At 35.7% G+C, this 72,089-nt stretch overlaps 1 non-coding gene across 1 annotated transcript; it reads right to left on the reverse strand.

Annotated features, from left to right (window-relative positions):
* Positions 1-35,344: 35,344 nt before the first annotated feature.
* On the reverse strand, positions 35,345-35,451 carry LOC125341169. Its single transcript, XR_007208900.1, has one exon. It is a non-coding gene; the product is annotated as a U6 spliceosomal RNA (small nuclear RNA).
* Positions 35,452-72,089: the final 36,638 nt, after the last annotated feature.

Here is a 72,089-nt window from a genome sequence, read left to right on the forward strand (position 1 = left end):
AAAAGGAAAAGAGGAACACGTTTAAAAAAGGAAACTTTGTCAGCTGAAGAGTGTAATATTCAATTCTGAAATTATTTATTCAAATGTACTCTTTTGATTCCTCAGTTAATTAAAAAAGAATCACATTATGATGAATGCATTATTAAAAAATCAAATCACACACCTCACAAGAAGCCTTTGCTTTGAATTACTTCTCTTCACCTTCTGTAATCTTGGATTTGTGTGGCTTTCCTAAATTAGAAATTTCTTAAGGAATGTGGTTCGTATATGTTATGTCTTTTAGAAAACTTTACCTTAATCCACATGGTGTTTTATTAAAAAATAGTCATATAATGGGATCTTGCCAAATAAACACATCAAAATATTTATGACAGATGCTGCATTTTATGGATCTAATCATCAGTGGAGGGACATCTAGTTTGATTCTATATCTGTATTTTGGTAAGTAATTCTGCAATGAACATGGTTGTGCTGGTAGCAGTAGCATGATATTGTACCTTTTGTAAGGAAATGGAAATATTTGGAAAAATTATACTAAGTGAAGTAAGCCAGAACCAGAGAAAGCAGGTTGCGTGATTTCCTTCATTTGTAGTAGTTAGATGACACCTATAAATCTACAAATAAACACACTGGATGGTAAAGAAAAACAACAACAAAAAACTTCAATATGATGAATTATTATTATAGGGTCTTTAGGCATTCATGTACAGTTAGAAGAAAGGAAGATATTCTTAGCAATACCTATATGCATCTGATAATATGAAATATTTGTTGAAATGTACTCCAATAAAAGGGAACAAGATTAGTTTTTCTTTCTTGCTGTCTTGTTTTCTTTTATTTTTAACTTATTTTCCATTTATCTGTCTTTTACATAGTAAGAAGGGGCACAGAAATGGTGGGACAAAGAGTGAACAAATGCAGCAGTAATACTCACTAGACACTGTGTTGAAAATGAACTATAATACAACTTGTACTTGGGGATGGGGAAGGAAACTGGGAGAGAGCAAAGGAGGGATGGCATTGTAAAAAATAGACCTGCTTATTTCCTGATTTAAGTAACTGTAATTCCACTTATATCACCTTTACAAAATAAAATCTTACATATATATGTGTGTGTGACAGTTCTTCATTTATGAAGTATTTATTCAGTTTTTCTCATATGCACAAACATGTGTAGGAAGAGACACTTTTATCTGGGAAATGTATAGTGTATTGAAGAACATAAATCACACTGAGAAAGAGATACTGCATATGAAGTATATTCAATAAATTAATGGCATTCCAAATACACACTTTTTAAAAATATTTGTGAATTTGTTTTCTGCAAAGGATTATGGCATGCAAATGTTAAGTTTGCAATCAAATGAGTATCTATTAAAAACTAAGCTTCATCATGTAATATAAGCAACTACAGCAAATGAATAAACAAATGCACATAGATGAATTGTGAGAAAACTTTTCTATGGACAGGAAGTCCAAATTGTATGATTTTTTTCAACATATCAATCTCTAAATGTCTCAACTCGATGCAGATATTCTACAGTTGTAGACCATCAGGGAAAACTGTAAAAAAGATATTTAGGAAAATTGAGAGGTCTCAAGGAAGTTGTTGATTTTGTAGTTGCTCCAAGTGTACTGTCAATGGGAATAATTATCTTTTGTCTCTTATATGACAGAATGTTGCAGGTGCAACCAAGGTCAACTCACAAAGTTTACACATTTTTACCATACCAATAAAAATGTTCCTTACTGCTACATCTATAGTCATATATTTTGTTCAATCAGTATAATTGGCATTTCAACATTGTTTTTTGTATGGGAAAGCTACTAGGAATTGTATGCTGAAGTTACTTGAGATAAAGACTTGAAATGGAAAGTTTGACTGCACTTCACAAGTTGAGTGATCATCTTTTCCCTCTTACCATTTTCATCTTGGAAACTACTGAGATTTTTCCCAGTAAAGTGAATTTTTACTTCTTTGTTGCACAAGGCATATCCCTGGATTTTTGTCATTATGATCCCCATTTGAAATTTTTCTATCCTTAAATCTGCCCTTTCCTGGAATCTGGAACTCACATGAAAGCCAGAGTGACCCTATGTCACACCTAGACTTGAATCTCCTTTCAACAAATCCCTTGGGCACTACTTCAGGAAAATAGGTCATGCTGTCTGTTTATACAGAATTCTATAACATGTAATACTTTTGTTCAGTAATTGGAATATGCCTACAGTCAGACTTAATATCTACAAATCTTGAAATATGTGACTTTTACTTGTTAACCTATGGCTTTTTTCTCGCAAGTGTTCTGTGGTTACCAACACAATCAGTTCGTAAGTAATAGCCTTGCTCCTTTAGAATCCTTCTCTCTCACTGGGTTTAAAGAAATATTTATTTTTACTCTCACTGTTAGTTAGACTGACTTCCCCGACTTTTCCATTCTTTTGTTGTTTCTTTGAGCTCTGTCTTGGTGTTATGGATATTTTATATAGGTCATGTGCTGTACAGGTATTATCTCTAGCTGAGTCTGTTTCTTTCAAGTGCCAAATAGTCAGCCAGATTATATTCTGAAATATTCAAGGCTTTCCAGCCAATCTATCCCTGTAAGAGTTTGAAAATGATTTATTCTCAATATAACTTTTCTTTTCTTTGTCCAACTAGAATATTTATACTAGAGAAATTTCAAAATTTTCAGGTGTATTATTTATAATTTTTTTCCCTTTTGGTCATGGGGCTTGAACTCAGGGCCTGGGGACAGAGTCTCACAGTTTCCTGCCCAGGCTGGCTTTTAATCGTGATCCTAAAATCTCAGCTTCCGGAGTAGCTAAGATTACATTCAAGGGCCACAGGACCTTGGCTTTTTCATTCCTGAATAATATGGACATTTCTATATATAATTGTATATTCTAGCCAAAGAAAGCATCCAATGTAGAATTAGATGATTTGGTTACAAATGTTTAAAGATTGTTTCTTTTGTTCAAATCAGTCACGTCAGATTTATTTTGTTCCTCTTTGTATGGTAATGTTGATTGAACACAGGAACAAACCTTTGCTGTGAAGGTATTTACCACATGGGTCATGCCTCCAGCCCTAATTTTATATTATTTGTAAAGTTACACTATTGTTTTGACTGACCTTGAAACATGATCCTCCTACCTATGATCACATAACTGGTATGCATCAGCATGATCATGTTGTTAGTTGAGGTAAAGTCTGGGTTGCCTCAAATTACAACTCTCCTAATCCAGCCTACCAAATAGCTGAGATTACTAGCGTGTGCGCCATGCCATCATGTTTCAGCCTGTCCTTCTACCTTTCTGAGTTTCCATATTCAAATCACAGGAACAATACCTACTTTTAAGTGGCTATCTTGAATGTTTTATAAATGCGACTTTTGATAACAGTAAATATTCTTGAAAGATATCTCATTGTCATGAAATTACAGAACTGGTTTCTCCTAAATTAACTAACTGCTTGGCATTAATAACAATGAATAGTTTAAGATTGTATGAAGTCTGTGTGTGGAATGCATCATATATTGCCTGCCAAGCTAGAACAATTTCCTTGATGCATTTGATTTTTTTATGGTTCCTTCTCCTTGCAAGCGCCAACTTAAATATCAACCTTGCATTGTTTCTTATCTCTTTTATTATTTGTTGAATTTAATTTTAAAGTATTATTTTTTCATTCCATAGAAGCTATTGAGAATCCATGCATTAGTAGTTCTTTATCTAGGGACCTATTTTCATACCTACATATCCTGTCCAAATGTTCCCCTAGCAGTCTCACAGGTTTTCCATCTTTATTTTTATTTTTGTCATTTGTGGGACTTGAATTCAGGGCCTGGGTACAGGGTCACAGCCCCTGTGCTCTTTTGCTCAAGGCTAGCACTCTACCACTTTGAGCCACAGTGCCACTTCCAGGTTTCGCGTCTTTAAACTCTATGAAACTTAACAAAATATCTAGTCTCAAAAAGCTATCTTCTACACGAAAATAAACTGTATTTTTGAAATATATATCACATAGAAGATATACAAGCCATAAATTTAATGACAATAATGAGAGACAATTTAACACAATGTCAACAATATCTCAACTTAGCATAAATTTGGACATCATGCCTTCGTTGCATACATTTCAGTTAGACAAAGCTAAAAGTTAAATTATCATGAGCAATTTGTCCTCTTTTGCTTCAAGCCAGCTAGAATTTCATCAAATATCTGATAAGGAAATTTTTTTCTCACATCTTTCTCCTTTCTTTTTTGTTCTCATTGGGTTCTCCTATCTATCCATTTCTGATAGCAAAGTACCAAATTGGACACTCTAGTCTAGGCATCACCAATTCCTCTCTCAACTTTCCCTTTCCCTAATCATCATCCCGACTTCCTTTTCTTCTTTCCAAACCACAGCCTATTAGACTACTAATGTTCTGGTTGCCGAAGTCCTCCTCTCAAGTAAATCTATTTACATTTCACTAAGTATTCTTAGATCTGGTGGTGGTAACTAAAAACTTTTATGTAGTGTCTGGGTGAACTTTCAGGCCAAATTGTCAGTTTACAAGATCATCGGCCTGTTTTAAGTGATAATGTGAAATGTTCCATTTAATTGGATTCATTGAGTGGAACACCCTCTGACTGCCAGCTAGAGCAGCAAAGGCTGATAAAAATTTCGAATCACAGGCAACTCAGTTCAACTGTGAACACGGTATACATTTTTTCGTAGTTCTAAAATACTCTTTAACTATAAAGAAATTGTTCCATTGTGACTCAAGATAGTAAGAGTATTAATTTGTGTGTATTAAGATAGCTGTTGTGTATGTATGATTATTCTAATTCTTGATTAATTCAATAAACACATTTGTTTATATTTAGGAGATTTTTGCCATGTTGAAGGACATGACTGAGTATGTACACTGTTACTGTACTTGAGAAGGTCTTTAACTTGAGCATACAAAGAAGTTTAATAATTCTTTCTATTCAATTTGAATTTCAAAATATCTCACTTAAGACAGATGTCCAATATTTATACATCAAATTTAATCTAGTCCCAAAGTGAGCAAATGAATTGTCAGAGAAGTAATAAACAATAAGAAATAATAGCAAGTATAACAAGGACTTACAGGTGTAAGAAATGTCAAGTTCAGCCTATTAGATACAGTCACATATTCTATCTTTTAAATCTTGTGAATCTGGTGTCATCTTACTTTATTGAAGAAAGTGAAAAAATGTACTTATATGTTTAAAGGCACATAACAAAAAGCAAAAGGTAAAGTTGTCAGTGTGACTTTCAGTTCACTCTCCCAATTCTTAAACCAATTCAAAGCTATAAGGAAAATAGAAAAATATAGTTGGCAAAAACCATTACTTAGACTGGGGGTGTTATACACACGTACTTTTTCACAATCACTTTTGGTTGTAATGTGTCCTCAAAGATCTAATTTGTATTTTTATGTGACTTCTGGTTTCTGAAGCTGTGCTTATGTGCAACCCCTTATTTTAATATACCCATGGAGGACCAATTATTCTTGCACACTTTACCTTCTGCTCAATTGAAATTCTAGAAACAAAGTTTTGGTTATCTTGTTGGGGACTGAATAAAAGTCCTCATGCATGTTACACAAATGCAATACCACTGGGCTCTATCTCTATCCCTAGAAAACCATAAGCCATTATAAATATGTTAGGTCTTGATCATCACTAGAAATATATACATGTTCAACAAAGTAGTTACTCCATTATATGATTTAAGTTTATATACATTTTATTCTTTTGTTTGTTTTTTTCCTCTGAAGCTGTGTAGGTCTAAGTTTTTAACTATATAACCATGAGAAGAAAGAACAATGAAAAGTGTTTGTGGTTAATGAACTCTGATAAGTGCTTCTAAAATGCAGTCAACTTTTTGCCTCACTGAGTTAAATGGAATAAAAATGGATGATGCTTATGTTGGTATGTGGTTTCAAGTTGTCCCTCAGGTCAATGTACACTGAAAGGTATGTTGCTCAGAAGTTCATAACAAAGTTTTTACTTTATTGTCTGTTTTGCAGAAATGTGATGTTGTTTTGAGTCTTGTCACATCAGAAAAAAATTGCATCTGAAATTTACAATACAAATAGTATTTTATATCTTCCTGTACTTTGTATTTCTTAGTCCAGTGTTCTACATTATCTTTCTGCTCAACTTTATATTATGCCTCACAAATGAGCCTGATGCTTTTTGTCTATAAAAACAAGTTTCATTTTATGCTTTCTAGAAAAAATTAAATACAAATTTGTTTAAATAACTATACCTTGAGTAGTAATGTTTAATTCTTCTGAATTTATCCTTTAAAGTTTATTTCCAGGACTTTGTAAATGATTATTACTTGTTAACCAATACCAAAAAATACATTAGTGTTTGAGGAAAGAATTATTTTTTTCCCCTGAGTCTATGAATCAGTGAGGGCATTGTTTTTCTCTTTATATAATCTAAGCCCAGTTGATATTGATCAGGTGTGTTCATGTGTGCTAGCCGGGAGACTGCCTAGTTCTGAGCCCAGGTAAACCAATTGGTCTTCATTTGATAAATGTGTTTCTTCACAGTCTTGGCATGGGGTGTTTTCACAGCAGTGACACTGGCAAAGGAAAGATGCAGGATTGCGCAAGAATAAGTTTATACTTTGTTTGAATCAAGTTTGTTATTTTCTCATTGATCAAAAGAACCATGGTCAGGCCCAGGATTGAATGGAGGACATATTCACCATCAAGGAGCATAAATATGAATGCTCATGAAAAATTATGGTCATTAGTATATGATACCAGAAGTTTTATCTGACTGAATAAAGGGAAGTAAAAAGTAATTAACATAGAAATACAAAGAATATATAAAGGCTTTCATGGCAAATATCATTAAGATAAGGAAGTAAAGGGAATATACCTAAAGAAGTAAATAAGTAATGATGAATTCATGTAATTAGTATTATAGAGTTATTAGAAACTGTTTTAGAGGAATATGCACACTATGGGAAAGTATTCCTCATATATCAAGTAAAAATTGAGATAGGAAATTGAAAATTAAACGAGGCTGAAGAGGTAAAGCATATATATGTATACATATATACATATATTCGTATATAATACACAATAAAGTAGACATCACTTATCAAAATGTTGATAATAGTTGCATTTAGCTAGTACAACACACAAAAATGTTTATCTTGCTTTTTTATACTTTTCAGATTTTCTTAAGTTTCATAAGCAATGTGTAGCATTCTGTAATGTAAATGTACATAAAGTTAAAAAATTTATAATTAGTAGGGTGTAGTGAGTAGAATTCTAAGGTGATTTCCAACATCCTCCCTTCTTACTAAACGCACCTTGTTTAATTGCTTTCCCTTGAAGATGAGAGGAACTGGAATTATTGTGGATTTCATCCTTCTGATTCGATTAGGCTATATAGCAAAACTCAGGGATTTGCAATAGTAACATAAAGTCCCCAAAGAACTGTCCTGGAGTTAATCAAAATGAGATTATTTTGGTTACATTTGGTCAAATCAGATGAGATCTTTAAAAGGATAGATCATTTTCAGAAGGAAGTTATTTAGAGATTCTCCTGCTAATTTTGAGCAAGAAGTCTTAATGTGAAGGCTATATGGTGCATAACTGTAAACATTGCCTGAGTGTGATAGAAACCCTATCCTCACTAAACAAGACAAAGAGTTCCTTACCATAAAAATTACAAGAAAATGAATCTACACACAGCCAAGCAATCTCCAATGTCATGCTTCCATCATTGGATACTGCTTCTTATTCAGCAAGGATTCCTGTCAGCCACAGGATCCAGAAAAAGAATTAGATAATGCATGTGTTTTGTTTTTAGATTAAATTTGTGACATTATAAATTTGTTATACAGAAATAGAATGTGAATACATAGACCTTTAGAGAAATTTCCTTCTCACTTTTGTGTTTCCTGGGTTTTCAAAGTGTTTGTTTTGAGGGTAGTATATAACCCAATATCATTTAATTATTCTCCAACATACTGTCTTGTGAGTATTGCCATTGCATTGTTTCACCATTTTGATGTTCCCCTTCCCTAATTCAAATAAATGTTTATACAATACCCTGGTACCAAAATCAAATATGGTAACAACAGGAGATAAACCATTGGAAAGAAAAAGAAAAAAATTCACATAGTACATTAAGGACTCGATGGGGGAAGGGAAGGTGGGAGAAAAATGAGGGAGAGGATAACAAGTATGACAAGTAATATACTCACTACTTTACATGTAACTATAACCCCTCTGTACATCACCTTGACAAAAAAATAAATTAAAAGAGAAAAAAAGAAAAATATAGGTTAGATTTAGCATATATAATTTGATAAAAATGATCTTAATGAAAACCTAATAAAGCCAGAAACTAAAAAAATCATTTAATCATAAATATAGCTGATTATAATTATTGTGCAAATTCATTTTAATAACCTATCAAAATGACAGTGTAGCAATGATGATATGTCAAAGGGAAATCAAAGGACATAAGGTTGTATTTCCTCAGTAGAATGTACTCATGGAGTTAACAGGTTGTCAACTGCTATTTATAAGGTTATTCAATCAATATTCAATTACATGATATGTCAGGAAGATAGTTTCATGATCATAATTAATAGCATAAACTGTTAGCAAATTTATAGCAGCATAAACATTTTCATATAAAATATGAAAAAAAATTACAAATATAATTAACAACCAAGAATATGACACTATACAGAACTTGGTGTTCTTTTTTCATTACCTTTGAAAGGTAGTTATCTTTTCCTCTAAACCCCTGCTTAGCATCAGAGTAAGTTTTGAGATAGAACTCTATGCAGCCATTTCTAATCCATCTGATTTAATTTGGGAAGTAAAATCAATTTTTCCTGGAGAAAAATCAAGTTTATTCCATGATTTAAACAGTCTTTTACTAATGCTTATCGGCAACTGATTACTAGACAAAAGTTGGTTATTCCATTTTCATTACAACCTTTAAAAGGATACAGCATTTAGTAAGGTTCAAAAGAGATAGAAAGAGTTAGCAGCAAATAACATCACATGTATTGTGGTGATTCCTCTTTCTGATAATTTGCTTGGCTCATAAATGGCTACTTATCTTTGGAGCTATATTGCTAAACTTTCACAGTCACATGACTTCATGTGATTTCCTTGGATGAATCTCAACCATTCTTCTTTTACCCTTCTATCTTACTGTACTGCCTGAGACAAGTTTCTGACAGGTGCTTAACTCACCGCCATAGAAGGAGTGAATAATACTGCCCCAGAGGTTCTCAATGAATGGTTTTGGAGCAGTAACTTCAGTAGTGCCTCTGAACTCAAGAATAGAAACTTTCTACTCTCCCTGAGACATAGTGAATTCTAGAAATGGACACTCATATGTTACCATGAAAATGATACTCTAAATAGGCAAAGTTATATCCAATATTTTAAACATTAATAGTTCAACATCTAATAATTTGGGGTTACTACAAATTTAACTTACACCTCAATATCATGAAAAGCAGGGTAAAATTTCCTTGGATAATTTATCCAAGTATGAAGATTTGTTTGTGTATAAAGGGTCAAACTCTTCCCTCTTTGGGAACAATGTCAATCCTGGATATTAATTTTAAAAGCATGAAACTATCACTGCCTTCAATGTAGTTTTCTCACATTCTGTTTATCCCTAGTCACTAATACCTCATTTGTGTGTAGAAAAACACAGTTCCAAGAGGTAGTTTCCATTTGGAAATGAAATGAGGGCACTCACCACATGGCAGATAACATAATTCACATATTTCAGAAATTCCTGATTGATTGATGATTGCCTTCATAAAGAAAATATGAGTGAAGAGAATTTTAGCTTTAGACTTTGACAAATTTGAGATTGTATTCTATGACTTCAAGTTTTGCAATGTAAAGTTACCTACTTTATCTTCAGATGCTATAAAAATAGTACTATTGATAATCTAGCGTAAGACAACATGAGTGAGTTTGTCTGACATGTAACAGGTGCTGAAGAAATTGTCATTTTTGTCCCACTTCCCTGTGCCTATAATCAGGGATTTGATGCCAGACAACTTCATTTTCCAAAACCACTTTCTGCCAGAGCCAGCTGGGACCTATTCATAGCCCTTATGTTCCAGTCAGATAAACTCCCACATACTGGCTGAAGATTTCAGCATTGTGGAAACATTGTTCTCATTCATCCTACAATTTCTTATTATTTTTCATCTTCTTCTTTTCACTTTGCCAAATATAGCTTGTGGTGGGTGGTAAGCAATTTAACACAGGAAAGTATCCTGATGAGTAATGTAAATAATGACAAAATTCTAAAATTATAGCAACCAACATATATGGAGAATTTAACATGCATCAGATGCTCTTGTGTGTGATGACTCAATCACTTCCTAAAGCAAACTTTTGACATGAGCTTCTTGCTTATTTTATAAATGAGAAATCTGAATAATTAATAAGCATAAGGCCTACAGCCACAAAGCTGAAAAATAACAGAAGTAATAATATAAACAAAAGAGAAATACTAGAATTCTAGGTCGGGTATTGTACCTCATACCTTCTAAGGAAGATGGAGTCAGAGTGTGGTAAGCTTGGGATAATACTATATGACTTTTTCACAAATCACCCCCAAAAAGACAGACAGGAAGATAGATAGATGAAAGAAAGGAAAGACATAGCAAAAGAAGAAAGAAGAGAGAGGAAAGAAGAAAGGAAATAAGGAAAGAAAAAGAAAGAAGTAATGAAGAAAGGAAAATTCATTTTTACACTACAAATTTCTGCAAGTTTACAATAAAAACAAGAATAGTAAACAAAATAGTACTAAAACCTACACCTGCACACATACTTCTTAGAATGTAACATCCACTGCATTGGGAAAGTGTAATTTGGTTTCCATTACTGTGTCTTCTGTCATACCTCATATGCAGATTCAAATTATTTGTTAATCTATCTAATCCGACTCAAAATCTACCCGCACATGTTTTCCTTTTTAAGACATAAATACAAACATTTTTCAGATAGTGGATATCATTCTAAGATATTTGTAGGTTTAGGAAGCCAATCAATTTGTCAAGAAGTCATTTTGCTATACCAGTTTCTTAAGCTATACATGTAGTGCAAAATAAATTTTTAATTACATTCATTGCTGTCTTATAGTACTCTCTCTGAACCATGATGCTAATGAAGGGACTAATTTGCTAATATGCAATTTGTTTCTGGAGTCGGAGTCACCCTTCCCTTCAGCTCTAGGGAATATTTATTTAATATCTGATTAACTCAGGTATTGCTTTAATTGATGATTGATTTAATCACTCATGAAAATTCAAATCCTCAACAGTCATTAAAATTCCCAGGAGCAATAGAAGAAAGACAAAAATCTCATTATTTTCCCTCTTGATTTCTTATCCCAGGGAATTATGATAGTTTAAGGTTTGTTTTATTTCTCTTCTACCCTTTTATTTATTCTCCCAATAACTTTAGTGAAGTATATTGTGTGGTCACTGCCTTATCCAAAGGCAGTAACCGAATCAGGAGAGACCACATCACTTATGTCATAAATCTAATGTGCCATGATCAACTTGCTACTGGTCAACAAAGTAAAATAACATGGTATATTATTCTCAATTAAAGTGGCCTATTTGGAGCAGTAGGGTTCAAGTAAAAGGAGCTAATTTTACTTAATACAAAGTGGCCAGAGGAGATATTTCCAAGAAAGTTACATTTATGCATTCTGACTTGTGTATTTTGAAAAACAACTTGTGTAAAGAATGTGTTGTATGTTGTGGAGCCAAAGGTAGATGCATTGGGAAATCAATTAGGAGACTATTGTGAAAGAAATTGGGCTGACTAGAAGTAAAAGGATAAACATTAAACCTATTTTTGCTTATGTTTTCCGAGTATCCATTCTCAATATATGGTTCCATAACATGTGGCATAAATTCTAGATTTATTGTATCAGGAACTCTGGCACTATATGATAGTATTTTATCTGAAGGTACTACAGTCAATTCTGATCCATGGTGAAGTTAACTCCTTGACATGATAATAAATAAGCCAAATTAAAGGATTAAAAATGACTAATCTCTTTGATAATTTATACAAAGGAAATGGATCTAGCAGATTTCCCAGAAAATTTCCTTTTTGTAATCAACTCCAAGAACAATGCTGAGTGTCCGGCTAAAATGTTATTAGCCATTTATGTAACTCAAACCTTGCTGGACCACTGCAATAACTGATAACTGTACCTCGCTTATCCTACCTCCATTTCTCAGCTTTCCTATTTCTGCTTGTGTATAACACAGAGTACTTTTCCTGCTTCATGGCTCATCAGGTCCCATGAGCTCAAAATGCAACACCGAACTTTCCTTCCTTCAATATTTTTCTGTACAATACTCATTCAAAGGAGAATCTTGATATCAGCTACTGAGCAAATGCATTTCAACATTATATTGGACAGCTTGTTTTGATTTTATAAAGATTTATAACTATTGAGAAAGTGATTTAAAAAATCATTGAATTATTAAAAAATAACTACATAATAAGTTTAAATGTACTTTAATGTTACTATCAAAATTCATTATGAAATTTTAAATTTTTGAATCCTCTGGTAGACTTAATGTCTATCTTATTTTGGACTTCTAATAATATATAACTTTAATTTCCAATTTTGCACTTGAGCTTTTATGAATATCAAAGTCATATCAATCAAATCAATAGTGATTGAACTCACTCCCCTTGTAAATTATTTTCAAATTTTAGTGACAATTATTACCAGTACATTGTGCTGACACAGAATTGATTTAAAGCATAATCCAAGAAAACTTACTCTTTTCCTCCTGTTCAGTGATTTTACTGCATTTGTTACAGCAATATTTTGCACTTCCTTTCAGTATCAACATAAAAGCAATGTATGACAAAATCTTTTTCTTTCAGAACTGTTGTTCTTTTATATGAATGCTTCTCTATTAATCATAACTGTGGCAGCTCAATGCTGAGATTGTAGCACAAAATGTAATTTATTAAAATCTCTCCCAGGCAGACTTGACACAGGCAACTCAGTATTTATTAATGCCTTTTCATTTTAAACTTAGAGAAAGCTGAATTTAATTCAGTAAAACTTGTGACACTGCCTTCATACTCAGTGTTTTGAAGCATAGAAAGAAGTCTCTATCAACTGACATATGCTATGAAATAAGGAATCACTTCTAAAGGTTTTCTTTTTTTATTTTTTTTGACAGTTTTATCTTTAAAAAAAATTTCCTGAAGATTTTCCCTATAGCTCAGTGAGAGGTTAGGTTTTATGGCTGGGACAGTGTAATAATCTCATACAGCTGGCTTCTGAATATTCTAGGCTAGGTGAACAAGACAAATAAGACCCATGGAAAAGATTCACTTTGCTGGGTTTCTCTGTACAACTCAGTAAGCCTGAGTACTGGAATTTTCAGGAATCTTCCACTGGAAAAAAAGGTTGAGTTGAACGGAGATTATGGTCCCGTGTAAACACTGCTGAATTTCCTGGGCATGATTGTGATGGCGTGACTATAGATTCCTAGAAGTGGAGATTGGGGCTGGGGATATGGCCTAGTGGCAAGAGTGCCTGCCTCGGATACACGAGGCCCTAGGTTCGATTCCCCAGCACCACATATACAGAAAACGGCCAGAAGCGGTGCTGTGGCTCAAGCGGCATAGTGCTAGCCTTGAGCGGGAAGAAGCCAGGGACAGTGCTCAGGCCCTGAGTCCAAGGCCCAGGACTGGCAAAAAAAAAAAAAAAAAAAAAGAAGTGGAGATTGTTCCCAAATCTGGGTTGAGGATCTCAAGCAAAAATAATAATAAAATGAGAATTGATTGACAATTTTCTAGACTAGAAAAATGAGAATGATTGGGGGAAAATTTATCTTTTTGAAGACGCAAAGGAGAAGAATACTATTTTATATCCAAAATCTACATACTGATGTCCAAGTGTTTCATTATTCTCTGCTGTACAGAAATGTTCTTTGGAGATTTTCCTCTGATTGTGTCAAAATAGTTTTCACACTTTCCTACATTTCTCTATAAAATAAAATAATTAAAAGTGTTGTAGATAAAATGATTTTACTTAGATAAACATGCAGACGTGGTATGGTATCATAGAACCAGATAAGTCTACTATGGCCATCGTTATTGCTATGATTATTTTAAGGTTTGTATTAGTAATAGTTTTCTTTTGAAAAATATCAGAAATTTGATTTTTTCTAAATATGATTGTTTTCAAGAGATGGTTCACATTGTCTGTATTTCTCTCCATACAGCATTAAAATGATGAAACATGTGAGATTGTACCATAATTCTCAATTAAGAATCAGCTTTCCACAGCTTCCTAGATGATAGAAAATAATCCCAGACTCTGGAACAGAAACAAAGAACTTTACTGTTCATGATACAATAGATGTTCTGGGATTCCATTATGTAAGCTCATGGAGTTCATGTGGATTGAGCCAGGGAGGTGCTGGTGACTGAATTTAGGGTTTTTTCCTATCTTATTATATCAGTTATAAGCAAATTTGCCCAACTTTTGCCCCCTGAGGAGTTTACAATATCAATCTGTTTAGAAAGCAATTCTTCCCAGGGACATGCTGGAATCTCTATTCTTTCAAGTTGCTTAGTAGATAACCAGCCAGGAAAAGACAGTCCAGGACAAAATGTTATATGACATGTGGGCACACTAGGGAGAATTTTCTCCAGTCAGAATGATCTGCTGGAAAACAGTCACTATCTCTTAACTCCGTGAAACATGATTGGGATATTCTCCACATGTACCATGTAGGTATTTGTCTTACTTTGGACTGCTAGCACAAAGTGCCATACATTGTCTGGTTTAAAAACAAGAGGGTCTGCTACATGCTAGCTGAATTCTGACTCCTTATGGTAGCCTCCCATGTGGAAATTGCATGAGAGTACTCTGAGATTAGAAATCTCTGAGATCTCTATTGCAAGGTCCCCACTCGTGGTAGAATTTCTTCTAAGAGACTCCACTTCTTTATATGATTTTAACATGTACATTTTGAAGCAATAAATTATTCAGTACATCTCTGTATGCTACTTATAATGCAGTTTTTATTTTCTATAGATCTTTTCTTCTAAATATTTTCAGTTTAGAACTAAGTTTGCTCATACTCTATAATTAAGTATCATTAAATTTGTAACCTCAACCTAGTTTGAAAGCATTGTACAAATCACATACTATTAATCTCCATGGAGATCTCTGCTCTGCCATCCACCTCCTAAATCTAATTTCTCTCTCTCTCTCTCTCTCTCTCTCTCTCTCTCTCTCTCTCTCTCTCTCTCTCTCTCTCTCTCTCTCTCTCACTGCAGTAGTCTCTAGGCCAAAAATTTTTAGCATTTGGGAATATAGAAAGGTTCCATTTTGGTCCAGTATGCAGAAGTTTGTTTCTTTGCTGCTGTACAAATAAGACAGAGAGCCAATTATTTCTTTTTTCTTTTTTCCTTATTTCCTCCAAGCTATAGCTCTAAGTCCCATTTCAATATTTAAGTCTTGTTAAAGTGTGTATGTCTCAACATTTAATTTCCATTCTGTCCCTTAGCTTCAACATTTTTAAAGGTGAATTATAAATCTATAACCAGTTGTTCCTAGGACATATAATGACCAAAATAGCCCACTAGAAGTATATATAACCGATTTCATGCTTTTTCCAAGCTAAGTTTTATGTATAGGCTATTCTGAAGGGACAAACAAAACATGGTCATTGGAGTAAAATTTTTGAGTTGTGAGTTATTAGATACCTGGTCTCTTGCTCACTATTAATAATGAGGTTATTCAATATGAAAAACATTTTTCTTTCAAGAAAAACAAAATCATAGAAAATACTTATTTATATGCAAATGAGTCATGTAATTGCTTTTACTATAACCTGGAATTCCACTCATTTAAAAGATAAATCCATGTAGAAATCATTGACTAATTATTATCTGTAGAGAAAATTTACATGTAAAGAGAGATGAAAAGAATAATCTCTTAAATAAAATACTATCTTGTTCTGTATGCAAACAAAAATATCTGATAAAATCTTTATTTTATGAATATTAAGCTAGGTTCATAATGAATTTATGTGCTTTATTAAGGCTACATTATTAAATAACTCATGATCCAATTATAGTTGTACATTTATGTAATCCCAACTACTTCAGAGATAAAAGCAGAATAATTATAGCCTAACTTTGGCAAAATGTCATGGAAACCGTATCTTGACTAAAGGCATGGTATGGTGGTGCATGCCTGCAATCCCAGCTACTTGGAGGTGAATATAGGAGGATCATGGTTCAAGTTGGTCTAGGCAAATGTGCCACAGTGTACCTGAAAAATAAACTAAAACAAACAAAGTAAAAACAAACTAAAGGGATGAAGTCATTTCTTAACTAGAAAAGGGCTTCCTAGCTAGCTTAAGTTCAAAATCTCAAGAATTCACCCAAATAACAATAGATAATATTTTGACTAATTAGGACTTAATGACTTCATATGTGTTTGGCACAGTGTAAAGAGTTTTATTTGACCTATATCTTACTTTTCATGATAGCCCAATGAAAAGTTAATTGTGTTATTCATATATTTAATTTACTCCAGAAAATGATTGACATGTGGTATGTTACTTTGTAACTCCTAAGAGAAAAAAAATAGATGCTTGACTCTGGCTGAAAGTGAAGTGTCTCTCAGTGAGAAGTCATTTACCCCCCAAAAAAACACACACCAAGTTTTGAATTCATGCCCTATACTTGGTATACTGGCACTCTACCACTCAAACCATACTCTAGCCCTAGGCTTTTGCTGATTAGTTTAGAGATAGCTGTGCTTTCTGCCTGCTATGTACCTGACTACCAAGCCAGAAAGTTTAGGCTTCTTGCAGTTTCTGGGATCACAGGAGCTGGCCACTTACGACTTTCTATCTATGCAGATGGAGTGCCATTCACTTTAGTGCCCAGGCTGAGCTCTGTGTTGATCTTCCTATTCTCAGCCTCTTAAATTTCCAACATTACAGATATGTCACCAAAGCCAGATTCAATTAGAAATCTTAAATGATGTGCAGCCCTAGAAATTAAACATATTGAGAAACTACCCAATCACACATATTCCTATTACATACAGGATTTTTGAAACACTCTTCTGTCTCATATGTGTGTGTATGTGTATGTGTGTGTGCATAATTACTTGAGTTATTTAAGCTTTATTAGAAATTAATTTAAAATTTAAATTTAGGCATAGTCTTTTCACCAGACATTAAAAATGAGAAATCCTATCAGTAACAATAAGCTGTGTGATGTGTAGGCAATAAAGTATTATCTATCAATACAAGCCATCTTTCTGAAAAGTCATTGCAAAATATTTTAGTAGATGAAATCTTTTCATTTCAGCTGCTGAAAGTTAACAATACTTTCACTTTGTCTGACATCCAGTTTATTCTTGATGCTTTTGGTCGTTCAATGATAGCAGCTAAGTCGAGGTTCTGTTTATTATTCTTTGCAAATTTCCTATTATTCTATTATACTCTAGAAAGGAAACAATTATTCGTTGTTTATAAGGCAAACAGAAATATCGATAAAACTATAAGCTTTCTACTCAACTTCTATAGAAGTGATTTGTAAGGAACAGAATATTTTGAATTTCTATACAAAAAACAAAAATAATGGTAATGCACTGATGTTTAAAAGCATTTTATCAGAATGGCCTGCACTCAGACTGACATGTTGAATTGACTCCTCTTTCTACAGCTATTTCAGGATAATAGCAATAAAAACAACAGCAATAGTAATAGTAAAGAAAAATCTTCAAATCCATACCAACTACCAATGTAGATGATCCTGAAGTTTCATTTTAAAGCAAGGGATATGCAGAGATAATTAGTCTGAAATTTACATTAAAATAAATGTAGAAAGATTCATCATGTTAATGTTGCTTCTTCAGAAAGAGGAAAGAATCCAACATTACAAAGAACAGTATAATGATAGAGAAATTAGATCATATTGAAGGGTAAGAAAAATGGATTTTTCTAATTTTATATTTGATTCTTGCTGAATAAATTTCTACGACTTTCTCTGAGGAAGTATATTTTTGCTTCTTTTTCAGGTTACACATGTTACTGGATATTCTCCTGATAAATATTATAGTAATTGCACTTATAATAATTTCATGTTTTACCATAATAGTGGGAAGGGAGAGAAGAGAAACACCAGTAGGCAGTAAAGGAATTGAGCATGAGGTCTGAGTTTTGGTGGTAGACTAAACCACTAAAAAAATCAATGTCTTTAGGTGAGATTATATATGTCATTATTTGTTGACACATTTTGTGTCTCCCTTATATTTTCCATCTAAATGTTTTATACTCCTTCCTCCTATGGACAAAGCTTATAGATCACAACGAGCAATTCTTTTAACTTAGACAACTTTGATAATGCCAACTTATGCCTATTTTTCTATCCTAATGATTGACAGTAGTCCCTTGCACTCCTGAAACTCCTGAAATTAATGCTAAATTACATGGTCACAACACACCATCTATTATTAAACCAGACTTATTGACAACATAAAAACCAGTCATGGCCTTTCTTTTCATGATTATGGTAACAATTGAGTGGATTGATGGGTTGATTTAATAATGTGGTTGGTCTCCATTGTATGATGTACTAATGCATCTGTGGGCAGCCTGTAGGTCGGCTGGGGTTTGAATGACATAGAAGGACCCCGGATCAAATGATCTGTCTCTGTTACACTTGATCTTTTGGTGTTCTTTCAGGAGTTTGTCCCTGAGATTTTTTTTACAGGTTAGATTTCAAGTTTCAGAGTATGTAGAAGGGTGAAAACTCAAATCCAAACCAATATTTCTTTCATACTGTGCATTAACATATTATGCTGGCTAATATACATCACAAGACCATCACAGAGGTCTGGCACAGGTGGCTCACACCTATAATGCTAGCAACTCAAAAAGCTGAGATTTAAGGATCATGCTTTGGAGCCAGCTGGGGCATTAGACTCATATCAATTTAACCACAAGGAAAGCTGGAAGTGGAGCTGTTGAGCACTAGTTTTGAGCAAAAAAGCTCAGAGTTAGCACAAAGGCTCTGAGTTCAAGCTCCAGGACTGGGCACATGTGCTCTCTCTCTCTCTCTCTCTCTCTCTCTGTCTCTCTCTCACACACATACACACATACACACACTACATAAATAAACCTACATACCCAAATCCTGTCTCAGAGGAAGTAGGAGAGAAGACTGAACAGTTGAGGGTGAAGGTTGAAAGATGTATTCAAGCCATTAATTGACTGCATTGATGCAATCAGCAATGATTAATTTTATGCATAAACATATTTTTCTCTTCACTAGTATCCCTGATTTTCTTCCAGTCAACTACTCATGTCATTTGAAAGCAATTACTAATAATTCTATGATGCTTCTATATCCTGCTGTATGCATAACATGCAATAAGTATGTAGAAACCTATGTTCCTAATATTCTCTTCATTTTTTCATTTGTTTGTTGTACAAGGTCTCTTTAATAGTCCCCTGCCTGGTCTAGAACACATCATCCTTTTGATTCACCTATGCAGGCCTTGGATTGCAGTCATATGCTATTATGTGTGGTCATACTAATTTATTTTGTATTATTTTCTCCATGATGTATTTCAATAAAATTTCCAAATCCTTCTAAGTTTTTAAATTAATTTTATTTTGTTGTAAAGGTGATGTGCAGAGGGGTTATAGTTACATAAGGTAATGAGTCCATTTCTTGTGGAACATTGCTAATCCCCTCCCTCATTTACCTTCCTCTTTAAATCCCTGTCTCCTACTTTCCCCTCAACATGTAAAGTTCATTTTCAACAGTGTCTTGTAAAGATATACCTATACTTGGAGTTTTTTCTGCTTCTGATAAATGTTTCTTTTTGCTTTTAAGTCTTCTGTGACAGTATCAGCGATTACAATCATCTAATAGCAAACATTGCTAGAGACATCATTTGTATTCTAAAATTCAAATGATTGATCATTATAGCACAATAAACACTTTAAAATCTACCATGTCCCCTTGATTAAAACAAGAAAAAATATTCAAGAGAGTCTTGTACTGATTTGCATTTTTTCAATAGCAGTAACTTATTTATTTCTTAACTTGTGTACCTTCAATATCATCGTTCATTATAATTCCATCCTATATATTGCCTCTTGTCTGAAAAAGTAAGGCATGATTATGAACTGTGAAATATATCTGGCATGGGACAGTTCAATAAAATAGTTATTTAATCTAGTGCTGCAGTGTCACATTGGCAAAAAATGTTTATGCTTGGGGAAAACAATCTCAAAACATGCTTTACCTTTAAACATAGATCTATGTTTTTTTTAAAATAATTTTACTGATATTGGCAGAGGCTCAGAAACATAAATATCCTCATCCATGGGGACAGAGAATATGAAACTAATGTTGTTTTATTATTCAGAAAATTGAAGCTTAGCATAAAACCACCTCAGCCAAAGCAGGGTTGATACTATCTTTTTGCTTACTGGGAGAAGTTTTGCTCAGTGTACATTAGGATTAAGGAGATCAACAATGTTGAAAATGCCTTGAATAAGGAGACAAAATTAAACATTTTGATGAAATATAATTGTATAACCTTATCCAGGGTAAATACATGAAAGACAATAAGGTATTTCCTTGATTGCCTTTCAACTCAAGCGAGTTAAGACATTTCAGAGGGCTTTATCTTTGATCCTGCTGTAGTGAGTATAAGTAATATCCCACTGTTTTTAATAACACTGACGTAGATAAAAAGGAAGTTAGATATATGGATCAAAATACAAAAAACTTCCATACTGAATATTTTTTTGAAGAAAGAAATTTGTAGTTTTGTCTTCCATTCTTCCTTTATTCTCCTTTTCCTCTGAGATTCAGCTTAAACCTATAGCACAGGCTGCCCCAAAACTCTCATGATCCTCTACCTGCCTCTCCCTCCCAAATACTGGGATTACAGGCAGACACAGCCACTACTGACCTCACCCTCCTTGCTTTAGAGTGACAGTCTGTCATTCTTTCCCTGTTCAAGCTCAAGTCATAATTGTAATCACAATTCTGGGCCTCAATTCAAGCAAACAGTATTTCAATCTTCTCTTTCCAACCATCTCTTGGTAAGAAGAAAGACACTGAATGAAGTGAACACAACTGTTTTCTTTTCTGATCTCCTCTTTTCAGCAACTGCCTAACCTCTGTTTTTGACCCTGTCAGCACTGGGAATTTTGAAAGGAAAGAGAATGAGGAGGAAGAAGAAAGATGGAGAAAAAAAGAAAAAGAGTAGAAGGGAGAAGGGAGAAAGAGCAGGAGTGGGAGGATGGAGAGAAAGGGGAGGATAGAAAAGGAGGATGGGTAATCAGTCTTTTCTGCAATGTCTACTAGGCATCTCACAACAAATGTCACTAAACTCAGATTTATTATTCATCAATTTTCTATGCTGCTTATCAAATTTGTACTTTTTTTAGTAGAGTTTCATTCTTCTGGTAGATTGGCATAATACGTAGACATTATTCTTGATTTTTTTCACTTTTCCTCAGTTTTCATTAAAACGCGATTATACAATCAGATGAATTCTAACTTAAATATCCTTCCTGATCTGAATAACTCTCTTTTCTCAAGTGCTCCTGTAAGGTCCAAACTACCATCATCCATACCAAGGTTGCACCATTTCATTTCTCTGCCAGCTCCTCTGAACCCCTGTTTTCCTTCTAGTTTCTCTTTGATCTACTATCTGTCTGTCACTTGATACTAAGGAGGAAAACAACATGACTATAGGGAATTAATTTTATATCTATCACAAGCATCAATCTCAAATATTGCCTTGTATACATTTGTCCTCAGTAACTATTTGCTTAATATATGACTAAGGCAACTTTGATAACCAATGTCATACTTATTTTCTTGGCTATTTTTCTTAATCTTGACATGAGGTATCCTTATTCTTGTACATTGGTTTGGTTTGCTAGTGCATATGGAACCCATTCTAACCCTGAGATTATTCTATTATTTTAATGTAATATATTACCAAGGGACATTTCATAATTGTGTCTGTGTATTCATACTAGGAGAGGGCGGGAGTTGGAGAATGAGGCAGTGGAAATAATGAGAAGTCTTGTTTTCCTTGGGCTGTAGTTCTAATTCCAGATAAATATTTAGAGAAATGCAAAGTAGATTGTGGTTTTATTTCTGCGAAAACCACTAATAATACAAATGCTATACAAAACCAAGCAGAACAGCAGCTGTGTTTGTTGGTTTATGTAGTTGTGCTTTCCACAGATCTCTTTGTTTTCACATATACCATTTTATCATAGAGACTGACTCCACAACTCCATTGTAAGATTCACAATAACAGACAATCTCCTCTCTATATCATCATCCAAAAATGTGATTGCCAGGATCAATAGCAGGCATTATGTGGAACTGTATTTGCATAACCAAATTATTGCAATAAATGTAAGTTAATTTATGTAATGCTTCATGTGTTTCCATGTGTTTTTATTTTAACAAGAAGCCTCAGTCAGAAAATCCACATGTGAATTACTGAAAAAAATACAAAAATCATTGCGATTATTTCACTATCATACATAATATTTGTTCTACATGACATTACCCAGCAAACATTTATTAAGTGCCTATTATGTGTAAAGTCTAAGGTGAGGTTATATTCTCTGAGGAATAGTGAGTTAAACAAAAATTATGTTCACTCTGGACAAACCTCTGCAAGGTTTGGAACCTATCTAAATGTATGCTTGCACAAATGTGCAGAGATGAAGGGCATCATGGCTGGACTGAAATTGTGGCTGACATCTTTTCATAACCTTTCCTTGGTAGAAATAGTGACCTTATAATAAGTGTAAGTTATGTTTCTTAAATAATTTTGGCATATTGATAAGAAAACTCACTCCTAATTATAAAAATTAAGTATAAAATGGACTAAAACAAGCATGGTATCAAGGCAAAAAAGTGAGAAGGGCTATGGTTGGCACGACTTGCAGACATCTGGCAAGGTCTAGATACGTGACAGATATACAGGCATATGTGGCTGAGTAACAAACATGACCATTCCAGTCAGCATATTCCATTTGCTATTCAAGAGAAGAAAATTATTAAAAGAAAAAGAAACAGTGAAAATTGCCAGATTACTTGTGGAGATTTTTCTGGTTGTTTCTCATAATTTCAAAGAACATAAAGCAAACTGAGTAGAAAAAGAATGTGTTTGACTAGAACTAATTTACTGGGCAGTTAAATCTGGCATTCAAAAAATGCTATTATTCTTAATTGCATGTCAGTGGCAGCTTGAAACCAATAGTAAGAAGGGGAAAATTACTATGAACCATTGAGGGTTACACACAAAGCTGAAGTTAAGTTACATAACTGAAACACTTAACCAAGTTGATGAATTGTTGCTCAATACTTTGAATTAACATAAGAAAAGAAGGATTTTATAGGAAAGGAAACAGCTATGCTATGCATTGAGCAAGATTACTGAAATTTAGTTCAGATGTTTTATTCTAAGGTTTTTAAATAGATGGTAATGCTTAGAGATATCAATGTAGAAAGGTCCAATTAAACAGAGTGAAAAATCATGTCTGATTAAGACAGCTAACTCTCATACCATGTCTGGCTTTAAAACTGGCTACTTATAAAAATGAGCTTCATTTTATTTAAATAGCACACCTCTGAATCCTTTGTAAGAAACTCCAAAGAATAATGAAAGCAAAAGTGTATAAGTGCATGACTCAAATGTTTACATGGACTATCTAGCACAAATCCACAAAGAAAGAAAAAAGATAAAAAAGAAATAAAGAATGAATGAAAGAAACAAAGGAAGCAAGGAAGAAAGAAAAAGATAGGAAAGGAAGAAATGAAGGGGAAGAGAGGTAGGAAGGAAGGGAGGAAGGGAGGAAAGGAAAGAAGAGAAGGAAGGAAAGAAAGAAAAGGAAAAGAAAGGAGAGGAGAGGAGAGGAGGGGAGAGGAGAGGAGAGGAGAGGAGAGGAGAGGAGAGGAGAGGAGAGGAGAGGAGAGGAGAGGAAAAGAGAGAGGAAAGGAAAGGAAAAGAAAAGGAAAGGAAAGGAAAAAGAAAGGAAGGGAAGGGAAGGAAGGGAAGGGAAGGGAAGGGAAGGGAAGGGAAAGGAAAGGAAAGGAAAGGAAAGGAAAGGAAAGGAAAGGAAAGGAAAGGAAAGGAAAGGAAAGAAGGTAAGAAGGAAAGAAGGAAAGAAGGAAAGGAAGAAACAAATACTCCTGTGAATATATGATCTGAAGATATCATGACATAAATATAAAGTATTTTGAAAAGGCCAATAGATCATATTTTCATAATTATGTAGATGAAGAAACTGCTATATCACGTACAATGTTTAGTAATATATTTCATTTACATTTAAATAAATGCTGCTAACATAAAACTCTAGGAATTTGGAATGAGACCCATCAATTGTAATTTGGAAATGTAGTGTTTGTGAGATCATGAAACCAATTCTTAAGGGCAAACAAACAAACAAAAAAAGGAACGGAAACAGAAAAAAATGTTTCTTTTTAATTGAATAGCTTTCAAAAGTACTTTTAAAATTAAAAGTGGATGAGAAAGCAATTGTAGTTTTACAAATAGAGAAACTTGTTTGTATGTAAGAAAAAAGATACTGTTGTTTCCTGTAGGCCTTAATTTCTTTCAGTTTATCCGTCTGGTATATAATTCTACAGGTCTTTAAATGCAATAGTGCCTATTATCGCTTTCTCAACTTCGGTCCTGGAAGCAGACATGTTTCATTTCATTTACAAGGCAATCGGGGACTGAAGAATGAATCTATTTTAAGTAGGACAGGGAATGACAATTTCCTAAGCAGCTTTCCAGTGGAATGCCACAGAACGGGTCAGCAAACAGCACTAATAGTAAAATGCAGTGTGCAGGATGCATGGAAACCTGGAGGCAGGAAATGGGGTCATAAATTAACTTGTAAAATTACTCTCAACTGATATGTAGATGAAGATAAAAATGTTCATATTGTTTACATTTATCTGAAGGGATTTTCTTTGAATTTTGTGAACCAAGACTTAAAAATGTATGAGAGGTAACTATAGTTTACAACAGATAATATGTGTCAAAAAGTTGCTTACAGAGTAGATTTTAAGAGCCAACACAACAAAATGCTATAATTATGTGAAGTAATCAGTATATTAAATTCTTAATCTATAACATTTATTATAAATATATGCATTATTACAATTATGTATTCTTTTCTGTTTAATTTTTTTTTCTTATTTATTGTCAAGGTGATGTACAGAGAGGTTACAGTTTCATACGTTAGGCCTTGGGTACATTTCTTGTACTATTTGTTACCTACTCCCTCAACCCCCCCTCTCCCCTCCCCTTTTCCCTCTCCCCCCCCATGAGTTGTTCAGTTGGTTTACACCAAATGGTTTTGCAAGTATTGCTTTTAGAGTCGTTTGTCTTTTTATCCTTTGTCTCTTGATTTTGATATTCTCTTTCACTTTCCTAGTTATCATACCAGTATATACAGTTTCCAATGTATTGAAATAAGATACAGTGATAGTGCGGGTACAACCACAGGAAGGGGATACAAGATCTGTTTAATTTTTTGTGAAAAGGAAAAAATACTCTTAAAAACTCTAACATATTGCACAATTGCTTTTATTGTTCAGAATGAATATGTAACAGTCAATATTTTTCTAATTCTTGTTACAAAGGGAAAAAAACAAAACTTTTTTTTCTCTACTTTCTCAAGTTTGGAGCCTACAAACTAAACTGACAAAAGGGAGAAAAATGCACCATGATTTCATATTAAGTCTTTCACAGACAGGAAGTGAAGCTTCAAAGATTAGACTAGATCTTGGTATCTGTGTATTATTTTCCATAGAATAATAAAATTTATAGAATTGATGAGATAAAGAAAAGGAGTTTTAGCTTCTAGGGGTGGTAGATTGTGAGAACTTGGGGAAAATAATGGAAGATATAGGCTATCTCAGTGACATTTCTTGTTCAGATTTAACATTGAGCTCTGTGGTGATGAGTCACTACCAAGAAAAGCCATTAGCTTGATTTTAGTCCACTTTGCATCACTATAGGAGGCAGATACTTTTGTTAAGAGATGGGATTTATTTACCTAGTAGTTCTGGAAGGTTCAAGGGGGTATTGCTGGCCTTGGTTCAGTCCTGCTGATAGTCATGTTTTTTGGCTCCACAGCAAAGTAGCAGGGATTCACACATGTGAAAGAGCCTATACAAGCAAGCAAGGTGAGGGGGGAGGAGAATAAGATTCTACAACCAGTTATTTCCAGAGCATTTTCTCAAAATCCTAGGGAGCTCCCACTCAGTATAACCTTCCAAAGGATGCCCCTCTTTTTGGCAATGCCACTCTGTGGATCAAGACTGCAGTCAAAATGGATCCTCAAGGGATTCCTAAATCACACCCAAAACAACCACCCATACAACTATCCTCTTTGTGATGCAGCATTTGGGTGTAGGTAACACACACACACACACACACACACACACACACACACACAGAGGCATTTTTGTACACTGTCATTAGGCAGAATAGGTTTTGATAGTTTTGCTCCTCTGTGTCAGTTGTATCTTTTCTCAGTGGTTCTTCAAACTCAGTGTTTTGAAAATTCATCTGAGACAACAGTTTTAAATGTCTGTATTGTAAGAAAGTCTGATTCTGGAAATTCTGAACAAACCCTCTTCATAGTTGTTCTGTGTAATACTAATAGATCTCTTTTCATCAGTAGTTATACATCTTCAACAAATTAAAAATTGATTATTAGATAGATAAAAAGTAAGCATAGAGAAGTATCCCAATATGATATATATTTTGTTTCCTACCTATTTCCTGTCTCCTTTAAATTTAAGTTTAATTAATACTTTATTTGAACTCCCAAAATATAAAAAGAATGTATATAGGGGAATATTATTTGGAAATATTTTAATAAATAAACATCACCTACATTAGAATGGTTATAGGATTATTCCTCATTTGATTTAGGCTGACTTAAGATAATATGTCTAAAGTCGAAGATTAGCAGTTGATTTATGATCTCTTATGCCTTCCCAGGAATGATAGTTGGGAAAAGATTATCTTCTTTGAAACATGCTCTATATGGAAGCAACCAATGGAAACATACTGGGTAGCCTGATCTACTTATTCTTTTAGTGTAATATATATGGTTAGGCCCAGTTGCTTTACAATGACAGAGTCTAAACAAAAATCCACTGAGAAATGAAGGATCATTTTTATCATGATCAGTTTTTGAAACAGAATACGTCACAAATGAATGAACTCCTTTACTGGATGAAAGATTCTTCCTACATTGCTTAAATATTTCTTCTTTCATTTCAAAACTAAGTCTTAGCAAAGAACAACTTGGGAAGCTTCACTGGTATGCTCAGAATTTTTAATGCTTTACTGTCTTATCAGTGAGTTTTAATTAAATGTTTGTTTATTATGTACTGACTTCTCCACTTTGCTATTGCTGAATTTTCTTGTTTTTCTGGAAAATTACAAATCTGATCACCATAAGAAATTTTTTTAAAGTATCTGATAGGAACTTCAGTAGTTATTTCCCCCATGAGAATACCTGTGAGTTAGTCTATAATCCATTCTTCCTCTTCTGACCATGGTATTCATTCATTCATTCATTCAACAAAAATATTTATAATCTAACACTATGTTGAGGGTTTCATGCAAGGCAAGAATATTTTATTAGAAAGTGCAAAAAGAGGGGCTGGTAATATGACCTAGTGTGCTTGCCTCGCATACATGAAGACCTGGGTTTGGTTCCTCAGCACCACATATCTGAAAAAAGCCAGAAGTGTCTCTATGGCTCAAGTGGTAGAGTGCTAGCCTTGAGCAAAAAGAAAGAGAAGCCAGGGACAGTGCTCAGGCCCTGAGTCCAAGCCCCAGGACTAGAAAAATAAAAATAAAGAAAATGCGAAAAGGAAGATGAGGAAAATACTCAAAGTATACAGCATGATCAATGATCCTGATATTTAATAGCTGATTGAAGGTTCCACGGAAGAAATCCAGGACAGGATAGTGAAGAATTGGAGAGAAAGCTGTGCAAGATAATGCAAACCACCTAGGTCCTGCTTAAGAAATGGGGCCCTTACAATAAACACAGCATACCCTGCAGGGAAGGTCACACTGCATTGCACTGAAACATCATCTTTCCCCAATGCAAAACTTGTGTTTATCTAATAATTCTCAACCCTTCTTTCCAGAACTTACCATCTTTTTCATTATCATTTTCAGACCCCCGCCCCATCAACTCCTTCTGTTTTTTGAATATGCTCCACTACTCCAGCAACATGCGCTGTTTTTCTTTAACCTAAACACATCCTCCTGCCTCTCTCTGTCAAGTGTCCTGAAATAACCATGTATTCCCGGTGACAGCGCAATTTTGTAAGGAACACATGGAGAAAACCATAACTAATCCTCAGTCAAAGTCTTTCTATTGGTGTATTTATAATTCTCTTGCAGAATGCCTAGTGTCCCATCAGGCTTCTAATGCATCACCCAAAGATTCTCTGTAATGAAATTTGGGGGTTTCACCACAGAGTTTCCCATGGGAAAGGAGTTCCTCATGACACAGTCTCATCAAGATGAAGCTACATGCTCCGTTTTGCAATTCATTTTTCATACATTGCATATTCAAAATCAGAAATACTAATGAAGTAAGAGACAGATAATATCTGTGTTTTCCTTTAAAACCAGGTTTAGGTAAGGGGTAGAAAGTATAGAAAAGAACTAAAAAAAACCCATACAATAATTGCATGTTATAACAGCTGCTACGTACTGATGCATTGGCTTGTTTTTTTTAATAATTACTTATTTATTGTTTATTGTCAAAGTGATGTACAGAGGGGTTACATTTTCATATGTAAGGCAGTGGGTACATTTCTTGTACAATTTGTTACCTCCTCCCTCATTTCCCCCCTTCCCCTCCCCCTTTCTCTCTCCCCCCATGAGTTGTTCAGTTGGTTTACACCAAATGGTTTTGTAAAAGTATTGCTTTTGGAGTAGTTTGTCTTTTTATCCTTTGTCTCTCAATTTTGATATTCCCTTTCCCTTCCCTAGTTCTAATACCAGTATATACAGTGTCCAGGGCAGAAAAAAAAAATTACATTCTTCCAAAATAAAACCGCAAAGAACTAACAGCCCCCTCAACAAGTGGGCTAAAGACTTAAAAAGAGACTTCTTCGATGAGGAAATGAGAATGTCCAAGAGACACATGAAAAAGTGCTCTGCATCACTGGCCATAAAAGAAATGGAAATCAAAGCAACATTGAGATTCCACCTCACCCCAGTAAGAATGTCCATTATCAGGAAAACTAACAATAATTAATTCTGGAGGGGATGTGGCCAAAAGGGAACCCTACTTCATGGTTGGTGGAAATATAAACTGGTTCACCCACTCTGGAAAGCAGTATGGAGATTTATTCCTCAGAAGGCTAAAACATAGAGCTCCCCTATGACCCAGCAGCCCCACTTTTGGGCATCTACCCAAAAGATCAGAAACAAGAACACACTAAAGCCACCAGCAAAACAATGTTCATCAGAGCACAATTTGTCATTTCTAAAATATGGAACCAGCCCAGATGCCCCTCAGTAGAGGAATGGATCAGGAAAATGTGGTACATATACAAAATGGAATTTTATACCTCTATCAGAAAGAATGACATTGCCCCATTTGTAAGGAAATGAAAGGACTTGGAAAAAATTATACTTCTCTCCTAGCCCATGAGTTGTACAGTTGGTTTAGAGTGTATTGTTTTCTAAGTATTGCTGTTGCATTGGTTCATCTTTTATCCTTTGCCTTTCCATTTTGATGTTCCCCTTCCCCTTCTAGTCCCAATAAATATATATACAATAAAAATATGGAACAGAAATTCCGGGACGGCAGCAGAGGAGCAGCAGAGCCCTAGCTGAGCTCTCTCCGACATCGCAGTTTTCTTACCCCATAGAAACTTTTACTCCTAGAAAAACAGCCAGAGTAAGTTCTAACAGTACAGGGATTCTGCCCAGGAAGGAAAAATCAACTTCGCTCATCTGAAAACACAGATTTGAGCTCTCGGTGGCATTCCGCTGCCACGCCAGTGTCAGCGCTGGCACAGCACCCAGCACAATGACCCACACTCTGAGTGGCTAAAGCACACAGCGTAGACCCGGAAGAAATCCTCCAGATGGCAGCTGAGCACGGATGGGCTGAAAGAGCAGAGAAAGCATGAGTACCCCACAAAAGATATTCTCACTTGTGCCCACAGAGAAGCTTCTGGAAGGTAGCCCTTCCCCCACTGCCAGAGCAAAGCGCTATCTTTGCCACTGGCATAGGGTCAGACCAGACTGGAACTAAAGTGGGCCTGGGGAAAGAGAGGACAAAGGAGCCATCTTTGAAAAGGGCAAGAGGGACAAACCAGTGAGAGCCAGCTCCACCCAGGAGAACGCCCCCTGCCCAGGCAGGAGGCTTGTCCTGGGCCGCAGCTAATCCAGAGGTGACCCGCCCTGCCTGCCGGAATTTCTAAATTTAAAGCAAAAGGGGCGAGCAGCTACCAGCAGCAGCAGCACGGGAAACACCAGATGGGGAGAACAAACAGTTCCTGAGACAGATAAACGGTCCCATCACAGAGGAAGCCCAATTCCCAGCCCAAACAGAGCTGCATTCCATAGCCAGCTCTGCCAGGCAGCTGACCCGCCTAGGAGGGAGTAACCTCCCCCAGGCAAGCAACTCACAGCTGGTAAACCAGGCCAGAGGTGCCCTGCCCTGCTGAGTCCACAGCCTATTCAAAGCCAGGCATTAAAGGCCATGGCCCCACAGCAGACAGAGGAGCCATGGTTCCCAAGACTGCTCAAGTCCCCATCTACAGAGGATGCCCAAGGTCTACCTGCAAGCTGTGCGAACCACAGAGACCCAGGATTGCACCAACAGGGGAGAAGGGTCAAAATAGATCCACCCCCTGCAAACTGAAAGCAAGTCAAACCAGCCAATTAGGAAAATAGACTGCAGACCATCACAAGGAAACCAGAGACTGGGGAAAGACCACCCAAACAAGGAGGATTCCTTTTTTTTTTTAAATTTAAATTTTATTTTTTCTTTTCAAACATTTTTTAAACTATTTTAAAATTTTTTCTTAATTTTTTCACTTCTGAAACATCCTTGGTTTTTTGGTTTTCCATTTTTACCTGTTTGTTTTATCAAGGTTTTTTTTTTTTGTTTTTTTTTGGTTGTTCGTTTTTCTGTTTTTTTCCTTTTTATTTTTTATTTCTTTTAATAAATTTTCTCTGTTTTGTGCATCTGTCTTCCAGTATTTTTGCTTTATTTCTCTCTTTGCATTCTCTTTCTTTAAAAATTGCTTTCCTATGAATAACATCTCCACTCTTTTCTGCTAACTCTCCATTGACTATCATTTTAACCTTGTTCTTTCTACTGATTCTACTCTTCTCCACATTTCCACGTCACTGAAACTAAACCAAAATCATCACCCCCCCACAATACAATGTAAAATAAACCCTCAAAAATCAACGGACTTTCTCTATGCTAACGACCCGAAGACCAAGGGCGAAATCAGAAAAGCAACTCCTTTTGCAATAGCACCAAAAAACATTAAATACCTAGGAATAACCTTAACCAAAGAAGTGAAAGACCTCTTTGAGGAGAACTTTAAAAGCTTGAAAAATGAAATTATGTCAGAACTAAGGAAATGGAAAAACCTCCCATGCTTCTGGATTAGGAGGATTAATATAATCAAAATGGCAATATTGCCAAAGGCTATCTACAAATTCAATGCAATACCCATTAATATCCCAACACCATTTTTTAATGAAATAGAGGAAGCAATCCAGAAATTCATATGGAACAATAAAAGACCTAGAATAGCAAAAACACTCCTAAGCAGAAAGAACAGTGCTGGAGGAATTACAATACCCAACTTCAAGCTGTATTATAAAGCTATAGTAATAAAAACAGCTTGGTATTGGCACTGGAGCAGGACTGAAGACCAATGGAACAGAATTGAAGACCCAGAAATGAACCCACAGAACTACGCCTACTTAATCTTTGATAAAGGAGCTAAAACTATAGTTTGGAAGAAAGATAGCCTCTTTAACAAATGGTGCTGGCAAAACTGGCTGAACACATGAAACAAACTAAAACTAGATCCTTATATATCATCCTGCACCAAAATCAATTCCAAATGGATTAAAGACCTCGAAATCCAAACAGACACCCTGAAAACACTAAAGGAAGGAGTAGGAGAATCACTTGGGCTCCTTGGCACAGGATGGAACTTCCTTAACAATGACCCAGAAAGGCTACAAATCAAAGAAAGGTTGGACAAATGGGACTGCATCAAACTGCAGAGCTTCTGCACGGCAAAGGACATAGCTCACAAGATAAAGAGAAAGCCCACAGAGTGGGAGAAGATCTTTACTGGCCATTCAACGGACAAAGGCCTCATCTCTAAAATATATGCAGAACTAAAATACCTTCTTCCAAAACAAAACCGCAAGAAACCAATAGCCCCCTCATCAAGTGGGTAAAGACTTACAAAGAGACTTTTTTGATGAGGAAATAAGAATGGCCAAGAGTCATATGAAAAAGTGATCTACATCACTGGCCATAAAAGAAATACAAATCGGGCTGGGGATATAGCCTAGTGGCAAGAGTGCCTGCCTCGGATACACGAGGCGCTAGGTTCGATTCCCCAGCACCACATATACAGAAAATGGCCAGAAGCGACGCTGTGGCTCAAGTGGCAGAGTGCTAGCCTTGACCGGGAAGAAGCCAGGGACAGTGCTCAGGCCCTGAGTACAAGCCCAGGACTGGCCAAAAAAAAAAAAAGAAATACAAATCAAAACAACATTGAGATTCCATCGCACCCCAGTAAGAATGTCATATATCAAGAAAACTAACAATAACAATTGTTGGAGGGGATGTGGCCAAAAGGGAAACCTACTTCTTCGTTGTTGGTGGGAATGTCAACTGGTTCAGCCACTCTGGCAGGCAGTATGGAGATCCCTCAGAAGGCTAAATATAGAACTCCCCTATGACCCAGCAGCCTCACTTTTGGGAATCTATCCAGAGGACCACAAACAAAATCACAGTAATGCCACCAGCACAACAATGTTCATCGCAGCACAATTTGTCATAGCTAGAATCTGGAACCAACCCAGATGCCCCTCAGTAAACAAATGGATCAGGAAAATGTGGTACATATACACAATGGAATTTTATGCCTCTATCAGAAAGAATGACATTGCCCCATTTGTAAGAAATGGAAGGACTTGGAAAAAATTATACAAAGTGAAGTGAGCCAGACCCAAAGAAACATGGACTCTATGGTCTTCCTTATTATGAATAATTAGTACAGGTTTAGGCAAGTCATAGCAGAGCATGACAAGAGCCCAATAGCTATACCCTTATGAACACATAAGATGATGCTAAGTGAAATGTACTTCATGTTATGGAAATGATTGTTATATCACAGTTGTAACTACTTTCAACGTCCAATGTGTATCTGTAGCTTCTACTATTGATGATGTTCTTGTATCACCTTCCTGTGGTTTTATCTACACTATCTCTGTAATCTTATCTGAGTATATTGGAAACCGTCTATACTGGTATTCGAACTAGGAAATTGAAAAAGAATACCAAAATCGAGAGACACAGAGTAAAACAAGACAAACAACTACAAAAGTAATACTTGCAAAACTGTTTGGTGTAAGTGAACTGAATACCTCATGGGGGGAAAGGGAAAAGGGGAGGAAGGAGAGGGGAATGAGGGACAATGTAACAAAGAGTACAAGAAATGTATCCAGGGGCTGGGGTTATGGCCTAGTGGCAAAAATGCTTGCCTGGTATACATGAAGCCCTGGGTTCGATTCCCCAGCACTACATATATAGAAAACGGCCGGAAGTGGCGCTGTGGCTCAAGTGGCAGTGTGCTAGCCTTGAGCTAAAGGAAGCCAGGGACAGTGCTCAGGCCCTGAGTCCAAGGCCCAGGACTGGCAAAAAAAAAAAAAAGTATCCAATGCCTTATGTATGAAACTGTAACCTCTCTGTAAATCAGTTTGATAATAAAAATTTGAAAAAAAATAATTTACATGTTTAATACACATATTAAGTATATATTTGTGCATATGAATTATTGCTATTCATAAATATTAAAAAAGTGTTGAGAATTTCATATTAAGACTTAAAGATTAAATGGAATAAAGATGAATTAAAAAATAAAGTAGGGCTAGGAACATGGCCTAGTGGTAAATTGCTCGCCTTGTAAACATGAAGTCCTGGGTTCAATTCCTCAGCACCACATATATAGAAAAAAGCCAGGAGTGGCGCTGTGGCTCAAGTGGTAGAGTGCTAGCCTTGAGCAAAAAGAAGCCTGGGACAGTGCTCAGGCCTTGAGTCCACGCCCCAGGACTGACAACAACAACAAAAATAATAATAACAATAATAATAATAAAGTACAAGTGTGCAAACTTTGAGGAAAAGGTTCATTGATCATAATCTTCTGTCTGGGATGGCTGTGCTTTTAAGAAGACAGTTGGCTTTAGCCCGTTTGCCTCCTTCCGGCTTCAACTGGAAGAGAAGTCCCTGCCCCTGGGGGGTGAATACGTGTGTGCCATCATGGCGGCAGAGCCCCCAGAGACCCTGCTCTTGGGAGGGCTGTGGTCTCCGCCCATAGAGGAAGTTCCATGACATCACTTGAGGGACAGCCCATGCAACCAATCGTTAATATTCAATTAGTCCCTCCTCTTCCTGCCCGCCATTACCGTTATAAACACCCCCCCCACCCCCCCCCACCCCCGGACTAAAGCTTTCTGAGACTGGTGCAACACCCAGACCGGCTTCCAGAAACTTCTTTCCTGCATCAGCTCGGGACACGTGAGGTGGGAGGGGGGGCGGGGGGAGGTTTTGACAACTTTCTCCTCAGCTTAGCGTAGTCCATAAGAACATGCTTTGTTCCTTCCGCAGGCGGGAGGGGTAAAGCCTAGTGTTCTTTCATAGTTTGGGATTTGGGCATCTCCCCGGGAGAAATGGGGAGAGGGGGTCTAGAACCCCAACAATCTTCCACATGACTGTGACAATGAATACACATACACATACATGCATACCGACATATGCATGCATAATATATAATCTTTGCTATTATTAGATATTAATTATTTGATGAATAATTCCAATGAAGGAATTTAAGTGAATGTACTTGTTATTAAAATGCTTTCATTTTTATAATTAAACTATTGTGCTTCCAAATTAAAAAAAAATATGGAACACTTCACAAATTTGCATGCCATCCTTTCACAGTGTTCATGCTAACCTTCTATGTATCATTCCAATTTTAGTATATTTGCTGTTGAAGTGAGCACAGTCCTGTTGCTTTTACTCATTCAACTAACATTAATATGACCTTTGTGTCTGCATTTGTTTATAATTATGTCTATTTCAGTATATGCAAGAAGGCATCTTTCCCTTAAAGAGCAGAAGTTTTCAGGGAAGCTCATACATGAACTGATAAACTTCCTATGAGAAGAGGTAAGAACAAATTACTCAGAGACTGGATTTACTGAAAGAAGAAAAATTAGAGGAAGTAAAATGTAGAGGAGCACACTGGAAGGATGGATGGGAAGATTTTAAAGATGGTCTGGAGTTTTCAAAGTTGAAAGATTGGCATGAATAAATAGACTAAGAAAATGTCCTTCTACCATGATTAGCCTATTTCTGTACTAGCTATTTCCTATTTGGGACACCATAAGGTTTATATTTCTTTGGGTCTGGGTCACTGCACTTGGTATGACTTTTTTCCAAGTCCTTCCATTTCTTTACAAATGGGGCAGTGTCATTCCTTCTGATGAAGGCATTGAATTCCATTGTATATATGTACCACATTTTCCTGATCTAGTTGTCTACTCAGGGGCATCTAGGTTGGTTCCATGTTTTAGCGATGACAAGTTGTGCTACGATGAACATAGTTGTGCTGATGGCTTTGGTGTGGTTTTGCTTGTAGTCTTTTGGGTAGATGCCCAAAAGTGGGGCTGCTGGGTCGTAGGGAAGCTCTATGTTTAGCCTTCTTAGGAATCTCCACATTGCTTTTCAGAGGGGTTGAACAAGTTTGCAGTCTCACCAACAATGTAGTAGAGTTCCCTTTGGGCCACATCCTCTCCAGCATTTGTCATTATTAGATTTCCTGATAATAGACATTCTTACTGGGATGAGGTGAAATCTCAGTGTTGTTTTGATTTGCATTTCTTTTATGGTCAGTGATGTAGAGCACTTTTTCATGTGACTCTTGGCCATTCTCGTTTCCTCTTCAGAGAAGTCTCTTTTTAGGTCTCTAGGCCATTTGTTGAGAGTGCTGTTGGTTCTTTGATAGTTTGTTTTGGAGGAATTTAACTTTTTTAATTCTGTGTATATTTTAGATATCACGCCTTTGTCCGTTGTATGGCTGGTGAAGAACTTTTACCAATCTTGGACTTTCTATTTATCTTGGAAGCTATATCCTTTGCCCTGAAGAAGCTCTGCAGTTTGGTACAGTCCTACTTGTCCAGCCTTTCTTTGATTTGTTGGATTTCTGGGCCTTTGTTGAGGAAGCTTCTTCCAAAGGAGTCCTTGAGTTTCTCCTATTTCTTCATGAAGAGTTTTCAGGGTGTCTGATTTTATTTACAGGTCTTTGATCCATTTGGAGTTGATTTTGGTGCAGGGTGATATTTAGGGGTCTAGTTTTAGTTTGTCACAGGTTTTGATCCAGTTTTGCCAGCACCATTTGTTGAACAGGCTGTCTTTGTTCCAACCTATATTTTTGTCAAAGATTAGGTAGTCATGGGTCTGTAGTTTCATTTCTGGGTCTTCAGTTCTGTTCCATTGGTCCTCAGGCCTGTTCTTGTGCCATTACCAAGCTGTTTTATTACTATAGCTTTGTAGTACAACTTAAAGTTTGGTATTGATAGTCCTCTTATACTGTTCTTTCTAATTAGGATTGTTTTTGCTATTCCGGGTTTTTTATTGTTCCACATGAATTTCTGAATTGCTTCCTCTATTTCATTGAAAAATGATGTTTGGATATTGATGGGTATTGCATTGAATTTGTAGATAGGGTTTGGTAATATTGCCATTTTCACGCTGTTAATCCTCCCAATCCAGGAGCATGGGAGGTTTTTCCATTTCCTTGGTTCTGCCTTAGTTAATTTCACGAATTTATAGAATATTTCATGATCTCAGAATTTTCAAAGTAAAAATCAAGAGGATACTTTAGCAGCTAATCAAAGGGATTTTTTCCCCAAAGGGACATTATTTCTCCTTTTCCTTGAATTTTAGAGAAGTTTTCCTTCAACAATATGCATTTTGTCCCCACATGTTCACATTCCCACTGGGCAGCAAAAATATTAGCAACTGAATATCTATTAGGGTACTGAAATATACTCAGACTTATGCTACCTGTAATAAAAGTAATAGTAAGACCATCCATTTCACTGTATTATGAATTTGCTGTCTACTACTGGGACCCTTAGGGAAAAAATTATATTAAAGCAAATTAAATTAATAAACATGCATCTCTCCACACCATCAGCATTTATCATACTCAAATTATTATTGCATTTGTCTTCTACATTAGAAGCACTGTTACTGATTTAGATCATCATAAGATTATGTTTCCAGCTTCAAAAATAGATTCCTTTTTTTGCCTTCAAATTCATTTGCTAGCAGGAGTCTGATATTACTTCAGTATATTAGTAAGAAAATACATCCATGAATATTCATTCAAGAACATGAATTTCTCAATTTAAATAGTTAGCTTTTTAGTATAGTTTCTTCTATTTTACTTTCCCAACCACTCTCAGTTATTACTTTGCATTTACACAGCAGCTTTCCTCCAAGGAACCTAAAGTACGGTAGTTTAATTGTCCAAAAGAAATGGTGTCAGGCTAGAGAGAAGGAAGGTAGAAAAAATGTGTTTCCTGATTGTCTTAGGGAATTGGGAGATACTTAATTCTAATTCTGGCTTTAAGCCCAGACAGTGAGGCTGTGTCTACACAGTAAGGTTGTGTGTGAGGATCTCTAAATTTTGCTTCCATCAGCTCAAGTAAATGAAGTTGTGTTTTAAGAAATTCACAACATTATTTTATTTAAGCCAATGGTTCACATTCTGAGGAAAATTTCTCCTCCTCAGTCTCTGCTTCCCTAGGGAATGGTACCATTAACCAGGGTTATTTCAGTGGGAGAAAGCAATGCATTATTGCAGTATGTGCAGAGATCAAGGATGCTGCTTAAAATCTATGATGTTGAGAAGAGTCCTCAAAAAAAAAGAACTTCCATGATCCAAATAGCAATAGTCTCGAGACTGAGAAATTAACCTAAGGCTTGCTATTGAATCTCTCTGTTATTTATAGTAATATCAAATGCCTTGTGATCCTGGACGAACTCTTGTGCAACTCTGATTTGAGTGAAACCTCATTTGAAATAGAGAGAATTCCCAAATGCCATGTACCATTCACGGTTAATCCTGCAGGCTAATATACTAGGAAGTTACTCCCAGATTCAAAATCAGTCTGGACCCTTGACTCCTGTCACTTATATAAAATAATGAAGGAACTTTTCTTTTCTTATTCCTGTTTTATCAGAAATGTCTGAAATCCTCCCTACTTTTCTCTGGAGTCAAGGTAATTTTATAACTAACGTTCCCAGTGCTAATCCATATAAAGATGACAAGGACTTCTCTTTCATAATGAATTAGATTGACTCTAATTATTTTCACACCCTCATCCCCCAGAAAAATTTAATGTCTTTCTGAGTAGATAAAAATAGAGAACTGAACTCAAAAGAAAGTTACTATTTGAAGAAATAGCATACTTCTTATACATTGTAGATAATCATGTGACCATAGACTTTTCTGTTTAATTATCGATGCTAGAACTTACTAATCAGCCAGTTACATGGCTGAGATGAAGGCATATCTTTTGATACTTTAAGTATAATACAGGATGAATAACAGGGCTCTGATTACAATTAACTTGTTATATTTTAACCTTCCTAAGATGCTATTTTATCTTACAAACCTCGTTGTTTATATAAAAATGGTACACTTTGATACTGCAATAGGGCACATTAAAAAGTATGGTGTCAATCAGCAGTATATCAGAAGTGGCTCAAGCACACTGTGACATTGGGTTATGACAACTGCAGATGTCTCAAGTCATTTACCATAAAAGTCTGTGCTTTTATTCTTCTTTCTCTGTTTGAGATCAGATCTGCTAATGTCAGAGTTTCGGAAATAATGCTAGCCCTTGTGCTAAGAAGAATTTTCATACACTGGTATTGCATCCACCATCACATTCTTCAAAGGACAAAGGCCTCATATCTAAAATATATGGAGAACTAAAAAAAAAAATCACATTCCTCCAAAACAAAACCGCAAGAAACCAATAGCCCCCTCAACAAGTGGGCTAAAGACTTAAAAATAGGCTTCTCTGATGAGGAAAAGAGAATGGCCAAGAGACATATGAAAAAAGTGCTCTACATCACTGGCCATAAAAGAAATGCAAATCAAAACAACATTGAGATTCCACCTCACCCCAGTAAGAATGTCCATAATCAAGAAAACTAACAATAATAAATGTTGGAGGGAATGTGGCCAAATGGGAACCCTACTTCATTGTTGGTGGGAATGTAAACTGGTTCAGCCACTCTGGAAAGCGGTTTGGAGGTTCCTCAGAAGGCTGAACATAGAGCTCCCCTATGACCCAGCAGCCCCACTTTTGGGTATCTACCCAAAGACAACAAACAAGAACACAGCACAATTTGTCATAGATAAAATATGGAACAACCCAGATAACCCTCAGTAGATGAGTGGATTAGGAAAATGTGGTACATATACATAATCGAATTTTATGCCTCTGTCAGAAAGAATGACATTGCACCATTTGTAAGGAAATGGAAGGACTTGGAAAAAATTATACTAAGTGAAGTGAGCCAGACCCAAAGAAATGTGGACTCTATGGTCTCCCTCATAGGGAATAATTAGCACAGGTTTAGACTAGTCACAGCAGAGGATCACAAGAGCCCAATAACTATGCCCTTATGAACACATAAGATGATGCTAAGTGAAATGAACTCCATGTTATGGAAACAACTGTTATATCACTGTTGCAATTACTTTCAACATGCCATGTGAATCCGTAGCTTCTATTGTTGATGATCCTCTTGTATCCCCTTTCCTGTGGTTGTACCTGAACTATCACTGTATCTTATCTGAGTAAATTGGAAACTGTGTACACTGTTATTAGAACTAGTAAAGTGAAAGGGAATACCAAAATCGAGAGACACAGGATGAAAAGACAAATGACTACAAAAGCAATGCTTGCAAAACTGTTTGGTGTAAACCAACTGAACAACTAATGGGAGGAGAGGAAAAGGGGAGGGGGAGGGAGAATGAGGGAGGAGGCAGCAAACAGTACAAGAAATGTATCCAATGCCTAACGTATGAAACTATAACCTCTCTGTACATCAGTTTGACAATAGAAAAAAAAGCTTATCAGCTTCCTCTATTACCTCTGGGTAAGTAATTTCTGCTACCTGTTGGGTACCGTCACCCCGTCAAAGATTTTTTGGAGTCTTTATAAAGTTAAGACAATATAGTCAAATGTTAAAAAATAAGGAAATGTCTGCTTTCCTATGGTTTGTAATACTTGAATATTGGATATTGGTGGGGCTTTTTTCTTAGCATTTTCAGAGTTTTTGTTAAATACATCATCTGCTATAAACATAAATTCCTGGTGGCTAGTTTTATAGGTAGCTTTGATAGGCATGTCTTAATACTTTCCACTATAAAAATATGAACTCCTTTTTTACTGATTAACCTTATGTCTTATGACTTAAATCCTTAGTCTGTCTTTTACCCCAAGAAACTCCTTAGATACTATGCGAATAGGAATACTAAATAGCAATCCCTCAGTCTGTTGATATGTCTGGACAGATCTGTGTTCTAGAGCTTTACACGCTTAATAATCAATGTACTATTTGTTATTATTTAAGGACCAGTGAAAAAGAAAATGTGTTCTTTCAGAATTAAATATGAATTCTTATTTTCCACAAATCAAGGAAGAATTCTAAATATGGCTAATTTTCATGTTTTAATATATATATATTTATTTTGTTCATGTGCATGCTTCTTCAGAGAGCATTTCCTTTGATGTCCATTTTGTAAAATAATAAAAGTTAAAGGTATTTATTGTTTTCTTGGTGACAGAGGACATCACTTGAGTTAGAGAGTGTGACCTCTCTTCCCCCATTAAAGTAGCTGTAACTCTCAATACCTCTACACTTAGACAACACATCTTTAAGGAAATGGCTAAGGTTAGGGAAGTCATAGTAATAAAAGTCATAAAGCAACTACTCCAAAAGCAAGTGTGTCCTTATTAAAGTAGGGAATAATAGTGAGAATGTATGTGATTAGAAAGAGCCAAGTAAGAACAGCAAAGAATCTACCTATAAGCCAGGACTAGATGCCTCAGTGGAAACCAGCTGTGCTAGCACCTCTGACTGCGGCAGCCTCCTGGTCTTTGGAGTTAAAGCATAGCAGCCTGAAGAGATTGATATGTCAAGATGAATATGTACTCTGCGCATTGCTACCTACTATGTAACCCAACGACAGAGCCTATTTTGCTATGTCACCCAGTATGATATAACCATTGGATGATTGTCAGTTCGTTTCTTTTTTAAAAACATTTTCTTGAAACTAAATGGTTCTTTGACACATATATATCATCTGCTTGCTACATTTTAAAATACCAAATACACTTAATAAACCTATGTTTCCATAAGCATAACCTCATTTGTCAGATGCTTTTTCTATATTGCCTTGCTCAAGCAAACTGGCATACACATTGTAGCATTTAAGTATTTAAAAGTGATTTTAGACAATTAACATTTGGGCAATAATATTGTTTTCTAATAGATATGTCCCTGATGACTTAATGATACATGGCCCTCTATTTAAATTTCTAATTACATATTCTTTATATAGGTAGATTGGTGCTTAAAATCTAATGCATTCATTTGATTATTTCCTTTTAAAAGGAATGCTCTGTTGGAAAGCTACATAGCATACACATTTGATTTCCATTATCTTTTTCCAGGTATAGTATTTTTTCACTAATAAATAAAGTAAACTTAAGGACATGGGTGGAAGCATTAACTGGCTGTGCAAGATAAGGCCAATTCATTTCTGTGTGAGAACAGAGAGATGGCCATTGTAAAATTATTTAAGAGCAGTGAAAAATCCCTTTCTAATCCATGGAATAAAAGAGCAAAGGAGAAGCTGAAGTGGAAACCTGAAAAATAATCTTAGTGTGATGCCTACAGCAACCAAGGAGGCAGTTTGGCTAATGAGCTCCTTAGAGGGGGCACAGATGAAACATTAAAAATGAAGTTTGGAGCACACTTGTCTTCTGTCTTTGCCTAGAATTCCATTAAACCTTTTCTGACAAGACTAGACAAATGTACCTCTATTTATGGTTGCGTAGACTTCACTTTCCCCAGGTTGGGCATATGCAAGAGTAATGGAGTGGAGGATTTGTACAGCAATGATAATAATAGCTACCATTAATTAAATGCCTCCTGGATGCCAGGTACTGTGTTAGGCATTTTATGGCATCATTGCATGAAATATTTTCACCACTCCTGGAAAGTGGGAATTATAATGCATCTTTTTTTAAGTATAATGAAGCCAAAACAAACAGAGTAGTGATTACTCTAATGTAGGCCTATATAGAAGAGCCAGGTCATAACACGAATACTCCTGGAATAATTTCCAATTGGGAAATTACTTTAGTTGAATCATCAGACATATACTGACAAACATTCTCACTGAGATTTTAATCATATAATTTTAGAAAAGTTAAAGACTTTGCATTCTAAAACCTACTTCCTAGAATAAAGCTTATTTCTTTCCAACTGGCAAAATTATATTTTAAGGACAAATAAATCCTGTGATCCTTCTAGCATCTCTGCCAGAAAGCCTGGGTGTTTCTCTCTCTCTCTCTCTCTCTCTCTCTCTCTCTCTCTCTCTCTCTCTCTCTCTCTCTTCTCTCTCCCTCTCTCTGTCTCTCAATATACATTATATGGAAATATAATAGTTCACTAACATACTATACATATACACATTACACATCTATCTGTTGTCCCATAATTCAGAAGAGTGCCAGTGGTATGTTAAGTAATTTATGAGGAGCAACTCCTTGTCTATCAACATCATACTTGATTTATTAAACCTTTAATTATACAATTGGCCCTCTCACAGGGAACTGGCAAAAGGGAACACTACACTGTTATGAAATTACCAAGAAAGCTATTTAAATCCTATGAGGACTTTTAATTGTTTGACATCCATCTTACTTTGTAATCTAATTTTTAGTTATCTCATAGAAACTCTTTTATTCATACAGACCTAAACTGCTAGAGTTCCTCAAATGTGTTGTGATCTTTATTGCAGTAATTCCCTCCCTTGTTCCTAAGCAAGTAACTCCTAAATACTAGTCTAACTACATCTCCAAACTGATGTAAAGGTTTATCTCCTGTGTTAAAAGTCTCTGACTTTTTGCACCTCCTTTGATCCATCTCTGCTTAAATCACTTCTTTCTGCCATACTTTATGTATTTTCTGTCCTGCAGAAGATAATCTGTCTTCCTCACCTGATTATCAAAAACTAATGTGAAATGCATGATGATTACTAAAATTAAAATATAGCAACATATTTTCAAACACATTGATCCATTCAAGTTTGGCCAGATTCCTACAGGTTATAAATCTGTAGGCGATTGCAGTTTTTAAATATTTGCAATAAATCTTTCCTAAAACAATAAAAGTGACATTTCTTTCAATAAAAAGGGGTCCTTGTTCTTTCCCCATCATTTCAGTAGGCTTGGGATTATGGAAAAAAGAATATTCTGTGATGTCTAAATGTAGGGTATAAAACTGTACTTATATTTCTTTAGAAAATTATGTCCTTGAATCTGAATTAACATTGTTGTTTGGAAATTGAGTAGTCATGAGAATTTAAGTGCAGCTATTTCAGTTTGGGCCCAGTTTTATATTTCAGGTCGAAATCCATATTAACCACATGCCATTAAGAGGAGTGGGCTTTCAAATGCTTTTAGTTCAAGTCTTGGAGTCATGGCCAGATGTTGATGTTTCTTTAAGCAAAGATCAACTCTTTTCAATCCCAAAACGTTTTTATTCACCCTGAATGAATGGCAAAATAAGTGGTTCTTGTTTTACTTTAATTTTTTTCTTATTTATTGTCAAAGTGATGTACAGAGAGGTTATAGGTTCATACGTTAGGTTTTGGGTACATTTCTTGTACTGTTTGTTACCTCCTTCCTCATTCCCCTCTCCTCCCCTTCCCCTTTCCCTCTCCCCCGATGAGTTGTTCAATTGGTTTACACCAAATGATTTTACAAGTATTGCTTTTGGAGTTGTTTGTCTTTTTACCCTTTGTCTCTCGATTTGGATATTCCCTTTCACTTCCCTAGTTCTAACACCAGTATATAGAGTATCCAGTGTACTCATATGAGATACAGTGATAGTGCAAGTACAACCACAGGAAGGAGATACAAGAGGATCATCAACAAAAGAAGCTACGGTTTTACGTGGCATGTTGTTATAACAGTCGTTTCCATAACATGGAGTTCATTTCACTTAGCATCATCTTACGCGTTCATAAGGGCGTGGGTATTTGGCTCTTTTGATCCACTGCTGTGACTAGCCTAAACCTGGGCTAATTATTCCCTATGAGGAAGACCATAGAGCCCATGTTTCTTTGGGTCTGGCTCACTTCACTTACTATAACTTTTTCCAAGTCCTTCCATTTCCTTACGAATGGGGTAATGTCATTCTTTCTGATAGAGAAATAAAATTCCATTGTATATATGTACCATATTTTCCTGATCCATTTGTCTACTGAGGGGCATCTGGGTTGGTTCCATATTTTAGCTATGACAAATTGTACTGTGATGAACATTGTTGTGCTGGTGGCTTTGGTGTCCTATATATCAGCCTGCACCAAAATCAATTCCAAATGGATCAAAGACCTTGAAATTAAAACAGATACCCTGAAGACACTAAAAGAAGGAGTAGGAGAAACACTTGGGCTCTTTGGCACAGGATGAAACTTCCTTAAGAAAGACCCAGAAGTGCTACAAATCAAAGAAAGGATGGACACATGGGACTGAATCAAACTGCAGAGCTTCTGCAGGGCAAAGGACATATCTCGCAAGATAAACAGAAAGCCCACAGATTGGGAAAAGATCTTTACTGGCCATACAATGGACAAAGGCCTCATAGGTAAAATATATGCAGAACAAAAAAATTAAATTCCTCTAAAACAAAACCGCAAAGAACCAACAGCCCCCTCAACAAGTGGGCTAAAGACTTAAGAAGAGACTTCTTTGATGAGGAAGTGAGAATGGCCAAGAGACATATGAAAAAGTGCTCTACATCACTGGCCATAACAGAATTGAATATCAAAACAACATTGAGATTCCACCTCACCCCAGTAACAATGTCCTTTATCAAGAAAACTAACAATAACAAATGCTGGAGGGGATATGGCCAAAAGGGAACACTACTTATTCATTGTTGGTGGGAATGTAAACTGGTTCAGCCACTCTGGAAAGCAGTATGGAGATTCCTCAGAAGACTAAACATAGAGCTCCCCTATGACCCAGCAGCCCCACTTTAGGTTCTTGTTTTAATAAACTGAAATTTTAGTGGTTTGTTACATTGCCATAGGAAATCAAATGTTCATTATTTTTTACTAGGTTCATATCAAATTATCTGAGCATTAGAAAATAATTAGGTTTCAAGGGTTCAAAATAATCCAGTAAAGGCCATAATAGTCAAGCCAGAATTGATAACTGTAAAAATTTTATGTATATCAAGTTTTCTTTATTTCATATGCTATTTCAGTAGCATACATAGTGATAAAATCCCCAGATGGCTGATGTGAAAGAGCAGGTAACATGGAGTGTCAACATTCCCACAAGAAGTAATTGATTGTTGCTATTTTTCAAACCTGGTAGCCTCTCTCCCAATGAATAACCCAATCTAGTTTCCCAAACTGTACAGCTTTCCTCTAATCCTTGCCATCTTGATAGTTCTTGTGAGAGTTTAGAAGACAAATTTTGCTTTGTACTCCAACGAATAGATCCTGTAGTCTAAAAATTAAAATTAAAAAAGACCACAGCTTCTTCCTTTAAATTCACCTGCATTCAAGCATGTGCACAATGTTAGAGGATTATAAGTACTATTTAAGCAAATTTAAAGATAGGTGTTTAGAAACATCAGAATTTCTTTTTCAAACTGCAAATGGGCCTCTTAAGTTACAAGAGATGAACAGCACAAAAATATACTCTATGAACAAAATGTTAAGGTTTGAGTTATTAAAAGGTAAGTATGAGATAAAAATCTGTTTAGTTTTAATCAAGATATGTTACTTTCCAATTCTGCATAATGATTGACAATTACCTCCTCCCTTTCCCTCAATAATCTAATTTAAATTGGCCACTGGTCATTTTTCTAGCATTAATCTCTCTTCATTATAAATGATTAACATTCATTGTTATGTAAGTATTCATTTAGGTATTTGACCAAATTTTTACATTAAACTGAATTCACGAAATATGCATTCATCTAAATCACTCAGATAAATACAATTAGAACACAGAAGCACAATCTTGGTTGTATAATGGCTACAAAAACATGTTTGGGAGTAAGGCTATGTGTTTTGAATCTCACTGTGGACACTTAATATTTGAGACAATTTTTGTTGAATAGTTATATTCTTTTGCTTTTCTCATCAGTGAACTGGTTAAATATAATCACGTTATTAGAATATGAATCGAAGCTTTTAAAATTTGTAAAATTACAAGAGCTATATCCGGTTAGATTTAACTGGAATGTAACAAAATATCACAAACTAGAAAGTTTACAAACCACACAAATTCAGCTCTAGTAGTCCCAGAAGCTTGTAAATCTATATCCAGGCAGCAACAAATTCGACCTCTGGGGAGGGCTTACTGTCTATTACATAGATAAAAACTTTCAGTTGTGCTCTTATATGGTGAGTAGCAAAGCTTTGTCTTCTTCTTCTCCTCACAGGAGCACTAATCCCTTTCATGAATGTGTCACAGTCATAATTTAATAAATTCCCAAGGACTCTACTTCATAACACCATCGCATTAGTGATGGAGTTTCAAGATATGAACTTGGAGATAAAAGAAATATGCATTCCAGCATGCCTTCAAATAATAAGCTGGCTATAAGTGATAGCTAGATTATATGAGGGATCTGTATAAACATTCATGCAATTTTATGCTCCTGTGCTTTCACACAAACTCTTTCTTTGCTTTAAAATGAGTTTTAATTTCTTTATTTATCATAGAAGTTTTGAGGGTAGAGTTTAATACAGATTTTGTTTTTGCTAGCTGTATTATTTCTCCAATTTTATTTTCTTTCTTCCCACCATCAGGTCCATTACGTGAAGGAAAATCTAGTGAGGCTAAGTAAGCAACAAAGATATCTTTCCTCTGAGAGAGAAAAATTAAATTTAATATTGATCACATTCAGAATTAAAACCAGTGTTACTAGTTGAATCTTCAATATTTATCCTGTTAAACTACAAAGTAAATAGAAGGGCTTCAGGTACCCTACATGCAGCATGATTTTTCATATGTTCCTAAATCCTCTGGAAGGAAGGAATTATCTAGAAACATAAGGACACATACACAAATATATGTATATGCAAGGAACATCTCATTTTAAGCAGGCATTCAGTCTTTGATGAGTATGAATTATTCACTACTTCAGACTTAAACTGCACTGTGCTTCGTTTTCTCAGGGATCAGCTAATTTAATCATAGTGCACAGATCTTTCACTAATTTTTAATTTGTTTAATTTTTATGAGCTGCTGGTTTAGAAAATGTCCCCATTTCTCAACTCTAAAACTGTAGCAATAAGACCCTGGTGCTATTCTGTTGCTGTGTCACTTTCATTTCAATATAGATTTTATAGTTCATTACCTGTCAATCAGCTTCAAATGGTGCAGTATTCATTTTATCATGTTCTGTAAAACTGTTTTATATGCTTCTTTCAATAGCTCACATTCATTGCATACTGAGGCCTATTTATTTCTCTAAGAGCGGATGCCCTCTGTAGCTGTGCACATTTGAACATGTATTTATTTTAGCAAATGCAATATTTTGCTTTGTATGGTAAATTCATTTGGGATATTTATTCAAGCAAGTGACTGCTGAAGAAGCAGCCTTGTGTAAATGCTTTGTCTGTGCAAAGCTGGTTTATGTCCTATATTTTATCCCAAACTACGAGGGACACAAATTCAAACACATTTAAGATCCAGGGAGCATGCATTTTGTTGCGTGATTATTCCCAATCACATAGTTAACATTCAAAGCCCCAGGCAAACAAACATAATTTTGAGCTTCTATCTTTTCACATAAATTAACAATTTTAAATATGAAAAAAGGAAATGATGCATATTTTAAACTTCAAAGATATTTTGGCATAAATATATCTCTTATTTTCAGTTATGTGTTTTATTTAATTTGACAGCAACTTGTCATTAAGTAGTCACCAGCTTTATTTATCTTTCTATAAGAAAGAATACAAACATCTCTTAGTGTTCTTCTAAGCAGATCTGAGTAAATAATAAATCAAACAAAAAATTTGAAAAAGTGCCATGAGAAATTAATTAGAGTAGGTAGTTTATTGAAAGAATTTTATTTAATCCATTAATGAATAAAAATGAAAATTGAATGAGACAACTTGAAGAGTTGGCATGATTGGGAATGGAGTGGGAAGAAGTATGGTAGGGGAGGCAGTGATCAAAATGCATTGCACTCAGCAACAGCCATGTTGAGTTGAATCCAATGAACAACTACTTACAGATAATACATTTTTAGTTGACTTAAGAAGATATTTATGTCTCCATTTCTAAATACATACCTCCTTAAAAATTTTTATAACCTAACTTGTAAATAAACTTCAAATGAGTACAACAGATCATGTTGAGCATTGACAAATCAACTCTGGAGAAAAACAAGACTTCAACTTGTAACACTGGCAGCTACCCGTAACATAAACTTTCCTGACACTTATGCTTACAAAATATAACATTTAAAAAATTGGACCGCAGAAGGTCAGCAACCAGAGAAGCAACAGCCGAAAAGTCCCACAGTGAGTGCAGAGTCCAGACAGCAGGAACTCCACGGGCTGCAGACTGCGCGCAGACCAGACCGAGACAGACGGCTGTGTGGGACCAGAGGAGCAGGACTGAACAGCCGGGACCAGACAACAACAGCAGGGGAAATGGGCAGTGCCGATGGGGAGAGCCATACGGGGAGAGCTGGGACAACCACTGCCAAAGGATCAATTGCCACACTCCAGCCCAGAAAAGCTCACAGCAGCATGGGACACACACACAATCCAGGACCAGTAAGTTCCCCATTGCCCCCCCCCACAGGAGATCAGCTCTAGCAGAGACCCAAAACCTCATGTAGAGCTCATCACAAAGGGACAAAGAAGCTAGAGCTCCTTCCTTCCCACTTCCTACCCCAAGGGATCAAAAGAGCCCCATATCTGGTAGCTCTAAGACCCTACAGCTCCTGGGAGGACACAGGAGCTAGCAGCAGGTGGAGCAGCACCCAACAAAGTGGCTGGGACACAACTTAGGCCAGCATCCCCCAAAGCCCCAGCTTGGGAGCCTGAATCTGTCAGCACAAGCCCCCCCCCCTCCCCAGCAGGGACTCGGGACTGGTAGGCATTTGAACACCACCTGAGGCGCCCTGGTCCCCATGGACTTTTTGAACAACAATCACAGGCTTGCTGGTGTGCAATACCAGACCAGCAGGGACACCTGGGCCCGAGCACATGCCCCCCCCCCCCCCCCAGCAGAGGCACAGAGAGTCTGTGGACACCAATCCACACCCAGACACTGGAACTTGCTGGGGACCACGCATACCGCCACCACAGTAGATTTGTGAGAGGGCACAAGCACCCTCCAACAATCTGGGGCAGAGCCCCCTAAAAGAAGCACAAGAGTGCACATGCATGCGCCCCCCAGAGGGCCAGCGTGGGTCAGCATGCTGCCCTCCAGCAGGAGGATCTCATGCGCAGCCCCCTGTGGGAGCACACAGTGGGCAATCTGCCCCCTCAGGAGCAACGCCCGTGCTGATAGGCACACTCCACAGAGGTGGGTGGACCACCCCTCAACAGCAACACCTGCTCTGATAGGAACACTCTGAATAGGTGGGTGAGCCACCTCTCAACGGCAATACTCAATCTGAGAGGTGAGCTCTTTTGACCCACAACAACTAGAGGGGGAAGAATCAAAGAAGAGAAAAATCTTCGCACCACACTGAATCAGTGACCCATGAACCCCCAACAGGGGCCCACAAGGGTCAGCACAACACAGAGGCAGAGCACAGTCCTGCATAGAAAGACACAGAACCTACCCACCCCTAACTGTGGTGAGGGTAACCGCCTCGGCAACAACTGAGACAGTTACACTCACCCATAGGGCAGTAAGGTTCAACAACCAAAATCAAACCCAGAGCCAGGATACAAACAAGTCCTCTCTGACGGACCAGAGGGAACCAGAACAAAGCCAAGCCAAGGTCACCACCTACAGGCCCCCGAAAGTACAAAAACTCCAGCTGCATAAATCACAAAGGAATATTACAATTTTCATGAAAGGTCAAGCCAACTCACCAGCTCCAAACAGTAGTACGACCAAGGAGGAGATGGAGAATAAAAAAACAACTGAGACTAAGATAGCAGAAATAATCGAAAGCCTCAGGACCGAATTCAGAAAACAGTTCCAGGAGTTTAGAATGGAAATCTCGAAGGACCTTGAGGAAGTCAAGAAAGAAATGGAAGCAAAAATTGGTAGTCTACTCTTCCATTAAAGAAGACCTTAACATCCTGAGAAACGAAGTGCATGAAAAAATAGATTCAAAACACAACTCAGTAAAAGAAGAAATTACCACAATGAGAGCTGATCTGGCAACCATACACATCTCACTGGCATCAATGAAAACCACACTTGAAGCCACATCACAAAGAATTGATCATATTGAATCTTGATTCTCTCTTTTGCACAACAATGCAGCTGATAAGGACCAGAAGACTACCACACTCCAAGAAACTGTCAAACTCCAGGGCAGACTAATCCAGGAGACAGTGGACAGGGAGAAGAGATACAATCTGCATATAATCGGAATAGATGAAGGAGAGGAGTACCAGAGCAGAGGAATACAACTCATATTCAATAGAGTTATTGCAGAAAACTTCCCCAATCTGACAAGGGATAACCTCACCCAAGTAACAGAAGCATATAGTACACCTGGCAGACCAGACCCTAGAAAATCCATGCCAAGGCACATAATTATCAAGACCTCAGATCTCAAGAATAAAGATAAAATTTTGAACTCAGTCAAAATGAAGAAAGAGCTATATTACAATGGAAAAAAGATCAGAATCATGGCAGACCTCTCCACACAAACTTACAATGCACGAAGAGCCTGGAAGAACACAATCCAAGTCCTCCAGGCCAACAACTGCCAACCCAGAATTAGATACCCAGAAAAATTAGAATTCAGCTTCAATGGAAAAACCAGATCTTTCCATAACAAAGAGGATCTAAAGGATTATGTGAATAAAAAACCAGCCTTACAGCAAATTCTAAGAGAGGAACCCCACCCAACAAAAAACGTACAGGACCCCCAGACAGAAACAGAAAGAAACTACAATAGCCAAAGCCCAACAGGAAGAGCAGCTCAATACAGACAAGAAAGAAGGGAGAGGAAAAACAGCCTAACAGGAAAATGGAAGGGCAAAAAACATACTTATCCATGATCTCTTTGAATATAAATGGTATAAACTCTCCAATAAAGAGGAGCAGCCTGACAGAGTGGATCCATAAACAAAAAGTTGCTATCTGTTGTTTTCAAGAGAACCATTTTACAACAAGGGACAAAACCAGGCTCCAATTGAAAGGATGGCACAAGATCTTCCAAGCAAACACACCTACCACAACGGCAGGGGTAGCCATCCTGATTTCAGACAAGTTGGACTTCTCATTAAAATCAACTCAAAAAGATAAAGCAGGGCACTACATTTTAATTCAAGGAAAAATCCAGAATGAAGACATCACGGTGATAAATTTATACTCACCAAACGAAAGAGGCCCTAAATATGTCAAACAAATTCTCACAGAACTACAGAACAAGATAGACCCAAAACAATCATAGTGGGAGACTTTAATACTCCACTCTCTCCAAGAGACAGATCCAACACCCAGAGAATTAGCAAGGGAGCCGAAGACCTAAGTAACACCATATCCCAAATGGATCTGACAGATCTGTACAGAGTTTTTCACCCTACAGAGACCCAATACACAATTTTCTCAGCAGCCCATGGAACATACTTCAAAATCGATCATGTCATAGTCCACACAAAGAACCTCAGCAAATACAAGAGTATTGACATCATCCCATGTATTATATCTGATCACAGTGGAATCAAGGTAACCCTCAATAACAAAGGATACCACAGAGGCTACACAAATACTTGGAGGCTAAATCCCTCACTGTTATCTAACACTTGGGTCACAGAGCAAATCAAGGATGAAATTAACGAATTCATAAGCCACAATGACAATGAAAATACATCACAAAGAAACCTATGGGATACAGCTAAAGCAGTGCTGAGGGACAAGATCATTGCCCTCAGCACTCACTTTAAAAGAATGGAATCAGATCAGGTGAATAACCTCACGATGAAACTAAAACATTTGGACAAACAAGAAATAATTGAATCTAAAATGACTAGGAGGAGAGAGATCACAAAGATTAAAAAAGAGATAATTCTAATTGAAAATAGAAAGACCATTCAACAAATAAATAAAACTAAAAGCTGGTTCTTTGAGAAAATAAATAAAATTGACAGACCCCTCGCAAGACTTACAAAAAAAGAAGAGAAGAGACTCATATCCATAAGATCAGGGACTCCACTGGAAAAATTACAACAAATACACATGATATTCAAACAATCATAAAATCATAAGAAACTATTTCAATAGCCTCTACTCACTAAAAAACAATAATTTTACAGAAATGGATCAATTCTTAGAGAAGTATAAACTGCCCAAACTGAATCAAGAAGAAATTAATCAACTAAATAAACCAATAACCTACAGCAAGACACAGCGGGGTAATGAAGAGCCTCCCAACAAAGAAAAGCCCAGGCCCAGATGGATTCACCAATGAATTCTATAAAATCTTTAGTGAGGAACTATTACCAATACTCCTCAAACTATTCCGCAAAATAGAAACAGAGGGAGAAATCCCACAATCATTCTATGAAGCTAATATTATACTCATCCCCAAACCAGGCAAAGACCCAACAAAGAAAATGAACTACAGATAAATATCACTAATGAACACAGATGCAAAGCTCCTCAACAAAATATTAGCTAACAGGATTCAGAAACTGATCATGAAAATTATACATCATGATCAAGTAGGCTTCATCCTACAGACACAAGGATATTTCAACATCTCTAAATCGATAAATATAATTCACCATATTAACAGAGCTAAGACCAAGAATCACATAGTCATTTCAGTTGATGCCCAAAAAGCCTTTGACAAAATACAACATTAAAAGCCCTGGAGAGAACAGGAATAGAGGGAACATTCTTTAAAAAATAAAAGCCATATACAACAGACCAACTGCTAATATCATATTAAGTGGGGAGAGACTAAAACCATTCCCCCTAAACTCAGGAACAAAATAAGGATGCCTACTCTCCCCACTTCTTTTCAACATATATGCTGGAATCCCTAGCCATAACAGTAAGGCAAGAGGAGGCATCAAAGGGATCCACATTTGCAAAGAAGAAATCAGACTATCCCTATTTGCAGATGACATGATCTTATATCTGAAGGACCCAAAACTCAGTCCCCAAACTCCTACACCTAATAAAACATTTTGGCAAAGTAGAAGTATACAAAATCAACCCAAAAAAGACAGCAGCTTTTCTGTACACCAGCAATGTACAAGCAGAAAAGGAAATTATGGAAATAATACCATTTACAATAGCTAAAAAAAGAATAAATTACCTAGGGATCAACCTAACTAAAGACATGAATGACCTATTTAATGAGAAATATAAAAATCTAAAAAGGGAAATCAAAGAGGACACGAGGAGATCAAAAGACCTCCCATGCTCATGGATAGGCAGAATCAATATAGTGAAAATGGTCATATTGCCCAAGTTGTTATACAAATTCAGTGCAATCCCCATCAAGATCCCAGCTACATTCTTCACTGAAATAGAGAAAGCAACCCATAAATTCATATGGAACAGCAAAAGAGCTAGAATAGCCAAAGCAATTCTAGGCAAAAAAAGCAGTGCGGGAGGTATCACAATACCAGACTTCAAGCTCTCCTATACAGCCATCATAACAAAAACAGCCTGGTAATCATATAAAAACAGACCTGAAGACCAATGTAATAGAATAGATGACCCAGAAATAAAGCCGCATTCTTAAAGTCAGCTGATATTCGACAAAGGAGCTAAAGACATGCAATGGAAAAAACATAGCCTCTTCAACTACTGGTGCTGGGAAAACTGGGCAGCAATATCTAGAAAATTCAAAGTAGATCCTAGCCTATCACCATGCACCAAGATCAACTCAAAATGGATCAAGGACCTCAACATCAGACCTGAATCCTTGAAACTACTGAAGGACAGAGTAGGAAAGTTGCTAGAATTTATAGGCACAGGAAGGAACTTCCTGAATATAGTTCCAGGGGCACAACAGATAGGGGAGAGTCTCGACAAATGGGAACACTACAAAATAAAAAGTTTCTGCACAGCTAAATACATAGCCACCAAACTAGATTGACAGCCAACCATATGGAAAAGGATCTGCACCAGCACAGCAACAGACAAAGGCCTAATATCCATCATCTACAGAAAACTCAAAAAATGAATCCCCTCCAAGCCCAGTATACCAATTATTAAAAGGGGAAAGGAGCTAAAGAGAGACTTCACAGGAGAAGAGATAAAAATGGCAAAGAAACATATGAGGAAATGTTCGACATCCCTGGCAGTAAAGGAAATGCAAATAAAAACAACCCTGAGATACCACCTTACTCCAGTTAGAATGGTCTATACTCTGAACTCAGGCAACAACAAATGCTGGAGGGGATGCAGGGAAACAGGAACTCTTCTTCACTGTTGGTGGGAGTGCAAATTAGTACAACCACTTTGGAGAACAGTATGGAGGTTCCTCAAAAACCTCAACATAGACCTACCGTATGACCCAGCCATACCATTCCTAGGCATCTATCCTGAACAACAGGTCTCAGGACAACAAAAAGACATCTGCTTATCCATGTTTATCGCTGCACAATTCACAATAGCCAAAATATGGAAACAACCCAGATGCCCTTCTACAGATGAATGAATCCAAAATATGAGGTACCTATACACAATGGAATACTACTTAGCAATTAGAAATGATAAAATATTGTTATTCACAGGGAAATGGTCAGAACTTGAACAAATAATGTTGAGCAAGACAAGCCTAGAACACAGAAAACAAAGGGGCATGATCTCCTTGATATAAGGCTGTTAGGGTCAGGGGGGTGGGGACAGTAGAGACCAGGTCTGTGAAACAAAAAATCTTCTTGACACATGGTATTTCCCACAGGTTTGGGTCAGTGACCTTACATTATGTAACTAAAACCAAACAACTACTAAACATAAAAAGGTCTAAAATAGACCTTTCAGTGAATCAAAATAGCTCAAAACCTATATATGTATAATCATATAAGACATAAGGATAAGAAAACTCTATTGTTGAGATTATATTTAAACTTCTAGGTGAATTTCCTTTGGTGAATGCCACGTGGCTACTGTACGTTTTTGGTGTACTGGGTATTGTATATATGCCTATGTGATCTAGGGAAGGGAAAGAAAAATGAGGGTGTAAGATAGCACAAGAAATGTACTCATTATTTAACTGTACACCTTTTGCACAACACCTTGTCAACAAAATTTAATTAATATATTTTTTTAAAAGAAAAAAAATAAGCTACCACACCACTGATCTTTGTCACCTACTCTAAAATATCTTCTGTTTATATATTTCCATTGAATTCTTCTTATCGATATTTTTAGTACAAAGAATTCCTTACCCATTCAATTGCCTTCGGCAATTTTTTTTTTTTTTTTTTTTTTGCCAGTCCTGGGGCTTGGACTCAGGGCCTGAGCACTGTCCCTGGCTTCTTGCTCAAGGCTAGCACTCTGCCACTTGAGCCACAGCGCCACTTCTGGCCATTTTCTGTATATGTGGTGCTGGGGAACCGAACCCAGGGCCTCATGTATATGAGGCAAGCACTCTTGCCAGTAGGCCATATCCCCAGCCCTTCAGCTATGTTTTAAACCGAAATATGCATTGTTTTCTTCCATCAATCACATAACATACTACCTTTCACATATTCTTGCTCTAGGGACAGGACCTACTTTCACCACTCTTGACATCCTTTTTCTCATTTATATTTCTTGCATTGCTATGTGAATCAGCTGCTCATTACTATTGCAAAATAATCTGAGGTCATTAACTTAGAAAGAAGAAAGGTTTGTTTTGTTGCAGTTTCGGAGGCATTAGTCAATGGTTGCTTACTTCTGTGCTTTCTGATTGTGACATGATCATTCATCATGCTGGGTCACTCTTGGTGACCGTCATTCAAGGGAATCAGGGCTTCAACATTTCCTTTTAGGGAAATCTCCTAATGACTCAATTCCCTTCCATCACATCCCACCTTATGAGCATTTGCAAGGCATTAAATACACAGATCATATCAAATCGACATTCTTCCTTTGTAATCCAAGGCTTTATTTCCAATTTTTATTTCTGGGCTAGCTATTTCCTTAGAATCACCCCAGATCATTACATTTACACTTTTTTTTTTTTTACCATGGTATTTCATGAAATCCTTTCTAAGATTTTCTTTTCATTTTAGAAATTAAGCTATTATTTTTGATATTTTATTTTGTTATATATTTATGTATAATAAAAATAGGATTTGATTTTGAACATTTGTATACAGAAGATTGCATGCTTATAGGATATACTATTATTTTTCTATACTTTTTTGTGCATGACTTTAATCTACTTTGTTTTTAGTTTTGATGAAAACATCTTTAGGCATGTATCTCTCAGCTAGACTATTTCTAAAGCAAATAACAATGCTGTGTACACAGGGATTCTCAGCAATTGCCTGACTGTCTGCAAGTGTGTCTAGCAATTTAGTTCCCTCAGAATATGTCAATTATCTATGTCGTGCATTAAGTCTACTACCTAAACAATATAGCCTTCATTATTTTACAGGATTAAAACAAATTAAAAATATCTTTTTAAATTTCTTTTTTGTCTTCCTCAAACTCTGAAATTTTTCTGTTTTTTTTTCTTTTAGTTATGGATCTTGTCTCTATAGTATGTACTGAGGGACATCCAGAGTTTAATTCTCCAATAGTTTAGTCACAAGGGGCAAGATCAATACCATGGGGACTCTTAAGTAATTTTCAATCTTCTTTTTCTTATTCCAAAACATATGGAATTTTTGGCAAAATCGAATTTAAAATATGGTGTTGCAAGTTTGTCTTCACACAAATAAAATGTTTTCCCATTAAGGAAAATCTTTTTTATATATACTGTTTGAGAAATCACTGGCCCAAATATGTGATTAATGGGAGAAGCCAAGACTCAGGTAAAATGTGAATTGAGTAAACAAAGTGTTGAGTTATAAGAAATTCTGAAATTATTTGGATCCTTTTAACACAAGGAAAATAATAAACAAAGCTACAGCAACAGAGATGAGAACATGCTTCCTGTCTTTGGGAAGAGGTCCCTTTGGGTCCACAAGAAGAAAATAGAGACAATAAGCATAGTTTTTAGTGATCAAGCCAAAAGCTGAGCAGAAAGATCCAGAGATTTAACACAGTGAAGAAACAAATTGTCATTTCCTTACCTCTAAAAAGAAGTCAAACACCTAATGCTAGATAATCATATGCATATCGGTGGCATATTCTGGGGCCACCATTTAGAAGGTGCATTTGTGATAGGGTGGCTAGAAGTATAGGACCTCTAGTTCATTGAATTTTACGTAAACAGTGAATAATCTTATGATGATGTAATATGTATTTCATAGGGTATGATTGTAGTAGGATATTCACAGTATACTTGTAATTCAAATTGAAAGAATCATTTTGGTCTTAAATGTGTTATATTATGGCATGCAGCCTTAATCATATCAATATTAAAGTAGAAATAATTCTACCAAACGACATAGGAGTCATATTTTAACTATTGGGGAGACTTAAAGAGAAAGAGACAGGGACAGAGAAGGGAAGAGGAAAGAAAAATGGTCACATGGTATATCAAATATTTATATAATACTAGATGCAAGGGAGTTTCTAGAATCCTTACAAAAGCCATTATTATTTTTTTGTCCACAGTTCTAATCAATGTAAGATGTATAAGGGGTTCATCTTGATATGTCCATACATTGCCTCTTGATCAAACTCACCCCTTTGGTCACTCTCTTCCTTCCTTCCATTTCCACAACCAATCTCAGCAGCTTCATTTTTTCCACTTTCACACACCTACATGATCATTTTGACTAGATCCATACTCCTTTACCCTCTCTATTCACTTTGCCACTGTTGATTGTTCCAGTGGTGACAGGATCTGGTTTTCATTCCTGTCACTTTTATATGCATCCCCATTATTATACAAGGACTTTTTCTTCAACTTGCCGCTTAACTCTTTTTTTTAAAATAAGTTCCTAAGTAAATGTACAGAACTGTTATAATGAACTCTTTTCATTTAATTTTTAATTAAACCTTTTCATTTAAAATTTTAACAAAAATATTAAAACACAAGTGAAACAGCAATGGCATTATATTCCTCCTATCATTTGTAATGTTGTATTTCCAATTTTACATTGTTCAATAGCAATTACTAGAAATCCTTATATTAATAATTTTTTGTTTATAAAAATTATGTATATGATTTTGGTACCACTTTTACAATATTGCAACAGCCTCAGCTTGCTAAGTTACTCTTATTTGTATTATACCTTCTTATAATAGTCTTTTAGACTAAAAGACTTACTTTAGTGATCCTTGTATAATAAGATCAGTGGAGAGCCTCTCTCTTTACTATGCTTGTCTGAATATGTCTTTGAAACTGTAACCTCTCTGTACATCAGTTTGATAATAAAAATTTGAAAAAAAAAGAATAAAAGGAAAAAGCCGCTTAACCTATTCTTTGTAGCTATTGAGTCCTTCCATTACTTTGGATGAAACAAGCAAACTCTATCACTATGTGCATAACTAGTTCATTTATTTAAAATTTTATTGACAAGGTGATATACAGGGCTGGGAATATGGCTTAGTGGCAAGAGTGCTTGCCTCATGTACATGAAGCCCTGGGTTCAATTCCTTAGCACCACATTTATAGAAAAGGCCAAAAGAGGCACTGTGGCTCAAGTGGCAGAGTGCTAGCCTTGAGCATAAAGAAGTCAGGGAGGGTTCTCAGGCCCTGAGTCCAAGTGCCAGGACTGGCATAGAAAAAAAAAAGTGATGCATAGGGTAACAGTTACACATGTAAGGCAGTGAGTATATTTCTTGTAGTATTTGTTACACTCTCCCTCATTTTTCTACCACATTTGTTCCTCCCAAGTCCCCGCACCCCAAGTTGTATAGTTAATTTCCAACATATTGCCTGGTGATTATCACTGTTACATTGCTTTACTCTTTATCTTTTGTCTCACCATTTTGATATTCCCCATCCCTTCTCTAATTCAGTTAAATATAAAATACCCAGGGTACCAAAATCAAATACAAAAAAAAAAAAAAAAAACAACAACAACAGGGTAAACACTATAGGAAAGAAAAATGAAAGAGAAAAGAAGTAATGTCACATAGCACATTAAATATAAGAACAATGATGAAAAGCGTCATTTCCATATCTTGGAGTTCATTTTGCTTAGCTTCATCACATATGTTCATATGTGTATAGCTATTTAGCCTTTGCAATCCTCTGCTAAGACTATCCTAGACATATACTGATTATTACCAATGGGGAAAACCATGAAATCTATGTTTTTAGGGTCTAGCTCACTTCACTTAATATGATTTTTTCCAAGTCTTTCCATTTCCTTATGAATTGTGCAATGTCATTCTTACTTATGGAAGTATAGAATTCCATTGTGTGTGTCTGCGTGTGTGTGTGTGTGTGTGTGTGTGTGTGTGTAAAGCTGAAATGTGCTGCAATGAACATGGTTGTGCTGGTAGCTTTCCTATGGCCTGTTTGTGAAAAACTGACCCACTCATACTTGGGCTAAAGACTGAAAGAAAGACTTCTCTGAAGCGGAAATGAAAATGGCCAATAGACACATGAAGAAATTCTCAACATCTTTGGCCATAAAAGAAATGCAAATCAAAATAACATTAAGATTCCACCTCACCTCGGTTAGAATGGCCATTATCAAGAAATTTAATAACAACAGATGCTGGTGGGGATGTGGCCAAAATGGAATGCTACTACAGTGTTGCGGAGAGTGCAAACTGATTCAACCACTCTCTAAAGCACTGTGAAGGTTCCTCAAAGGATTAAACATAGACTCACCTATGGCCCAGCAATCCCACTTCTGGGCTTTTACCCAAATGATCATTTAATAGTCTTCACGTGGGTAATAATTTAAAATTAAGATCCCTGTCTTCCCGCTCAGTTCTGACTTCAGTAGATACTGGGTAGGTGGGATTTCTTTACATATGTTATTTCTTGTCCTTTTCTCTCAAGTTATGCACCAACATTTCTGACAGTTGTGTGCAGTGGGAAGTAAAAAGGAATAAGATATGGGAATATTTGGGATAATAAATAAAACTTTGGAAATGAGTGGTTTTATTTATGGTTTGATTAATTACATGTGTTGTAAGGATCTATCCATCATGTTTTCTCTTAAGGTGTTTCAGGTTGCCACCTGAAAATATCTTTTCTTGTGACTATTTTCAAGGTTTGTTTCCAAATATCACATTCAGAAGATCAGGTGTCCATTTCCAGTAAGAATCTGTGTATTTTCAGTAGTGGAGTTCACAGTTTGTATGTATAATTTTAGAACATTGAAAGAAAACACCCAAGATCTGAACATCATTGCTAACAAAGTCCCGCACTCTAAAACTATACATCTTGTTTTAAGTAACTATATTTGTAGCAGTATTTGCCATTTCAAATTTTGTTATACTTACAAAGTAGTGTACTTTACTTGTTTCTGACATATGTTACTCATGAAAGAAGAGAGAGTACAATCATGCAGATATAATCCTTGGTATAATCACTTTAATTCCATGCCAGCTTCCTGCTTTGCATTATTCTTGAAGTGGAAATTTAGACTTCCAGAGTTTTAGTAATTGAAAAATTGGATCTTAAAAAATGTAGGTTTTATAAATTCAAACAGAGTAGGAAAAGTCTTCACGTGGCCCAACTTTGTAAAAAAAAAATCATAGAGTGGGTGGCTTATATGACAGATAACATGTCTGACAGGTTTAAAATCTTGAAATATTGAGATCAAGATCCTGGCCACTCTGATTCCTAGGGATGGATTAATTTATGGTTTGAAGAAAGTCATCTTCTCATTATATCCTCACTTGATGCACAGGAACTTGGTTTATAAAAATTCTGATTCCATCCTGTGGGCCTACCTCATGACCTCATCCAAACCTAGTTATTTCCTAAAGGCATTGTGTCCCAATGTTATCACAGTGGAGATTAGGTCTTCAAAAAAGAATTAATGAGGAATACATTAGAATTATAATAGAAACAGTGTAAGTCAGCCACAGATATAGATAGAAAAAAGAACTTTCCAATTTTCAATTTGATCACAATTTCAAAGTCACACAGGAAACCTGGTGTAAAAGTGAGAATGCTCATTATTCCTTTATATATTAAATATATTTATTAAATATTTGCTGAATAAATGTAAGTATATAAGCATAAATGTATGAGTGGATGAATGAAGGGAAGGAAAAGTCTGCAATGAAAATTATATATAAACGAAGAGACTGAGATTATTACATAAGTATTAAATGCAGAAATGGTTACTCACTGTAAACATTTGAAAAATATGCACTATACATCCCTACATGCGATGTCTGAAAATATGTTATCTTCCTGACTGTATGCAGTTTGTTTTCATCTTGGGTAAATGAGATTCTTTTGACCTCAGTGCTGAAACTTATCTTGTTGACATCCTCCTGCATGTCAACTTGTCAGGTTATTAAATTGTATCCTATTCTCCAAGGTGTCAGCAATCTTCCCCAAATTAATGTTGTCAGTAATTTAATGAATAAGCTTTCTCGTCTAGAATTCCCGAATTGAATACATTTCTCAAAGCAAATATCTACCAGCAATAGGATGACCTCTAAATATAAAAATGAAAAGGAAAAAAAATAGAGTGAAACCCTTAATTCATATAGTGTGGTATTATTTTATTCAGTAGATGTGTTCAGTAGGCAAGAATTTGTACCAAATTCAGTCTCACTATGATCTTTTATTTTCCAAAGCAATAAAGGCCAATCATCTCGTGATCTATGGAGTCAACTGTTGGCGTTGTATTTGTTTAAAGATGTAGTCATAACTACAGATATTTCAGGAACTTAAGATATATCTCCAAAGCTTCAAAATATGAACTTTTAGTCCCAGTTACAATCTGAGATGAACTCAACTTTAACTGAGTGCTTTAAATAATTACTGATATTATTATACTACTAATCTAGAAAGTATTTTTTCAGTGAGGAAACATTTCAAAACTCTGTTTAATGACTGGGCACCAAAGAGTAAAAGTATTTCTCATGCTTCAATGTTTACATTTTACAAGTTTAATCACAGATAAGTAAGTACTTTAGTCATTAACTACACTTAATTTTTTAGTTTAGGTTTTCACATTTTCATAGCCTTTTAGATCCATGGGAACATTTTGTACATGTATAGGCATAATATGGCTAATTTCAAGTATATATCTGACTCAGCTACTTCAAAATTAAACTTTCTATGAAAATAAATGTCGACAAAATATTGTATTTATAACAGATGAAAAATTCATGAATTTATCTTCAGTGGTGACCTTTTATCTGGAATACTCACAGAAGGTCAAACATTTCCTGTTGAGAAATTACCCTTCAGGACTTGGAAAAAATTATACTAAGTGAAGTGAGCCAGACCCAAAGAAACATGGACTCCATGGTCTCCCTTATAGGGAATAATTAGCACAGGTTTAGGCTAGCCACAGCAGAGGACCACAAAAGCCCAATAGCTATGCCCTTATGAACACATAAGATGATGCTAAGTGAAATGAACACCATGTAATGGAAACAACTGTTATATCACTGTTGTAATTATTTTTAACATGCCATGTGAAACCGTAGCTTCTATTGTTGATGATCCTCTTGTATCCATTTCCTGTGGTTGTACCTGCACTATCACTGTATCTTATCTGAGTACATTGGAAACTGTGTATACTGGTATTAGAACTAGTAAAGTGAAAGGAAATACCAAAATCAAGAGACACCGGATAAAAAGACAAACAACTACAAAAGCAATACTTGCAAAACCATTTGGTGTAAACCAACTGAACAACTAATGGGGCGGATAGGGAAAAGGGGAGGTGGGAGTGGGGAATGAGGGAGGAGGTAACAAACAGTACAAGAAATGTATCCAGTGACGAATGTATGAAACTGTAACCTCTCTGTACATCAGTTTGACAATAAAAAAATAAAAAAATTCAAAAAAAGAACGTACTGTTCAGGACCTTTGTTTCTGTAAATTATATGAGAAAATCAAATCTTTGTTGAATTAGCTTGATTGATTTTCTTTTTAAAGTATTTGATAATATTGGTATACAATTGTTGTCCAAGTCTTTATTCTCTATAGAACATGTTTTTGTTTTCATTCTTTTAAGCCCAAATTTAATTTATTTTACAGCTGATATAGCATGTTATATTAATTTATATCATATTTTGTTTAAATCATTCTTTTTTTTTTTTTTTTTTTTTGGCCAGTCCTGGGCCTTGGACTCAGGGCCTGAGCACTGTCCCTGGCTTCTTCCCGCTCAAGGCTAGCACTCTGCCACTTGAGCCACAGCGCCGCTTCTGGCCGTTTTCTGTATATGTGGTGCTGGGGAATTGAACCTAGGGCCTCGTGTATCCGAGGCAGGCACTCTTGCCACTAGGCTATATCCCCAGCCCCCTATATCATATTATGATACATATATGTGTGGTGGAATATTGAAGTCAAGGCAATGTATCTATCTTATCTAATTTTGATTATTATGCTTCATATTCATCATTATCATCACCATTATTTTTGTAGCCTAGGCTTACATCAAATTCATCATCCTCCTGCCACCACCTTACATAATTGGGTACCATAGGTACATGCCAGCATGCTTGGCTTATTCTTTCTTGTACCTTTTGAACCATGATATTGTTTATTATCAACCCTACTCCTTTCTTCAATCTAATATAATTTAGAATTCACTGACTACTCACAAAACTTAAATCTGCTAATGGATTCAAACCCATAGTGAACCTTGTTAAGTAAGATGCATTTAGAGCAATATGCTCACTGAAAGTCCACATGTTTGCTCTTTACATATGAGTAAATGCAAACATTTCTGACATAGTTTTGATTCTTTTTCCTTTTAGAAGAAATATAGGGTACAAGCTCTGCACCAGTAGAATCATTTCACACCTTTCTTAAAGAAAGATATATATATATATATATGTATATATTCATACATGTTATCTTACACTCGTTTTTCCTCGAAAGTAGCCGATGAAAATCACTTCTTTATTTGGTTTCGCACTGTGTCACAGGCTGTCATCTAATCATCTTCATGTCTTGCTCTGAAATAGGAGAACACATTTAATCTTTGAAACAACTTAAAACCCTGTAATCAATTTCAAATGGCCTATGATTCAGTTCAACGTTAATTTCCGGATGGCAGTCTCACTTTTTCTTCCTGTTCTTCCTTTCCTGTTGAGTTGTGAATTCATTTTTTCCCCTCCTCTGTGCTAATTTTAAATGAAGCATGCAATCTTCTGTGACACATTTCTTGTTGAAGTTATGTGAAATGTTGTGTTGTGCTGCTTCCTTCTTAAACACAGTTCCTTGTTTTAGGTAGAAAAGAACATCTGTCTCCCTCTACTCTGCCTGGGTCAGTGCCTCTGCCATTTAGTCTGCTGGTTAAATTTGAGGTTGCTAACTGAATTTGCCTTTTCCTACACCTTTTGTTTTCTCAGAACTGTTACCATTACTACGGACATCATCTGTTGCTTATGTAAATTTCATCTGTCATTTACCTAATCTATACTATCGTGATGCTAGATTACTAGAAAAATAATCATTATTCCCTATGAAAAGAAAAGAAAAATAAGGAAAGAAGAAGTGAGAGAGAGGGAGAGAGGAGAGAGAAGGTGAGGAATGGAGAGAAGAAAGGTAAAAAAAGGTAAGCAAATTTAAGTCAAAGTTGTGTAAATGTATATTCTAAAACACAAGAACAGACTCAATTAAACATTCAACAAAACAATGCTGCCCATAGACTGGGCATATTTATCTTCACTCTATGTCATTCACATTGTCTTCTTAAAAATGTTTTACTAAACAGTTGTACAAAACGGGTTACAATTTTATATCAGGTAATATACAATGCTATTTGCAAAGTGTCATCCCTTTCTTGACTTTCTCTCATTCCCCCCATTTTTAACTTACTGTATATTGAATACAATTACTGCATCTGCTCATCCTTTCGCCCCTTTTTTTGCCTCCCCCACAAAAAAACTGCCCATGTTTCCATTTCCTGCTATTTGTTTTGATAAATGGTACTTTAGTTCTTCATAGTAGTTATGCTTTTAGATTCCTCCACTAAGTATGTCCTCCTGTAATTAGTTTGTTTGTGCATAAATGCATAGAGCTCTGAACAAGTTATCATGTCTAGTTGTATTTTAGATCTAACTTATACACATGAAAGAAAACATTCACTATTTGTCTTGCTGAGCTTGGCTCACTTCACTTAACATGATTTGCTGTATGCATACCCATTTCCTTGCAAACATTATTCTTCTAATGGATGAGTAAAATTTTATTGTCTACAGGTACCATATCTTTCTTGATCCACTCATCTACTGTAGGACATCTTGGGTTTTTACATAATTTGCCTATTGTGAATAGTGCAGCAGTGAATATGGTTGTGCAAGTGTCTTTATCATATTCTGAGTTGTAAAATATTTTGGGTAGATGCCCAATAATGGTATGTTTGGAACATAGTTATTTGTCTAATTTTTGTGTTTGTGTATTTTTTTTTGGAATCTCGGAACTGCCATCTAGAGTGGTTATACTAGTTTACATTACCACTAACAGTGAAATAGGGTTTTATTTTCTCCACATCCCCACCAGCATCACAGTGTATTTTGAATAATTATCAGTCTGCACTACCAGACTCTAAATATCACTAAAAATTAAAAGATGCTTGATGTTTTGATCTTGTGTATACTGGGCACTGGTTGATGTAAATCCTTACCTAGAGATTACCTAATCTCTTATCTTCTCCCTGAGAATCTTGAAATCCAGCTTTGCCTTCAGTATGGAACTTCAGTTCTGTTGTGTGGGGCTGGAAATATGCGTACTGGCAAAGGACTTGCCTCACATACATGAAGCCCTGGATTTGATTCCTCAGCATCATACACACACACACACACACACACACACACACACACACACACACATAAAGCTGGAAGTGGTGCTGTGGCTCAAGTGATAGAGTGCTAGCCTTGAGCAAAAAGAAGCCAGGACAGTGCTCAGGCCCTGAGTCCAAACCCCAGGACTGGCAAAACAAAATAGAAACAAATTCTGTTGTGTCCTGTAAAACTTGTGCCCATTTCTCTACATCAGACCCTATAAATCCTCTATCATTTAACATTCCCACCTCTCCCTACACCTACACCTCTTTTGTATTTAACATACTAAGATCAGTGTCTAGTGCCCATTGGATCATTTTCTGAGAATCAGATAATACCTGATTCTCAGAAACAGAGTTTTTACTTTCTAAATTGTATCAATTACTTGGCATTAGACTCAGAATGAGTAAGGATGAGTCTACGTGTCTGTATTATACCTCCAATTATTGAGAGAATTTGGAAAATTGTCTGCCAATGTTTGGATTATATTTCTGTAAAAATTAATTTGCCTTGTGTGTCCCCAGCCAGAGTCACCCATGTTCTTTTCCGAATTTCCTCTGAATGTTTTACATTTTATTCTAGCCATTCTTCCTTGATGCCATGGCTTTAAATATGTCTATGGAGCATCATCATTGGTTTTTCTCCTTACTGTCTTCTGTGAAGTAACATTTTGCTTTCCTGTGTCAATCTTTAGCATTCTAGATAAGAGTGGGATATTCTTTACCTTTCTTCTGCTTCCACTCAAGAACTACGTGCTCATTATTCATGCTAGTGACAGTAAGGCAAACAGAGATACAGTCACCTTTACAATGATTATTGCAATGGGAGGTTGTGTTGTTCTATGCTTTCCCAAGAAAATACTCATTGACAAACTTTATAAAATAATGTGAATTGTCATGCACATCATCCAGCACCATTTGGATATGATCTGCATTTGTTTTGCCACCAATGGAGCACAGTTTGTTAATCCTTTGAAGGTCCATGGAATCCATTCTAGTGGATTGGCAGTCTATTGCATGAATCAGTCTAATACATAAAAGACATTAAATATATGGTATTAGGGAGGTGCTGAAGCATGGAGATCTAAATGGTTCCAAATTCATATCTTTGTGCACCATTGTATCATTGCCACAGTGGGGAAATGAAATAAGCCACAATGATGTTATTATCATAAAGTAGTAGCTAGATGGTTGCTCTTTGTCAATATGAAAATGGAACAAAGAATATTGAGACTGCTTTGGGAAGGACAAGGGAAGGAAAAGGAGAGTAATAAGAGCAAACCTGCTCAGGATGCACACTTTATACATAAATGGAAAATGTTTCTACTATAGATTGGTAAACAAGTGTTTTTAACCTCCTCCATGGTATATAAATTTCAGAATGAATACTATAAATATCTGTTTATTAGACAAATTTATTAAGCCAAAGTTTAATTTAAAATGTTTAGTAAGAACATTACAGGCAGTGGGGAAAGGAATATAGTCATGCTTTTCCATGACAGAAATAGCCTGATCTATGTTCAAGATCAAGGGCCTATTTTTTTTTTCTGAGATTAAGAAGAACATCAAGGAAACTGCTGGCAAACCTGCAATTTCTTCCTGAAAAGTTTGTTATTACACACAGACCAAGCCAAGAAGCATGAGAGCAGATGGTGAGATGCCAAGTATGAATAAATTCATGTCTCTCTCTTGTATCCTAAGCCTAAGGACTTGGAGATGGACCAACCCAGGCTACTGTGGGCCCAGTGAGGAGCAAAAAATATTCAGAAATCATCACAGTCAGGAATCAAATCCTGGAGAGTAATAACAACACTTCAGCTAGCTTCATTACAAATCCTTCATGGTCTCTAGAAGGCCATTTACAATGCCGAGAACCTGCCAGGGCACTTGTTCAAAGTTTGCCTGAACTTCAGTAAAAGCCTCTGGCAGAGCCTTGGAAACTCCTTGGCTCTTCCTTAAAAATTTCCCATTCCTCTATCACTGTTGCTTATTGGAAAAATACAATTATGTAGATAGATACAATTACTTTATAAGATGTTAAATATTCCTCAGGAGCTGTTTTTCTATTTTCTAAATTTTATTATCACAACTTTATTAACCTAGCCCCATTTTTTATTTAAGAAAATATTCCATAAGCCAACCAAACTTTAAAAAATAAATTTAGTGTGCTGATATTTACAGAAACGTTCTTTTCTCTTTCTCTCAAAGAAAGAGTTGTGAAAATTCTGGTCCAGTGCATCCTGCCTATAATCCTAGCTACTTAGGAAACTGAGATGTGAGGATCTCGGTTGGAAAACTACCTAAGACAGGAAAATCTGTGCTTCTTATTTCCAATTAACCAACAATATCCTGGAAGTGGAGCTAAGACTCAGTGGTAGAGTGCTGTCCTTGAACAATAAACCTCATTTGAGAGAGTCCAGAGTTCATTATAAGTCCTGCTAATTGCATAAAAATGAGAATAAGAAATAAGTTATCTGATTAATTAATGTTGTGAAAGTAAAAGTATTTCAATATATTCCAACATATTACAAAATTCAAAGTGATGTTTAAACCAGATATCTTAATAACTTTTAAGTTGATTAAATACTGGAAATAATTAGTACATTATTTAGAGTCGATATTTATTTGTGAGGTTCTAATGGTGAAAAAATTCAAAGGGATCACCCAGTCTTCAGAAAATATAGTCAGAAAGGCTTAAAGTAATCACAGTGCAGTGAATAACAGTTGAAGTTTTATCTTTTACAAACTAGAATCATCAATGCAAATTATATAACTGAAATAATTTTCTAAATTGAACCAATATTCCAATACTGAAATTGAGAGCTGACATGTAAAGTGGAGAATAATAACTTATCCAGCATGTTTGATCTAAATAGACAAAGAACCAAAGGCTAAGAGACTTCTAATTAACTAATGGATTTAATGATGTTTTTAGTCTCTTAATCACCACATGCTCCATTTTTCCTATTTGTCAGATGTGCTATTAAAAGCCAATACTACAGTAGCATAAAGTATCATTTGAAATACAAATTTCAAAACATTTGTATGCACTTGGATATGTACATAAATAAATCTAGTTGTTTTTTAATATTATAGAAAATATAGCTGAAATATTGTCAGTAAATGGAAAGAAAATAGCCTTATTTTTTAATCTGTTAGTTTTTCTTAGTTCATTCTTAAGAATTCAAACTCGAATTTTATTGTAAAGACTTACTTTGAGTAATTTTAACATTAATTCTACCTTACAAAATGTAAAGCCAAATGTTCTAAGGGTATTCATTGTATAAGGTTTCATTTATTATCATCACTTGAAGTTATGTTAAACTAGACTTACAGAATGGATAAAACATACCATAGCACACCCATGTGAGAGTCAGTTTGTGAAAAGCCAACACAGGTATTGTGAATTGCACATATAAACGCAAGCTACAGATCTGCTACAGTAGAGCATAGTTGGTAAAGCTTAATAATGTGACATAAAATATATGGAATGAAGCATAAGGCTTGTGCTTTTGATCAGCAATTAGTCATCAATTTATTTGCTTTCATGAATTTTCTTTTAAGTAATATGTACATTTATCAGTATATATGTACTATACAAGAAGAAGATTTGATTAAAGATATGAAATAGCAATACTTATAATTATACATAGAAAAATTATAACTAATTGTAATTCAATTTTTCTGTTTTATTTTATTTTTTTCTAAATTGGAAGTGCTTGTTTTAAAGAATCTTAAGAAAGGATTAGTGAATGATCTCAAACCATAGAAAACATCATACAAAATAGGCATAATTTTCTTCCTCTTCGCACAATTCTCCCAAATCATTTCTGGGAGGAGGACACTATAAAGTATAATCCTTGACCCTGGACACAGAGAATCTGGGCTTGAATGAATAAACAAAGAAATATGCCACATGATATAATAAGAATGAGTTTTAAATGATTTTAAACTTATAACACTGGGAAAACTGAAAGTATAATAAATTTCTCTAGATCTAGAAAGAAGAAGAATTAGGAAAACTATTTTATTTGAAGGCATATATTGTTTTCCAATATGTTTCCCTAGATGTATTTTTTTCTTGTCTAGATACTTAACCATAATTTACAGTTGAATAATGTAATTTGGAATATTGCATATTATATTTATTACATTATACCATAATACAATATTATATATACATATATGTATATGTATTATTTGTGGCTCTACATAGAACCAGAGACATTCATTCCAAAGTAAATTATGCTTGATGTGTCTCTGTAACAGACAATATGTTATTCATTTATGATAAGTAGTTGAAATCGAAATTGCTTTTTAATGTTAAATATTAAAATGTTTTACCCTAATATATTAACATATATTTAAACTTTTCCTCATTCAGTCATTCCACAAACTAAATCTTGTTGACTCTCTCATAAGTACAAGCATTATTAGATGTAGTATAAAAACAAATTGGATCCAGTCTAAGTCTTTCTGGGCCTTGTCCTCTTGTTTACAATAGTAAATGAGATCATTTCAGTATAATGATCTTGTTGAAGTTTGAGCATAATGGGCTTGGTATTTTGGAAAAGGATTTGCCGCTATTTATCTAGCTCATTTTTGAACTGCTGACATATCTTAAATATACTGAAATACATGCAGATATAGTAAAAATGTTGCAACAATCTCAGATCCTTTTCCTTTAAAATCCTACATGATAGCTACCTCTCCTTTATCTGTCACTCTCCATCCTGCCAGAGATAACCCATGTGCAATATTTCCATATAGATTTTGTTTAATAATAAAAAGTTAAATATCCTAATCGTTTAATGCAGATTTAAGTATTTTTTATGCCACATAGTCAAATGGTTATCTAAAGTATATATTTAGAAGTTTAATAGCTGAGTCACGACATGTATCACCAACTACTAAAGACATTATCAAATCATTTTCGGCTTTTGTATGTAAGTTAGCACTCAATACACCTTATGGTCAATCTTATTTAATTGCTACAAATACGACATGTTTGGAATTAAAGCACATCTCAGCATAGTTTAGTTACTTATACCGTTCTAGAATAAATGTGCTTTCATTTGCTGCCAGCCAGATCTCTATTTCTGCAAATTATGTTTGTATGATTTGAGT

This window comes from Perognathus longimembris, chromosome 1 (assembly GCF_023159225.1).
Source record: "Perognathus longimembris pacificus isolate PPM17 chromosome 1, ASM2315922v1, whole genome shotgun sequence".
Classification (NCBI taxonomy): Eukaryota; Metazoa; Chordata; class Mammalia; order Rodentia; family Heteromyidae; genus Perognathus; species Perognathus longimembris.